Source organism: Gopherus flavomarginatus, chromosome 24, assembly GCF_025201925.1.
Source record: "Gopherus flavomarginatus isolate rGopFla2 chromosome 24, rGopFla2.mat.asm, whole genome shotgun sequence".
In the NCBI taxonomy this organism is placed as follows: Eukaryota; Metazoa; Chordata; order Testudines; family Testudinidae; genus Gopherus; species Gopherus flavomarginatus.
In genome coordinates this window covers 9,864,769-9,936,857 of record NC_066640.1, presented here as the reverse complement: position 1 = coordinate 9,936,857, position 72,089 = coordinate 9,864,769, and the positions used below count along the sequence as shown (strand labels likewise).

Sequence of the window (72,089 nt, the reverse complement as noted above, 5' to 3'; positions counted from 1 at the left end):
GGGCTGGGACAAGGGGAATCTGCCAAGGAGGAATGGGATGAAATTAGGTTGAATATCAGAGGAAACCTCTCGACAGCCAGTTCTACTAGTCTGTTGGGGAAAACCTCCCAAGGGAAGTTCCCTGGGACTTTAGACCAGCCAGCTGTCTCTGTTCCTATCGATCTATGGTACTTCCATGGCCTCTATTCCCATACTCTGTGTGTATGTCTACCTTGTGATAAAAGCGCAGTTGTATACTGCAGCACAGCTGTGGCTGGCCCAGATCAGTTTATTCAAGTTTTCAGGGTTTGGACTGCAACCTTGCAGTGTAGACATTTGGGCTCAAACGAACCTGGGCTCTGGGACCTTCCCCTCTCATTGTGGGGGGAAGGAGGGTCTCAGACCCCAGTCTCCAGCCTAAGCCTGAATGTCTGCCCTGCAATTTTATAGCCCCACAGCCCAAGCCCTGCGAGCCAGAGTTGGCTGACCCAGGCCAGCTGCGGGTCTTTCACTGCAGTGGACAGACCTATCTTCTGAGTACGTCACACACTCTTAGAGAAGAGCTATGCTGGCACTCTACAGACACACAGAAAATCTAAGTCCCAGGTCCTCAAAAGCATATAGGGTCTTAAAGGATGCCCTAGGATGGTCTTGGAGGAAGACAGGGAGTCGGTGTAGGGAATTGAATCCAACTCTCCCAATTCCCAGCCAAATGTTCAAATCCCTGAACAATCTCTGTCAACAGGACTATTTCCATTAACTCCAATGGGCTTTGGATCAGGAGATGTAGGGAGCGAGCTTTTCCTGGTTAGAGTACATGAACCTGCTGCAGCTCTTAATTTCTGGGACTGGTGGAACTTCTGCTAGGCTCCTTTCTGGCCACCAGATGGCAGCACAGATCAACAAATCCGGTTCCCCCTGTGCCGCAGGATTGCTGGGTTACCATTCTGCTGCTCTTGGAATAGCTGGAAGAGCCTCAAATTCTTTATTTCTACCCACTTCACCTTTTAAGACCTCTCTGAATCTGTTTTGCCTGTGGATGAAATGCACTTCCTTAACCTTCTACCCCAGGATGCTAGAAACTCTCCCGGCCCTGGGGTGATGGGGTGTGCTACAGACCGCCGGGATCGGATTGGGATATGGATAGAGACCTCTTTAATGTCTTTAATGAAGTAAACACAAAGGGGAAATGTGTGATTATGGGGGACTTCAACTTCCCGGATATAGACTGGAGGACGAGTACTTGCACGAATAATAGGGGTCAGATTTTTCTGGATGTGATAGCGGATGGATTTCTTCATCAAGTAGTTGAAGCACCTACGAGAGGGGATGCCATTTTAGACTTGGTGTTGGTGAGCAGTGAGGACCTCGTAGAAGAAATGGTGGTAGGGGACAACCTTGGTTCGAGTGATCATGAGCTGATTCAGTTCAAACTAGATGGAAGGATAAACAAATGTAGATCTGCGATTAGGGTTTTTGACTTCTCGAGGGCTAATTTTAAAGAGTTAAGGAAATTAGTTAGGGAAGTGGATTGGACGGAGGAATTAGTGGATTTAAATGTGGAGGAGGCCTGGAATTACTTTAAGTCGCAGCTGCGGAGACTGTCGGAAGCCTGCATCCCGAGAAAGGGGAAAAGAACCATGGGCAGGAGTTGTAGGCCAAACTGGATGAGCAAGCAACTCAGAGAGGGGATTAGACAAAAGCAGAAAGCTTACAGGGAGTGGAAGGAAGGCAGGATCAGTAAAGAAAGCTACCTTGCTGAGGTCAGAACATGTAGGAATAAAGTGAGGAAGGCTAAAAGCCACATTGAACTGGAACTTGCAAAGGGAATCAAAACCAATAGTAAAAGGTTCTACAGCCACATAAATAAGAAGAAAACAAAGAAAGAAGAAGTGGGGCCGCTATACACTGAGGATGGAATGGAGGTTAAGGATAACCTAGGCATGGCCCAACATCTAAACAAGTACTTTGCCTCGGTTTTTAATAAGACTAATGAGGAACCTTGCGATGATGGAGGGATGATAAACGGGAATGTGGATATGGAAGTGGATATTACTGCAACTGAGGTAGAGGCCGTACTTGAACAGCTCGATGGGACGAAGTCGGAGGGCCCGGACAATCTCCACCCGAGGATATTAAAGGAACTGGCGCGTGAAATTGCGAGCCCGTTAGCGAGAATTTTTAAGCAATCGATAAACTCGGGGGTTGTGCCGTATGACTGGAGGATTGCTAATGTAGTTCCTATTTTTAAGAAAGGGAATAAGAGTGATCCGGGTAATTATAGGCCTTTTAGCTTGACGTCTGTAGTATGTAAGGTCTTGGAAAAAATTTTAAGGGAGAAAGTAGTTAAGGACATAGAGGTCAATGGTAATTGGGACGAATTGCAACACGGATTTACTAAAGGTAGATCGTGCCAAACCAATCTGATCTCCTTCTTTGAGAAGGTGACGGATTACTTAGATAAAGGAAATGCGGTAGATATAATTTACCTAGATTTCAGTAAGGCGTTCGACACGGTTCCGCACAGGGAGCTGTTAGTTAAATTGGAAAAGCTGGGAGTGAATATGAAAGTTGTAAGGTGGATAAGGAACTGGTTAAAGGGGAGACTCCAGAGGGTCGTATTGAAAGGTGAACTGTCGGACTGGAAGGAGGTCACCAGTGGAGTCCCTCAAGGATCGGTTTTGGGACCGATCTTATTTAACCTTTTTATTACTGACCTTGGCACAAAGAGCGGGAATGTGCTAATAAAGTTTGCGGATGACACGAAGCTGGGGGGTATTGCTAACACGGAGAAGGACAGGGATACTATTCAGGAAGATCTGAACCACCTTGTAAACTGGAGTAATAGAAATAGGATGAAATACAATAGTGAAAAGTGCAAGGTCATGCATTTAGGAATTAATAATAAGAATTTTGGATATACGTTGGGGGCGCATCAGTTGGAAGCGACGGAGGAAGAGAAGGACCTTGGGGTACTGGTTGATAGCAGGATGACTATGAGTCGCCAATGTGATACGGCTGTTAAAAAAGCAAATGCGATTTTGGGATGCATCAGGCGGGGTATTTCCTGCAAGGATAAGGATGTGTTAGTACCGTTGTATACGGCGTTGGTGAGACCCCATCTGGAATACTGTGTGCAGTTCTGGTGTCCCATGTTCAAGAAGGATGAATTCAAACTGGAACAGGTTCAGAGACGGGCTACGAGGATGATCCGAGGAATGGAAAAACTGCCTTATGAAAGGAGACTCAAAGAGCTTGGCTTGTTTAGCCTGGCCAAAAGAAGGCTGACGGGGGGATATGCTCGCCCTATATAAATATATCAAGGTGGTTAACGTTAGGGAGGGAGAGGAATTATTTAAGTTTAGTACTAATGTAGCCACGAGGACGAATGGGTATAAACTGGATATTAGGAAGTTTAGACTTGAAATTAGACGAAGGTTTCTGACCATTAGGGGAGTGAAGTTCTGGAATAGCCTTCCGAGGGAAGTAGTAGGGGCAAAAGACTTTCCTGGCTTTAAGACAAAGCTTGATAAGTATATGGAGGGGATGTTATGATAGGATCGTTAATTTGGGCAATTGATCTTGAATTACCACCAGACAGGTCTGCTCAATGGTCTGCGGGGAGATGTTGCATGCGATGGGTACTGAGTTGCTGCGGAGAATTCCTTCTTGGGTGCTAGCTGGTGACTCTTGCCCACATGCTCAGGGTTTAGCTGATCGCCATATTTGGGGTCGGGAAGGAATTTTCCTCCAGGGCGGATTGGCAGGTGCCCTGGAGGTTTTTCGCCTTCCCCTGCAGCGTGGGGCACGAGTCGCTTGCTGGTGGTGTCTCTGCAGCTTGAGGTCTTCAAACCATTTTTGAGGATTTCAATAACTCGGTCCTGGGATAGGGGTTGTTATAAAATTGGATGGGTGGGGTTCTGTGGCCTGCCTTGTGCAGGAGGTCAGACTAGATGATCAGATTGGTCCCTTCTGACCTATGAGTCTATGAGTCTATGAGATGGAGCAGCTTTCTCCCTCGCCTGGGGTTACTTCAAGGCATGGAGGTTATTTTCAAGACTTTCCAGCGACAAACCATTTATCTCTATTTCTGGTGTTTCTGCAAGACATTTTGCAATTTTGCTTGTTTTTCAGCTGCCCCCGGGCTTGGCAGCCCTGTGAGTCATGTAGCTGCCACTGGCTGAGCCATAGAGCGTGAGGGTTCTGTCTCAGGCTCATGAATCTCCGATCCGGGGAGTTATAAAGAACCGCAGCAACAAATAACCACAGAAAAATACTTTCCCCCTGATCCATTTTTCAGCCTTCCCGTTGTCTGCACTTGACTTGATCATTTAACATGTGGGTGGTTGCTTTTTCCCCCCTACAGCAGAAAATTCCACCAAGTAACCTCTAAATCTTGCTCTGTAAACTTGCAGTTTTTGTCCTCTGTGCACAGGATAGTTTGCTCTTTCAAAGCAGGATCTGAGTGGCTTTTTTTGTGTATGTTTGTCTTTGCTGCTATTAGTTTTAAATTCAATCCCACACCATGCAATTTCTCCAAACTCCAACAATGCAATATTGATGCCAGGCAGTGGGCCAAGGAAGTTGTGAGGACTTTCAGAGCCTGATTCTGATCTCACGCTGGGGTTCACCTTGGTTGTAACTCCACTAGCTTCAGCAATGCTAGTCCTGATCAGCACCAAGGTGAATGAGATCAGCACCAGGCCTTCTTTTTCGTGAGCGCTGTATTTTTTTGCTGGGGATGGAGAGCTCTTGATTACTTGCCTCTTTGGAGTAGGGCAAAGGGGAGCTTTCCATATGCACTGGTCAGGGATGGTGCACTGTGGATTAGTAAAGTAGAGTAAGGCTATGTGGCGCTAGGGCACAAGCATTCTACAAATCTGTACTAGCTTGGCAGTGTGATAGCATAACTAGGGACTTTTAGCCTTTATCCCTCCATAGTTATCTGCTTCTCTCATAGCACATCGTGTCCAATGCAGCATTGTGATCCATGTGGTATATTTCCTAGTATTCTTACCCTTCCTGGTCTGAAATGTCCTAAGCAATGGGAAATCCACCTATTCCCACAGGAGATTATTCAATTCCACTTTATATTCAGGTTCTATTTATTCATGATTAATAAAGTTTTAAGAAGTGATTAATAACAGGTATAAGCATGTTACATACATGAACAGTGTATGTTCTAGATCAGAGGTAGGCAACCTATGGCACGTGTGCCAAAGGCGGCACGCGAGCTGATTTTCAGTGGCACTCACACTGCCCGGGTCCTGGCCACCGGTCCAGGGGGCTCTGCATTTTAATTGAATTGTAAATGAAGTTTCTTAAACATTTTAAAAATCTTATTTACTTTACATACAACAATAGTTGAGTTATATATTATAAACTTATAGAAAGAGACCTTCTAAAAAGATTCAGATGTATTAGTGGCACACAAAACCTTAAATTCGTGTGAATAAATGAAGACTCGGCACATCACTTCTGAAAGGTTGCCGACCCCTGTTCTAGTTGGTTAGAAATAGAGTTGGTTGGGATTTTTCAACAAAACATTTTTCATCAGAAAATGCCAATTTGCCAAGACCAAAACTTTGCACAGGAGCATGTTGGTTTTGATGAATGCTTTTTGTTTTGAAGAAAAGAAAAAAAAATTGAAACTGTCCTGTTTTGACATTTTTTGGAATGAAATATTTCAATTTGCAGCTCACAGTTTCATTTAGAAATGTGCATTATTTTACATTAGTGTTTTTTAAATAAGAACATTTTAGGTCTGAACAAAACGTTTCCAATTTATTGAAATGAAACATTTCAATTGATGTAAAAAAAAAGTCTGGATTTTTGGTTCATGAAAAATTTCACGACTGTGGCTTTTTGAGATGGAGAAAAATTCTGAAAGCTTGACATTTTTCATGAGACTTTTCCTGACTTGCTCTAGGTTTAAGCACATGTGTAGAAGGTATTATAGGTGGCTATAAGCCATACTTAGCAGCAGTTTAACAACTCTGTTGGGCTCAAACAATCTATCTGGTTGATTAACCATTTATTAAAATATTCATAATTTATTAGTCCTCTATATTTGTAAATGGAACCCTAATATACAGTGGGATCTCTTATTTAATAAATGAAAGATCCCTGTCCCAGGAGAGTATTACACTGTAGAAAGCAAGGTCTGTCACTGCGTTTGTAAACTGTTTGGGGCAGGCACCTTCCTGTTTTATGTGTGTATAAAACCCCTGGCACAATCTGGCTCCGATCCTAGCTGGGGGTCTCTGGTTGCTACTGTAATACACATAATGATTATTTTTGCTGTCCCATAGCACAGGAGATTGCGGCATTTGATGACCTAGCTGGCAGGTTACATTTTAGATGAAATAAATGGAAGAAGATCTTCCCATGGAGTGCTATTAGCTATGGCATTGACTGCAGGAGCAGGTCAGCAAGTCAAATGCTGAGACCCGATTTAAAGAAGGGCTGGATCATTTTTGGATCAATAACAACATTTGTAGTTATGCAGAGCAAGATAAGGGCAATCGAATCTCAAATAAGGGAATCTTCATCCCCTGCTGTCTGCATGCTCCCAGCCATGAATTCACAGGCAGCAAACACTGGTGAAAATCCTTACTGTTTGGCTTTATTGACTGCAAGGCATGAGATTACAAAGCTCCAGGAATCAGACAAGCCTCCCCAGTCACTGACAAAGTGGCTCGGTTGGAAAAGTCGTATGATTGTGCTGCACTTTCCCAGATGTGGGTCTCTATCCAAAAAAACAAGAGAGCGTATTGCCGTCCGCAGCAACATCTTGGCTCTTACGTCATACTAGAATAAGAAAACGGCAGCTGGAAAACAGCCTGGCAGGTGGCAAATTGTGATCACAGCTACTGAAAAACTAAGAATTGTGCCCATCTATTATGAGGATAACGATCCTGACCTCCTTTGTAAAATGCTTTGAGATCTACAGAGGAAAAAGCACTGGATAAAGAGTAGGGATTATTTATTGCTATTATATTTGTTCCCCTGGCTCCTCTTCTTTCCGTGCCCTGTTATGCCATCACTGCTGAGCTGATGGTGGGGAATCAAAGAGGTAGATGATAATATAAATTTACAAAGTGATGATAATTAATAAATGATCATTGTCATTGTACATGTTATGGAACTGAATCTACTACTCTGGCAAGAGAAGCAAATAGGCTGCTTGGACCCTATGTCTCACTCTGCCAGTGACTTCAGGCCAGTTACTGTCACTGATCCGTGCTCAGTTTCCCCTATGTAAAATGTGGCTCATACTTATAAAAACATAAGAATGGCAATACTGGGTAAGACCCAGTATCCTGTCTGCCGACAGTGGCCAATGCCAGGTGCACCAGAGGGAATGAACAGAACAGGTTATCATCAAGTGATCCATCTCCTGTCTCCCATTCCCAGCTTCTAGCAAACAGAGACACCATTCCTGCCCAGCCTGGTTAATAGCCATTGACGGAGCTATCCTCCATGAACTTATCTAGTTCCTTTTTGAACCCTCGTGATTAAATCCCCTGGCTTCCCATTTGCCATTATTCTGAATTCAGAACTTCCTGCCCCAAAGTACAGTCCCTACCCATTGAGCTACAGGAAGATCTCTATTAGCTGTTTGTCAGATAGGACCTATGACCCATTTCATAGATTCATAGACTCTAGGACTGGAAGGGACCTCGAGAGGTCATCGAGTCCAGTCCCCTGCCCTCATGGCAGGACCAAATACTGTCTAAACCTTCCCTGATAGACATTTATCTAACTTACTCTTAAATATCTCCAGAGATGGAGATTCCACAACCTCCCTAGGCAATTTATTCCAGTGTTTAACTACCCTGACAATTAGGAACTTTTTCCTAATGTCCAACCAACCTAAATCTCCCTTGCTGCAGTTTAAGCCCATTGCTGCTTGTTCTATCATTAGAGGCTAAGGTGAACAAGTTTTCTCCCTCCTCCTGATGACACCCTTTTAGATACCTGAAAACTGCTATCATGTCCCCTCTCAGTCTTCTCTTTTCCAAACTAAATAAACCCAATTCTTTCAGCCTTCCTTCATAGGTCATGTTCTCAAGACCTTTAATCATTCTTGTTGCTCTTCTCTGGACCCTCTCCAATTTCTCCACATCTTTCTTGAAATGCGGTGCCCAGAACTGGACACAATACTCCAGTTGACTTCTCGTGTCTTGATTACAACACACCTGTTAATGCAACCCAGAATCACGTTTGCTTTTTTTGCAACAGTATCACACTGTTGACTCATATTTAGCTTGTGGTCCACTATGACCCCTAGATCTCTTTCTGCCATACTCCTTCCTAGACAGTCTCTTCCCATTCTGTATGTGTGAAACTGATTGTTCCTTCCTAAGTGGAGCACTTTGCATTTGTCTTTATTGAACTTCATCCAGTTTACCTCAGACCATTTCTCCAATTTGTCCAGATCATTTTGAATTTTGACCCTGTCCTCCAAAGCAGTTGCAATCCCTCCCAGTTTGGTATCATCTGCAAACTTAATAAGCGTACTTTTTATGCCAACTTCTAAGTCGTTGATTTCATAGAGTTTAAAGACAGGAGGGAGCATTAGGTCAGCTAGTCTGACCACGTGTATACCACAGGCCATTACATTTCTCACACATATCCTATAATGATCCCAATGACTTTAGTTAAACTGAAATATTTTGGTCTTCAGGAGACTACACTGTAGTGTATCATAGGCAAAGCTCAGGAGAGACCACAGTGCCAGCAGGACATGAAGCCTCTGCAATGGCTGAGAATTGATTAGGTTGAATATACCCAAATGATCCCAGCAGGCAGTCCACGCCCCATGCTGTAGATGAAGGTGAAACTCGCCCATGGCCCCTGCCAATCTAACCTGGGGGGAAATTCCCTCCTGACTGCAAATCTGGTGATCACTTAGACCGTGAGCAAGACCTATCAGCCAAGCATCTAAAAGAGGGGATTCTTTGTACCACCTCTGGAGCACTTGTCCAGCCCGTCCTATATCCAGTTTCCAACTGTAACCAATCTCTGATGCTTTGGGGTGAAAAATTCCTTCCTAACCCCTATAGATGACTGGCTGAAGCCGTGAAATGTGACATTTCTTTGTACATATTGTCTTAATGCAGAGCTACAAGTATTATGAGCATGCTGAGGGCAATGCAGGCAATCATATCCTCCCAATGACCCATGAAGGATGGGGTTGAAGAGTGGGATTAATAGATTTACAGATTCCAAGACGAGAAGAGAATGTGACAACAGGCCAGCCTGACCTGCCGCACACGCAGGCACAGAATTTCTCTCAGCTGCTTTGTTAAACACATATAAATGTTCATATGTAAAGCTCTTTAGAAGAATAAAGTTCTTTTACTATAATGTTACCATGCCCTTTTGTTGCTTGTATATGAGTGTTTATGCCACTGATCTATGTGATACAGACATAATTTTTGCTTTCAGTTACATGTTTTCATTATTGCATTATTCTGTACAATGGTACCAATTCTGCTATCAGAGGGGCCAGGCTCTGCTTTCATATAACCTGCCTGAGGGTGCATTTGTCCCAAGGTCTTGTCATCCAGTGTGATATTTATATACATGGTATTCCTGTATATCTCATCATAGGTATGCTCTCACTCTCAGGCTTCAGGGCTGATCTCTTCACAGGTCAGGTAGGGATTCCTCTCCCTTCCCCATCACCACTTCTATGGACAGTGTTGCATCACTGGGGTATCATGCAGCTTCTTGTTTTTCTGGGCACCGATGGCAGAGGATCCTTGCCTTGCTGGACAACTGGTCTGACCAATACAATGACTCTTAGGTTCTTGTATCATCTCTGACGGGGAATTTCATGCTGGTGTGCGGAGCCAGCACCAGGTTTAGCCACCCTTTAATACCTACTTAAACTGCAGTGAGCCCTATGGGTCTGAGTGGGATGTTAATGGTCCTTGCTCTTGCCCTCCACATAGGGGTGAATTTCACTCTAAATGATGACAAGGTAAGTGACTTGGTGTGGCTAAATTCTGCTTTTACGTTCCATGGGTGTAAATATGGCATAATTCCACCGAAGCTGATGGAGTTACTCTGTATTTACACCACCATAACAAAGCAGAGAATATGGCCATTTGCTTTTTAACCAGTCATATGCTCTTCCCAAAGTCCTGTTTTACAATACTCAGGTGTTTTGCTACTGGTTTCCCCTGCTATGGATATGGTCTGAAATTCATTTACTTGCCGATCATACTTTGTCCATTCCCTTATAGAAGAACTGGGCCAAACTCTTTACACTAATTGAAGTTGCAAATTACAGGGGAATTTTTCTTTTTAGGCATTTTGTAAATGATGACAGAGGAGCATGAATCTCTTTCAGGAGCAAGGAGACTTGCCTGACTTTTAAAACATTGATGTTTTGTTTCGTTTAAAAAAATATATTGTATTTCATAGCCCACCTGCTTTAAATTGCTTTTCTTGTTTTCCTAATGTGTGTTTCCCTGGATGTTTGCACATCTTCTGTTTGCCTTCGATATGGGAAAAAGTTTAAGTCAATAAGGTTTGATTTGATTTGTAAGTAATGCTGGGGTTATGCATTATCACACAGTCACAGAACTCTGACTCCCTGTCTTGCCCTCCAGACAGACATGACAGGCCAGACACATGACCTGAGCAGGATGAGCAGAGGAGAAAGATTAAAATAACTTTGAGGGAAGAGCATAGAACTTTATCCTGTACCTCTGTTTAGCCCACAAACCACCAGGAGCTTGTGAAATAATTACCTTAGACAGATAATAAAACATCCTAGGGCAAAACTAAGGTACTTAATATACTGCCCAAGTCAATTCCCCTTATTTCTGCTGTCCTTCTGCTTTTAATAATGGCTTAATGAAAAATTCAAAATTAATTGGAACTGGCACTAGACATTCACATGGCCCAGCGTGGGCTGCCTAGCTTAAATATTTCATCACCCACCTTCTCTGCCACACTTTCTGCTTCCACGGGCTGGGACGTTGGCCCTTTCCCCAAAATTAAACCCCCTATAGCAAGGGCTGGTGGAAGACTTCTTGCAGGCAAAAATAAACAAAGCTCAGCAACTAGATCTGAGCGTTTTCCTTCCACTGCGATCTTTCCCTCTCTATTTAATGATACACATCCAAGGCCCAATTGGAAAGAGGAGCTCTAAAAATAAACAGGAGCTGTCTGAAAGGTATTTGTCAGTTGTCAGGCTGCCACATAGGCTAGAAGAATGAATCAGATGAAGGAGCTGACAGCAGACAGGCTCCTTTGAAATGAGAGTGCTTTGTGCTTCCCCTGGCACCCTCTGGGCAAGTGGTGCTGGCCACAGTGTTCAGACTTGGTGGTGTATGGGGAGGGATTCAGCTCTGATCCATGTCAATGAGAGGCTGTCCTATGACATCAGTGGGAAACGGATCAGTTCTGACTCAAGTCAAGTGTATGGCTTTACACCAAGGGTGAATTTGGCCCATAGAGTGAAATTCACCCATTACAGAGGCGATGCACCAGGCCCTCTGCATGGGGGTGAATTTTACTCCTAGATCCATATTTTGGCTGTTAAGTCAGGGGTTGTATTTTCAGAGCTGCTGAACACCAGCAGCTCCTATTGACTTCTGGACTCCTAGTTCTGGTGTCAAGATAAGATGTTAGCTGCCTAGCTTTAGGCACCCAAATTAGCACCCAAATTAGAAAAGCTGGCTTTAACCGCTCTGTGCCTCAGTTTCCCCTTTTGTAAAATGGTGATCTTATGCTGACTTTACTTGAGGACCTGCCTTTGAGGCTGTTGCCGAGCTTATGATATTTGTAAACACTTTGAAACCCTCCAGTGGAAGACACCACTGCAGTGAAAAGTGCTGTTATCGTTTTATTCAAGGTGCTCATAATAGCCGCCCACCTCCAAGATAGGTTTTCATTACCCTCATTTTACAAAAGCGGAAACTGAGGCACAAAGCTGTGATGTGACTCACCCACACATACACAGTGAGTCAGTAGCACAGCTGTCAATAGGACTCCGGCATCCTGGCCCCCATCAAACCATGATCCCTAAATTATATTGGCCAGATTTGCAAACGTGCTCAGCATCCAGCAACTTCCATTGTCTTCAGTGGGGATGGTGGGGGTGATTCTCCATTGTTCTTAATGGGGGGTTAGGATTTTCCATTGGGCTCAAAGGGGAGAGGGTGTGTGTGTGGAGGGGGGGGACAGATTCTCCATTGTTCTCAGTGGGAGCTGCTGGGTGCTCACCATATCTGGAAATCCGGCCAGTTCATTTAGGAGTATAAATGGGAGCAGAACTCCTTTGAGAATTTGGCTGTGTATAATAAAGCAAAGTCTTTGAAGACAAATGGCTTGCAGTACTTTGGTCAAAAGACACTATTCTGGGTACAAAAGAGGGTCCATGGAGAATTATTCATGTAATATGGCTGCAGGAAATTGCGTACAAGATAAGAATGTGACCAGATCTTTTTGAAAAAACACGACTTCCTTATCTAGATGTTCTTTGCTCTAAAGTATTCTCTTCCACATCTGCCACCAACTTCCCTGATGAACATTCAATTATAAATGACTCCTATCGCTGACTACTTCCTCTGTCACAGTGGTATATTTAGATTTAGGAGGGGACAGTTTGTTACCATTGGTATTTAGATTACAGCTGTATGAATAATGGATTTTTCAATTTGCCGGTAATTTGGTACGTCATTTTGAACTGAAAATATCAGAATGTTTCCATTTGTTTGGATATTTTTTAGGATTTTTTTTGTTAACTTGGAACAATCTGATGAAGCTCACTCAAATTTGCAACATGTTTTGATTTCACCAAATGTGCATTTTTCTGCTAAAAAAAAGTTTGGGCAGCAAAATTTCCCCCTTCTCTGGTTTAGGTCTCTATATTGTTTGCAGTGCTCACGTGCATTTTTTTCTGCAGCCTTGTGATTCTGTCATTTCTCATGTGCTAAGAGGACTTGGAGAGATCATTACTCAGATGAACCACCCTCCAGGAACAGGAAGTAGTGCTGATGAACTAGCATGTGGTATTAATCTTGTTGAGTCCACATGGTGGTGTTAGGAGCACAGGGTGACACACAGCCTATGCACCTGGTGAATGTCACTTATTCAGTGTACAGTGTCTCAGCTGAGATGTGAAACAAAGAACATTGTGGTTGTTTAAGATTCCATTGCACTTTTCATATGGGATGAGGTATTAATTAGTTTTGAAGTCCTGCCCAAATTTCCACATGTCTAATTACATACTCTGCCTATCTAATCTCCATTGAAGGGAGTGTTCTTTTCCTGATTTAAACTGCCATGATGTGGTGCAATGTGACTGTTAAATAGTTGCTGGGTTCCACCTCAGAGGTGGCTGCATTTTAGTACTAGTGGAAGGGATCTTACTAAAGCTCTCCAGCTCTTTAATGCACCCACCCATCTATGGTCTCTAAATACCAGTCTTTGGAGTGCTTTGGGAGTCTTTGCTCTTTGCAAATATAATTATAATTGTTATGGCATTTGCAGGGTGGGAAATGACTGCTACAAATATTCCCCAGCCAGCAGGCTTTGCACATGTCTGTGGAAGCCAGTACCTGAGATGAGCTCTTCCCTGGAATGTGAAGCACGCAGCGTAGCAGCTGGGAGGAACAGGTTTGGCAAGAGGTGTAGGGTGTTCACTGCAGGAAGCTCATTCGCAGCCATTCACCAACACAGCTGGATGTCCCTCAGTGCCACGCTGGCCAGTCTGCCAGGCCCAAGAGGATGGAGACCTTGCGAAGGAGCCTTTCCCGCTGGAAGAGGTACCACATTAAGGTGCACTTGGCCGACGAGGACTTGCTGATTCCCCTCACTGTCAAGCCCACGGACAAGGTGATGGACCTGCGGGCTCAACTGGTGCGAGAGGGCATCACCTCTTGGAAGAAGACTTTTTACTACAACGCCAGGCAGCTTGGGGAAGAGGAGACTGTGAAGGAGGCCAAAATCCAGAATGGATCTGTCCTGCTTCTTGTCAGCCACAAGAGGTATGGGGGGAGATGGTCACTGTTTCCAGGGAGATGAACTGGGGGATGGGGGGAGAAAGGGGATGCTCAACTGATTCTTGATTGGAACTCTGGGATTTGCAAAGGGCCTAAGGATGCTCAGCTGCCACTGACTTTCAATGGGCATATCGGTGCCTAAACCCCTTAGGTTTCTTTGAAAATCCCATGCTCTATGCTTGAAGCAGGGGATCGGGAGAGAAAGGAAAAAACTTCCTCTTGTTTTAACCAATCCCTGTCCCCAGCTGGTTCTGCCATTCCTGACCATGCGGCCGACTTCTAAATAGAGGAGAGCAAAGAAAGACCCTCTTGAATCCTATTAAAATGTGCTGGGCTAAGGGAGTTTTGCAGAGCAAGGAAATGCTGCATCTCCTCCCAACTTGAGTGGAAAACATCCACTCAATATGCAGCGGCAGTCAAAAAAACAAACAGAATGTTGGGAATCATTAAGAAAGGGATAGATAATAGGACAGAAAATATCATGTTGCCTCTATATAAATCCATGGTACGCCCACATCTTGAATACTGTCTGCATATATGGTTGCCCCATCTCAAAAAAGTTATATTGGAATTGGAAAAAGTTCAGAAAAGGGCAACGAAAATAGTTAGGGGTATGGAATGGCTTCCATCTGAGGAGAGATTAATAAGACTGGGACTTTTCAGCTTGGAAAAGAGATGGTTAAGGGGAGATATGATTGAGGTCTATAAAATCATGACTGATGTAGAGAAAGTAGATAAGGAAGTGTTGTTTACTGCTTCTCACAACACAAGAACTAGAGGTCACTAAATGAAATTAATAGGTAGCAGGTTTAAAACAAGCAAAAGGAAGTATTTCTTCACACAGTGCACAGTCAACCTGTGGAACTCCTTGCCAGAGGATGTTGTGAAGGCCAAGACCATAACAGGGTTAAAAAAAGAAGTAGATAAATTCATGGAGGATAGGTCCATCAATGGCTATTAACCAGGATGGGCAGGAATGGTGTCCCTAGCCTCTGCCAGGAACTGGGAATGAGTGACAGGGGACAGATCACTTGATGATTAACTGTTCTGCTAATTCTCTCTGGAGCACCTGGCACTGGCACTGTCGGTAGACAGCATACTGGGCTAGATGGGCCCTTGGTCTGACCCAATAGGGCCATTCTTATGCTGCTTGATTCCACTTTATAGTAACTTGCTCCTTCCTTCCCTATTTACTAGCTGTCTCTGTGGGCCAGGTTTGAGCTGCCACCGTCCCTGTCTGAGGTGCTCAGCAGTGGGAAGTCAGCATGGTGGCAAGCCTGCAATGATGCAGGGCGGATGCAGCCCCACGCACCTTCCAGTGTGTTATGGGGCTGGACATAGACCTTGAAGGGCCAGCACTGAGTGTGAGCGGGACTGGCCGGGAAGCACAATGAGATTAGACCCAACTAAGCTGGGTGCTGTAGATTCAGTGCTCTCACGAGAGCAGCTCTTATGTTCTAGTAGGAGTTAAAGCAGAGAATCATGGTGAAAGAGACCTTTCCTCCACCAGGATTGCTCAGGGTGTCTGGTGAACACAAAGAGTTGTAATTTACACCATCTCACTACACCATCTTTTTGGAATCTGACCCATCACCATCAGCTCTGCTGAATTCTGTAAAGCATTTTGGCACACAGGAGGGAAGGTGCTGTACAAAATGGAGCTGAATCGCATTGTCTCCAGTTCAGATCCTTGAATCTAAACCCCACTGAACTGTGTGTGAATAGGTGAGATTCAAATTCACAGAGCCACATTTGCCCTTAAGGTTTTGGTACCTGGTTGGAGATTAATCTGGAACAGGCCTGTTTGCTACTTCAGAGGCCACCGAAATCTTAAGAGAACCACTGATCTCACAAGATTTCAGCCATTTCCTGCCTGAGCCAAGGCAAACTCATGAGATTTCAGCATTGTCCACCTGCCCACAAGTGTTGATTCAGCTTCACATCCAGACCACTCAGGTAATCTGGATCAGTACCCTTTTTCCTCTGCCTCCCCTCTTCTCTAGTGGTGGGAACTTTTTTGATTTTTGATGTTTATTTTTTATTGGAATTTTAAGCCTAAACTTTCTAAAGTGTCCAGTGATTTTGCTTAACGCAGTTACTGGAGTGCCCAGCCTGAGATGTCTTTAAAAATGCCTGATTTTCAGAAAGGGCTGACCATCTACCTTCTGAAAATCAGGGGTGAAATCCTAGCACCAGAGACATCAGTTGAGGTTTTGCCATTCAGGGCTCCAATGGAGCCACCCTTTAAGGTGGTGTCTCTAACTGGGCATCCAAAACCACTGGCCACTTCTGAAAATTTAGTGCTTATTTTATGGCTCAAATTTTTAAAAGTTTTGTTAAAAAGGGGAGTTTATAATATTATTTCCCTTGAATTTTATCAAAATTTGCCAGCTTCTGGAGATCAGCTTCTAAGCAAGCACCATGCGGGGGTCATCAGTATCTATTTACCCCACCTGCTACATACCCACATTCCTGGGGGCATCAGGAATTGTTAGTCTGCTAGCCCCTCTCTGTAGCCCCTGGTGCCTAAGCATGAGCTCCTAGCAAGGATGAAGGATTATTGGGTACTGCCCCCCACAAACAAGATTCAACCTGGCACAAATGGTACATGTCCAGATATTTGGGATGTATGTTTCAGAAGGGGTGCATGGGTCACTCTGAGCTATGTATTTGTGTGTGATGTTCGCACATGTGAATAAACAGTAATTATTGTCCTGGGTGTGGGGCTTGGCTTTTATTCAGTATCCGTCAGGTTGTGGCCTTCATGACTCAGTGCTTGGCCGAGATTTGTGTATGAACAAGGACTGGTTTTACTGGGGTGCTTGTCTGCAAATTGTTCTTGAGAGATCCCTGTATTACTCAAATCAACAAGCTGAGAATACAGGGATAGCGCTAGGCAGCTGGACCAGAGAACTTCCCTGTGATGGAGACTGCAGCACTGGTTCTGGCTTGGGTGCCTGGGAGCATCAGGTAGCAGAGAACATGCTGTTGGGTCTGCTTAGGAACTGTGGAACATCGGGTAACAGAAAATGTGGTGCTGGAGTCTGGATAGTGTTTCTGGGTGTACCAGGGTAATAGAGAAAGCAGCTCTCGTCAGCAGGCCAAGGATTTGAGGAGTTGGTTGGCATGGTTCCTGCCCTCCAAAGGTCAATCCCTAATTTTTTAAGATTTCCCTGCACATCCCAGCATCCCCTGCCTGCTCCTCTGTACCAAGACCCCAGCCAAGCAGAGCTATATTAATTCCCAAAGTGGAGCGCCTCGGATTGCCAAGGTTTGTGGGTCGGTGTCGTGCCCATAAATATTAATGATGGTGCTGCGTGCAGCGTGTCCTTCAGCAGGGGCTCATGGGACAGTGAAAATAACTCTATTTTTCATCCTCTCCCCTTTTAATGCTTTTGTAGATCATTGGCATTTAGCGAAGGCTGAGTCAGCACTTCCACTGCCTTCTCCTGTTTTCTGGAGTTTATAACATAGTGATAAACATTCACTTAAGGCTGCAGCTTGGCAGAAAAGGGCTCAGCCCAGCTGCTAATACTGAGCATTTATTTGGACCGCAGTGTTCAAAAGTTTGAACAAGCCATTCTGGAGTTCAATCAACATGATCTCTCTCCCGTGCAAAACAAACAGAAGGGTCAGAGCTGGGCAAATAAAATTCATCTTCCTGAATGAAGGGCTAGCATGGTCACTAATTGGATTATAGTAGCAACAGCTGAGATCAGGATTTCCTTGTGCTAGGAGAGGAAGAAACACATGGCAAGAGATAGTCCTTGCCCCTAAAGAAGTTCACAGACAAGACTGGGAGGGGAAAACAAGCACAGCGAAGGGAAACGATTTGCCCAAAGTCTTACAGTGGCAGAACCAAGAAGAGAATCCAAGTTTCTGGCCTTCCAGGTCAGTGTCCTTAGCTACTGGACAGCACTGCTTCTCTGTTCACAGAATAGGATTTTAGTGAGGTTCAAGTAGTGTATTGTTCTTGTGGTGTCTCTCTGTAAAGGAAGGAATTTCCTCCCAAACCATTTAGTCCTGGAATCTTGCAGAATTTGGTAAAATAAAGTATCTACATGATGAAGCTTTTCATCGTTCTCCTCCCTCTCTTGCCCTGGCTCTGCTATAGGCCACAGTCTGGGCTCAGTTACACCCTCCTGACTTTCGTGAGGCTGCACTAGGATAATTGGGCAGTTATGAAAGCAAAAGCAAAATCCTCTGTTCTGTGAAGTGCTCTCTTTGCTTTAAATTTCTATACTGCTTTCCTGAGAACCTCAAAGTAGTATAATGACAATAGCAACCACAATAATAATTAATATCTGAACCAACCTACAGATCTGTTTTAGAGTTTTTTGTTCTATCTATCTATCTATCTATCTATCTATCTATCTATCGATCACACCATTTCCAAAAAGCCATCACATGGCAACTGCTTTTTGTCCAGAACTCTGTTGGATCACTCAATATGCTCATGCAGCTTTCCCAGACACGAATGGGGATTCAGCGTACTCCAGCACATGCAACCAACAGAGCTGAACTCAAGGGGGTCTCGACCCTGCAATGGCCAGGTGCACAGAGCATTCAGAGAATTCATCTGGTGTTTTTTATATAAATCAGCAGCAAGATTGTGCCCCTGAGGGTGGAGGGACCTGAACGTAGCAGGACTGCACAAGATTTGCCCCAGGGTGCCAGTTCAATAGAGCTGTATCCTCTCTGGGCCACAGTGGAGGGCTCTCTGCATGCCAGCATGCAGGGGGATTTGAGGGTGTAATAGGGCAGGGACTGTGGATCCACAGCTATACAGATTCAATACCCAACCTACCCACCCCTCCTCCACCGCTCATGCACGCACATACACACATAACCTGCTCCTCCTACACACACTCCACCACTACTTCCAGTACAGCCTGGAGGTTGTAGTAACAGCCTATGGGTGAAATTTTTGTGCAGAAGGCTAGTCCTAGGTCTTCCCTGCACTTCAAAATAGGGCTGGAATATGACTTCTCTGGTGCCTAGACCTTGTGCTGCTCTCTGCCCAGGGATGAATTTCACCCTCAGATGTCACTCCTCAACACGTCTGTGCGGGTTCTATCTCCTCCATGACTGCCATGAACCACCCCCTTGCCCAGCAAGCCCCAATCCCAAGCCTTCAATAGCACTCTGTGGGTTTCTCTGCTCAGACAAAGCCACTTAGAATCTTCAGCATATGTGCAGTCCCAGGGTAGCCTTAATAATAGGCCTGGTACTATACTGGATAAATAACACATGCTTAAAAATAGCCCCACAGAAATATGTTCCCCGGTCACTAGCCTGGATAGTGCTTGCCTTTACCTTCAACCAAAGGATGGGGGTCTTTCTATATACAGTGTACTCACAATTATCCAAATAGCCTGGGAAGGGGGAATCACATGAATTTTATTGAGGTAATAGACAGTTAATCAAGAGAGTAGGAGCCATTCAGCAGCGGGGTGGCTGGTGAGAGTGAGGTGCAGTAGGCATCTTGCCAAGAAGGATTCATGCTGCCCATATCTGCCTGATCCCTGACATAGGCAATCTGCTTTCCTCCTCTCAGGTGAGGGAGGTGGGTTGTCCAGGTGCACATACTGGGAAGGAAGGGGAGGAATGGGAGGGAGGTGGGTTATGGTGGCTTCCAGAATGAGACCTGCAGGATGGCTGAAAAGCTTGGCGTGGAGGTGGGAGATCATCACTTGTGATGAGAGAGAAGCATCTAGTGTTGGGGCATTTAGTTGCAGGGCAGGGTGGTAATGGGGAGCAGGTCTGAGAAGCTAGAAGTGGGATCATGCCCCTTTGAGGTCTCACCACGGAGGCTTAGGCGGTTGAGAGAAGGCTGGGTGGAGAGAGGTGTGTGTGTTGCAAGTGAGGATTACCTCTGAGTTCTCCCCACGCTTGCCTGGCTGGCTCCACCACCCTGATGTTGGTAAAATGCACTGTTGATTGAGCCCTGAGTGTCTGTACCATGCTGGGAACACCCTGTTTCTTATTTAGATAACGCCATGCAGCGGAGCCCAGGCAACAAGAGATGGGGCAAGTAACAAAGGCAGAAGGGAAGCTGGTGGACGAGAGCTCGGCCCTGATTACCGGCTCTTGGTGAGTTCCTCGTCACATGCAGGCTTGACAGACAGTTCAATAAGCAGCTCAGAACATTCCAGCAGGGTGTCCAGGAATAAATAAGTCAAAGAGAGCATCACATAACATTTCTTCATCAGCGCAGCCTGTGGTCTGAGCCACCAAAGGCAAATACCGTGGAGACCTCCTTGACTCAGAAATAGACTCCCATCTTCATGTTACCCTTGTTCTGAAATTTGGAATTCACATGATGAAATCCAGATGGTGCATTTTTGCTTCCCCTGTCTTTTAAATCACAGTCTTTTCCTCTGAAGGAGCCAAAATGACCTGCCTTGAATTAGCTATGCATCTGCTCAGATACCTAGCGCCTATAGCTGGCAGCATTGCTAGACTCAGGGAGCCTTTTTGCATCTCAGGGAGATATCTGCAAGGAGTGAATTAACTATGGTTGTGCAGGGAGCTGCCTGTATTAATGTTTTTCTCTGAGATCGGCTTTGAATGACATCTATGATCTGCTTGACAATCTTTTATTCTAAATGCAGTTGTTGCCTTTCTTCAGAGCAGCAGGAACCAGCATGGTGCCATCCTTCAAATGATGGATTGTATTGCTTAGAGGGGTGGAAACCAACCCAGAAACGCTGGAAGGTATGGAAAGGGGACAAAACCAGTCACGTTTCTTAGAGATACACCCCTACTTTTGTCCCCTGTGTTTGGAAATAGCTGGCTAGGGAACCATATCTCTTTCTTTCTTTCTTTCCTTCTTTCTTTCCATTTTTGTTATGTTGCCATTTCTCATTAAGAGATTTTTAAAGTTAGGGGACTGAGACTCCATTGCCCTCTAGTGGTTGGATGGCTGGAAAACTGGTAGGAGTAATACCGCGGCCGCTAATTCATTCCTCTTTGCATCTTCCAGCTATTATTCTCCCCCCTACTGCCTTACCATTTTATTTTCAGTTGCTCTGTTGGTGATTCTTGCTAAATCTTGGGATCATACCATTAAGCTGCTCACAGAATTGGCCAAGCCAACTATTTATAATCTGTCTATTTTAGGCATCAAGGGTTTATGAATGCAGGGGTAGCTAATAAGGGATGATCTCATTGGTATATAGAGGTATGTTTAGGTTCCCTCTATATACCAAGGTGGCAAGATGGGTCTCATGCATGGCATGGTACCTCTGTATCCACTATGAAATAGTCCGGGCTCTTCAGACTAGCTTGTCAAGCTATTATTATATGTCTTAATATCATGAAGATGCCTATCATTCAAATGACTCCTAAATGGATCTTCGTCTTTTTCTCTGTACATTACAGGAGTGGACAAGGCAAAGGCAAAGAAGCTGCAGGGTGTGCACACTCCAGTCCACATTCCATGGCAGTATCATCATGGGGTGTAGGTGTTTGCCGATCTGCACTCTGCGCCATGGATGTTTGTGTCGGATTTGTTTGTCTCTGGGGTCCAACTGTTGCTGCGACATCTCAGATTGGATGATCAGGAACACTGCTGCTGTGTTCAACTCCCTCCAGCTCTGAGCTATAGTAACCCCCAACCTAACCTCTCTATGGGAGGTAACAAGTCCTGGCAGGACAGTCCCACCTAGTTGCCTTTTTCAGAAGACGTAATCCAGGATGAGGCATGCTGATAGGAAGCTGGAACCATCTCTGCGTGCCTCTGCTTTACCCAAGTTAGGGAAACATTGAGAACTTCAGTCTCCAGGGCCATCAGCTTGGCAGCTTTCCTCAGCACTAAATTTACTTTTTAAAGCTGTATCAGTGTTGCACCCAAAGGGAATGGAGGAACAGATGCAGCCTGTGGAGTCTGGCTTTAATTCATCTGCTTCGTTTAATTTCCTACCCTGCCTTCTAATCAGTGACATTGCATTGATGGCCCTGGGAATACTCCAGCTTCTCGTACAGGCGCTGTTTAGTACAACACAGTGGCTGTGCCATCTTAACTTGTTCACAGGATCTGACTCGGGGCATCTTGCCACGTTACCTCACAGGGGCTCTCTCGCTTAGGGTATCTGTGCCACGTTACCTCACAGGGGCTCTCACTCAGGGTGTCTGTGCCACATTACCTCACAGGGGCTGTGCCACATTACCTCACAGGAGCCCTCTCAATCAGAGTGGCTGTGCCACGTTACCTCACCGTGGCTGTGCCACGTTACCTCACTGGGGCTGTGCCATGTTACCCCACAGGGACTATGCCACATTACTTCACAGAGGTTCTCTCGCTCAGGGTGGCTGTGCCACATTACCTCACAGGAGCCCTCTCAATCAGGGTGGCTGTGCCACATTACCTCACAGTGGCTGTGCCATGTTACCTCACAGGGTCTATGCCACGTTACCTCACAAAGGCTGTGCCACATTACCTCACAGGGCCTCTCTCGCTCAGGGTGGCTGGCTACATTATCTCACAGGGGCTCTCTCAGTCAGGGCGGCTGTTCCATGTTATGTCACAGGGGCTCTCTCGTTCAGGGCATCCGTGCCATGTTACCTCACAGGGGCTGTGCCATGTTACCTCACAGGAGCACCCTCGCTCAGGGTGGCTGTGCCTCGTTATCTCACAGGGGCTGTGCCATGTTACCTCACAGGAGCACCCTCGCTCAGGGTGGCTGTGCCACGCTACCTCACAGGGGCTGTCTTACTCAGGGCAGCTGTGCCATGTTACTTCCCAGGGGCTCTCTCAGTCAGGGCAGCTGTGCCATGTTACCTCAGAGTGGCTGTCCCAGGAGGGTTGTGGCCCTTTTCTGTTGGCTGACCAAATTTCCGCCTCCATCTTCGTTATGTGCTGTCGATGTTCATCCACAGGAGCACCATTTGTTCATTCAGTAATCCAAAGCCAAGACACACTGAAACCAGGAAGATGTCCTTCTGGGTGACTGCTCTCCTTTTGTGAGGCTCACGGTATATCCTGCATAGTATAATCTGTATCAGATTGCTTTTACCTGCTAAAATGGAGAAGTAGGATCTAGTAGGAATGCAGCTGCATGGTGGAATAAAAACTTTGGAGAGCACAGTCAAAAATAAGTATTTATGCCATCCTTTGCCACTGTGCTATGGGTGCCACTCAACTGCTCATTATGAAATGTTAAAGAAAATCAAACCGCGTGTGTCTTTCAATTTTATAGGAATGAGTTAGAGATGCCTTTAGGCACTCGTGTGCCTCAATAATGTGTATGAGTCTAAACTTAGACAGGTCAAGATTGCTACCTTCCTAAAAATTTGATGATAGCTGTGGTTTTTCGTGGATCCGTCCTGTAAGTCACAGGTCTATGCCATAGGGTAATTGCCAGTATCCCCATATAGCATCAATGCCTGAGTGATGCTCGGATAATATGATGACAGACATATATGTTTTCAATGAATCTATCTACAGTTCTCTTATACACAATAACTCCCCTGACCCTGATAACCTTTTAAGTGCTATTGCAACATTATTTATTTTATTATCATATTTCCATTGCTGTGTTCCCATGTGTGGTGCTAATGTTTAAATTCAAATGTTTAAATTCAGAGGAATATTTAAATAAATAAACGGATATTTTTAAAAAACAACAAACCCCACTTCATTGGAATTAAACAAAATCCCAAAGGGATGTGGAAGAAGTATTTCTTCAGAACTTCCCCATTGCTCTGTGTCTTCTTTTACACCTGTTCAAAATCAGGGCCAAGCGGGGGTATGATGTGACAAGATTCTGATTTAGGAGCATTTTGTACCACTTTGCATTGGTGTAAATGAGTGCACAAGGCGCAGGCTTGTGGAAAATCAGGCAGCTTGTTTTCTCAGCAAAACCGAACTTTGGGGCCTAAATTGGCCCACTTCTGTTTCTTGATGCATACATTATGGCTAACAGCCAGAGGCAAGTGTTTTAAGGGTTATCTGGGCTTGTAGAGTTCTTGTCAGCCTCGGGTAGAAAGCAATCCCAGTACGCATCCCATTGAAATGATGGCTTGTAAAGAAGTGCAGAGAACAGGAGCAAGAGGTCGTGAAACAAGATGGATGAGATGGACTCAATGACCTGCTAGAAGCTACTGCTACGTAGCTCATACTTCTGCTTGGAAAGGCCTTTGCAGCTGCCATAAATGCCTCTAAATAGCCTTATTTTCCCCGCCAGCAGAGAAATAAGCAGCTTCAACGGAGAGGAGTAAATCCACTTGACTGGAAACATTGTTGGGATAACCTAGTTATAAGTAATAACCCAATCTCTCCACCCAGACAAAGCCAGCCTTATCCACCAAAGAATCAGTGTATCACTCCTAACATTTCCAGTTTCAACCAAACAAGGGCCCAGGAGGGGAAAAAGGCATCAAGGGAGAATGATTTGTAAGAGGTGAAGGGGAGCATTGGTAATCTGGGCTATAAACAGTGCATGTGCCATGAGCTAAAAGTCCAGGCCCCTCTGATGTTATAATGACTTTTTAAAAGAATTGACTATAAGCAGGAAGAGCTTGATTCTCATGTACACTCTGGCCACTTTACCCACCCGCCCAGTAGTGCAAAGTGGCCATAAGACTGTTTTACACAGCCAGCGCAGTGGAAAGGGGATTATGGCCTGTCATATTTGGTTTTCCGGCCCTCAGGGGTGTAGTTTGCCCCCCCTCCATATTTCAATATATAGAGACGAGAAGACAATGTTATCTAGTGGTTAGAGCCCTGTATTAGGCATCAGAAAACCTGGATTTTGTTCCTGGCTCTGCCACTGACCTGTGGTGTCACCTTTGGAAAGTGACTTCCACTCTCTGCCTCTATTTCCTCTCTCTCCCTTTTAAGGTTGTAAGCTTTTTCCAGCCAGGGAAGGTATCTCACTCTCTGCATATACAGCGACCAGCATAATAGAACCTCAATAGCTGTTGGCTTCTCTAGGTGTTACTGTGACATAAATAATAATAATCTGTTATCTGAAGAAAGATTTATAAACAATATTTTGCATTTCTTTAGCACTGCGCCTTGCAGCATTTCAAAGGAGCTTTGCAACTAATAATTCATCCCCAAAGCACCCCTGCTATTTATCCACAGTCTATTGATGGATGGAATCTCGATGCTCAGTTTAAGGACCAGTTTGGCAATCTGAGTGAAATTCTGGCTCTATTGAAGTCAATGGCAAAACTCCCATTGACTTTTGTGGGGCCAGGATTTCACTCCACGTATTTAATGTCCTCCACAAAAAATGTTCAATTAAAGTGGATCAAATTCTGTCCTCTTTTATTCTTTGTAAATCCAGAGTAGTGCCATTAAAATGAGTGGAGTTAACCTAATCCAAATGAGATCAGAATCTGGCCTAGACTGTTTCAGCACACAATGAAGACTGACTGAATTATGGAAAATAGGAGATAAATGCATCCCCTACACCAAACATAAAGGTCCATAGTCTTCTCCCAGTTATATTGGAGTAAACCTGGAGCAAGCCCATTTACTTTAGTAGAGTTACTCTAGATGTACGCTAGGATCTGGCTCAGAATTTGTTAGCTGAATGTACACTGCCACTGAAACACAAATCACACCGCCTAATCTGAATAGATTTGAACAATTTCTTACTTTTCTTTCATTTAAGTAAGTGCCTCTGCATCCTGACAGCTGATTAGCCCTTTCAGAAAATCAACCTCACCAAACAGACAGCTACAAATAAGCCCTGTTACCTCTAGTGTTTTCAGAATTGTAGAGATGAGCCCGAAGTGCTCACCTTGGTTTCAGATCCAAGCCTCCCCAAAATTTAGTTTGTGCCCTGTCCATCTCTATACACGCCACAGATCAGCCTATAGGAACATGGGACCTGCCAGGCTGTTTCAAATCAGGAATCCATCTAGTGCAGTGTCCTGCCACCAGAAGTGGCCTGTACCAGCTGCTTCAGAGAAAGGTGCAAGAAACCCTGCCATAGAGAGTTATTATTATTAATATTCCATTGTGCCACTGGACAGAAATGTTCAGGAGGAAGCCATAAATGGGGCTGCTTTCACGCCATTGCCCTGTTCCCTGGGGTCAGTTACTTCTCTCCGCTGTGGCCCAGTTCTTCCATCTGCAAACAGGGATCTGAATACTTCAAGGGGGAGGTTGTGAGGCTTAATTAGTGTCTACATCGTACACTGGGATCCACAGATGAAAGTAATTGGAGACAAGGTCTGATTAAAATCATAACTGTGGTAGTGTCTTCCATTGGAAGATGAAAGTGGGTTACCCGGCTTGGTCTATAATTTGGTTTTTATCTGGGTTAGCATTGCTCTTCTTATAATTGGTAAAATATATTTTTACTATTTTTTAAAAAAAGACAAACAAAATTAAATCCTAAGAGGAGGGGATTCTGGGTGGTCAAAACTGGCCAAACACAAATAGTGTCGGTAATCAGCAAACACATTAATAACCGTTATGGAGAATGTTTGAAGGGTAAAGTGTTCTCTGGAAGTTGGATAAATCTTCAGTCTGAACTCTCTTCTTTCAAGAGAATGCGAGGGAAAGTGACTCTGACAGTAATGTCAAGCAGAATCAGATGCATAGCCTATAACTATAGACTTCAACTATATTGGCTAGAATCATGAGCAGTACTGCCTGAGTGATCTCATCAGTTTTGATGACACTATTCACAGGCTAAGGTACTATTTAATCTGAATAAGGGTGCTAGAACCTAACCTGGTAGGCCTTATTTGATCTCACATTCCAATAACTCTATTGACCTCGGTGGATTTACTCCTGATTTACTCTGGTGAAATGTCTCTGCATCCTGACAATTGATTAGCCCTTTCAGACAAATAAACCTCACCAAATAGAGTAACTTCACCTGAGTAGGAGTACTTGTGGCATCTTAGAGACTAACAAATTTATTGTAGCATAAGCTTTCGTGTGCCACAGCTCACTTCATCGGATGCATGTAGTGGAAAATACAGAAGGAAGATATACATATACACAGTGAACATGAAACAATGGGTGTTACCATACACATTATAAGGAGAGTGATCACATGGGTAAGTCCCTTGGGCCTTGATGGTTAGAGGCCACATCATGCCTCTCTTAAGTCAGGTAGCAACAAATAATCCCATTCATGTCAGTAAGGGGATTGGTATCTGGCCCAAAGTGGTTGTAGAATTGGGCCCTAAGTGAAGTCAGAATCAGGTCCAGTCATTATGAGCCCTGAACCAGTTAACCTAACTATAAACCAGCATTCTTAAAATCTCAATGCATTTAAAAATATGTTTAACTGCTGTATTAATTGTATTGTTTCTACTCTTCTAAAAAGCTCATTTGAATAATTCCCACAAGGCATTGGTGTTGGCCTTGAGATATTTAAATGAGCAAGAAGACGTTTGTTTGCTTCTTTTTGCCAGGAATCTCTTTAAACCTAATTTGTAGCAAAGACTGAGTGCTGGGCTGGATGCTCAGCTGTTTAAATAGATGTAGCTCTATTGATTTCAGTGGTGTAATGCTGATTTACACCACTGAGGATCTGGGCCAAGAAGAAGAAGAGAAAAACAAACAGAAAACAGATCACAGTCTTATTAGATATGAGACCATCTGACCAGGTCCCTCTGGGTGACAGGTTATTTGCTAAAAAATTGATTCTTCTAAACTGGCAGTCCTGTCCATTTGAGATATTGATGTGTGGAGTCCATGGCTTGGTGACCCACTGCTGCCCTTGAAAGCATCTCTTTTAAAGTGATGGCGTGATTGAGGGCTTTCTTATTATCTTCTCTGGCTTCCTAAGCACGTGCAGGTAATGTGTAAATTAAAGCTTTTCACTGAGAAAATCATCATCATTTAATTTTTATTAAATAAAGCACAGCATTTATATAAAAACTCTTTGTGAATCCTAGAACACACCAGCATGGAAGATATCCTGTACTATTACATTTAAGTGAATTGAGTGCTGGTGAAAAGAGGTTTTGAGTATCATAATGATGAGAAAGTGGTGATAGCTAGATTAGATTAGACAGATATGGTAATAAGAAAGAATAGATAGGTAAGCGTGAGGTGATAGCTCTGAAAACTGAAGTCCTCTGTTTATCCGCAGAATTCTACTCTTCCACTTCTGCGAAGTCCTTCTGTACTCCTGGAGTGAAGCACATTGGAAGAAGGGCAGCTTGAGGAAGTCTGTGGAATTCACTGCCACCGATATATCCTTGAGGCCAAGAGCTTGGTAAGTTCAAAAGAAAGGTGAGCTGGATGGTGAGAAGATCCACAGCGTCATGAAATAGAAAATAAGAAGTATACAAGGGGTTTAAATGCTCATGCTTCAGGGTAGAACCCGACAACTCACTGGAGTTAGGGAGTAGCTTTTCCTAGGTTCATTAAACTGCTGGGGTTCTTGTGCCTTCCTCTGAAGCAGTTGGAGACAGGATGCAACTTTCCCACCAACTCTACATTCACTTATCTCGGCCAGGAGTCATTCCCTTGTCTGTCTTAAAGCCGGGATGGTTTCCCTATTTTTCTAGGCAGGGATAAAAAATGTTCTTCCGGGTAGATCCTCAGCTAAAAATACCTGATTATCCAGACCTGATGGTTTTCTAAAAGATCTGCTCCAGGAATTATTTTGGGGAAGTTGTCTGGCCTATGGCAGACTAGAGGATCACAGTGGTCCCTTCTGGCCTTGGAATCTATGAATCACCAGATTAAAAATATTCATCACGATGACATGGAGACTTCAAAAGCACTGATACATTATCTTTGTAACTCACCTGTTGCATGGATTTATTTTATCTTTTCCCCTTCTTTCCACAGCAGCGGGAGGTTTAGAAGGCAATTGCCAGCCTCCTTCCCTGTCTGTCTGTCTGTCTGTTCTGTGCAAAAGGCGGTTTCTCCTAGGGATAAGGTTGAAGATAATTATTTTAAGTGGCAATTAAGCACCAGGTGGTTGCAAAAAGCTGCAGCTTTCTCCATTTCATATGGAGAAACAGCTTGAGACACTGTTTCCCTTTCTTCCCTGAAGCTGGGAGGTTTCTCCTTTGTTTTGCGCCTGGCATTGTGGTTGCTTTTCGTCTCCTCCAGAGTAATCCAAAGTGATTGGGTATGCAGGGGGAAATGGGAGACTGGAACAGTTGCTGTGGCACCTTGGAAATGTACCCATTTTTGTAGCAAATGGAATTTCACAATAACAGTTTGTTCTCTGTGTTTCATCTGCTTTGCAAACACAGGGCCCAGTTCTGCTTTCAATTAACCCCAACAACTGGCTTGTGCTGGCCACTGTCAGAGAGTATGTGTCAGACTAGGTGGACTGTTGTTCTGATCCCATGTGGAAATTCTTGTGACTCCAGTGAAGTTGCCTGGGTTTAACTGAGATTAGTTGGTTAATAGCAGCCCTGTAGGTATAGTTAGTTATCAAGGGGGAAGTAGCTGAGTTGTAGTGACTCAAAGATACACAGCAAGTCATTGAGAGAACTGGGACCAGAACCTAGGTTATTTGACTTTCAAACCCTTGTTCTAGGTCCTATACTATACTGCTGCTTGGCACAAAAATACCATTCTGAGAACAGAGCAGGCATGGCTGTGAATTTGAGGAGAGGATGCTGAAGCTATCGCTGCGCCAGCAAAGTCCCATAGTGGCTGCTACTCCTTTAGAAAGGGGGAAAATATTTACCTTAATCAACAAAACTCTCACAAATGTTTAGAGAGTTTTGTGCCTCTCTGTATCCTGCAGAGTCTCTCCTGAACATTGTGGGGAGATAGAAGAGAGAACTGCTCGCCAGGACTCCTCAGTTCCATTCCCAGCTCTACCACTAATTTGCTATGTGACCTTGGGCAAATCGCTTAACCCTCCTGTGTTCCTTGCTTGATGATGAGCTAGCTTTGACCAATGATACCATTCAGCCACACTGGAGCAGCCTATCCAGGTTCCAGTCACTGACATGGCGATAGGAGAGAGCCAGACAAGGGCAGTTATTGGCCCACTGCATTTTGTATAAGGCTCTGCAAAGCCCGGCATATTTTCTAGGCTTAACATTAATTTAGAAATAGCCTTTTTGTGTCTCCGCTTGAAAAGGGGACGCAAGTGACCAGCTCAGAGGATTTCTGTCAGACAGGCTCATTACAAATTGTATTGAATAACTGGGTGTTACTTTTTCTCTCTGGTTGTAATGATTTATCTCCCTCGAATTATGCACTGTTGGTGAGAGTAATTTCCTCTGATTTCAACAAGGGTGGAATTATGGCTCTCTTTGTTTGGTGTGCTAACGGAATCAGAATTAATATCTTGCCCTGCCTGGCTTATCTTTGCCAGACAGGAGTTATTGACTTTACCTGCTCTGTTTTTCTTCCCCTTCCTGCCCTAACTAAAATAATTTGATTTTGAGCTATACTTGGAATAGGAAACACCCCAAATCAAACTTCAGATTCTCCAGTGTGAGTCAGACCTCAGTGCCACTGATCCCCAAAACGTCTGCAAAGAGGCTGCAAAGTAAGAGTGTGAATAGAGCAGGGAGGGCTGTGGTAGCAGGCTTTCTGGGTTCTATTCCTGCTCTGCCACTGACTTGTGTGGTCTCAGGCTGCATTTCTCTGTGCCTCAGTTACCTTGTCTTTAAAATGGGTCCAGCTGGACAGCATTAAAAGCAGTTTGCCAACTGGCTGAATAGACCAGTGAGGAATCTGCACCCACTATAGGGCCTGACAAGTGGTATCTACTCTGCAGAAGGAGATATCTCTGCTGTGGTCTGTGCTTGTGGCATTGTACCACAATCCATTCCTGGGTGTCTCAGTTGGGTTACTGAAACATTGGTTAGCAGCAGATCAAGCAGGAGCCTGGGGAATGTCTCAGCATAGCCTTGCAATAAATGAGGAAAGGCCATGGACCCCCACTGGGAGATGGGTACCATAGCAACCACAATCACACAGATTGGAGGAAGGAGCCAATGGGACACTGATACCACATGCCTGGTGGAACAGCCCCCTCACCTATCTAGAGCACTTACAGAATTGCATCTTCTCTGCCAGTCCTCATCATCTTCCTAACCACCTGTCCGATCACGGCCTGGAGACTAGTGAGCAGTAAGTACCTGCTGACATCCTTGCCCTTCATCTGGCTTGGCTTCTTAGCCTCCTGGCAGGTGCCTCACAAGAGAGAGATGCCGATGCAGAGCATTGGTTGCTGGCACAGGCTGGATGTAATAGCCACTATCTCTGGCCTATGAACCTGCTGCCTCGGTGCATGGCAACACAACAGCCTCGCTGATCCATTTCCTTCTTCTATCCTGGGGGTGACATGCTGTTGTTTGGACCTGATTTGGCTGCCTGTCATCTGTGTGGGCACAGGCTGTGTTTCTTATTCTGGTAGCTTCAGTGTCTCATTTGCTTGTGTATGGATAACTGTACCTCTACACAACACTGTTGTACATTATCTATCTATCTATCTATCATCTATCCCACACTCATCCTTCATCTCTCAGAACCATGCAGAACATGATACAAAGCCAGCAGAGTCTTTGTTTCTTCCTCTCTCACCCTACTATCCTTTACCACCTAAAACTTGGATTCTGTCTTACTCATCAAGTGGCTTCATGCTGTCTTGCCCACCTAACCAAGTAGAGGAGTTGAGGTGCTGCCTCTGCTCCATGACATTCAGCATGCCCTATTGCCACCTTGTCTCCTCAGCCTCCTTAATCTTCCTTCTTTCCTTCATTCTTGCCCACCCCTTATGGCTGCTCCTGACCTTTGGCACATCTTAGGCTAAAGGGTGAAGAGGTGTAGGCTGCAGCTGCTCTGTCTCTCTTGCTGATGTTTAATTTTAACACCATACATCATTTTGAAATACTATTGGCACGAAGGATGCACTACATTATAAAGTTGCATGGTACTAGATGATATCCCCAGGAACAAAGATCCTGACACAAGCTCATCCAAGAGATTCAGGCTAATGGATAATTTTATGACCAATAATCGCTTTTGCAGTTATATATATATACAAGATAAGGGCCATCAAATCTCCTGCTCCAGGGTAGAAGCTGCTCATTGGTGCTTTAGTGTGCACATGTCCATGTATGTGTATGCATGTGCAAGGAACTACATGCATGTAGATGTGTGCTCACATGCACGTATATCTCGCCATAGGCATTTATATGCATGCAGGTGTGTGCAGCTGTATGCACGTGAATGTATATGAGGCATATCTCTGTGCATGTGCATGTATATGCATGCATTTGTGTTTGAGGTGCAGCTATGTGTGAGTGTGGTGGGGGTGTTCATTTTCCTTTGAAAACTCAGGAACTGGCAACTCATGGAAACAGGATGGATCTGATGAACCAACTGTGCGATCATGGTGTTGCTATGCTCTTCCTTTGTGATGTCTGCTCCAATATGTGTTGAATTACAACCACTAATGTTGGGCTTTGCCTCCTGTTGTGTGATGTTATGTTGTTCTAGATTCTCTACATATTGCATTGTTTGTCTTTCTCCTCTTCCCGCCCTCCCCCCTTTGCTGGGTTGTTTGTTTTCACTTCATGTGTGGCATCAAAAGGCTGTTTGAACAGCAACTACCCAATCTGAATGAAAGGGACCGTTGCTTTTGGAAGATTGAATGGATGCCTGCAGCAGAACAGATACTAAATTATGAATTAGCTGGTGTGTTTTTTTCCCCCTCACTCTAATTAAAATGTAGTGGCCATGAAGTAATAATGAAAGGCTGAACACACACTCATTATTTTTATGACTAAACCCAAGTGGACCAGAACTCTAAAAAGGCTCTGTTTGGCATCCCATCTCCCTCCATAAAGACTGTAATAAATATCAGCCACATTGATTTTCTTTCCCAGTGAATCCATTGCTATTTGTTCTGGTCTAAGTGCACTGTGTTTTCCTCAGAGGTTTCCTTTTGCTTTGACCGTTCTATTATCATTTTTTTTTTTGCAGTTGTTGTTAATCTGTGTTGAGTGTGTAATTGAGATCCTAAGAGGGAGATTAGCAGGAACCCCCTTGGGAAGACATCTGACCTACACAAGGAAGCTAATACATAAATACAGAGCCCAAACCATTGAGGCTAACCGCACCATTTACCTGGATGGTACCATCCCTTCATCAAGAGCCTCTCAGAGCCCCAGAGCTGAGCACCATCTCTGTCATTAGCCCCAGGTAGGTGTTTCTAACTCTGGCGTGATTTCTGTATTCATTTCTCCCCCTCTTGGGGGAAGTTGGCTTGATGATTTGCTGGGTCAGATTCGCCTCTCATCTGCACCTGGCTTGCAGGAGAGGATTGCAGGCTGGTGGGAGAGCGACAGAGGGCCCCAGGCTGATTGTACATAATAGATTCTTTGGTGGGATGATGGTCTGTGGCTTGTGCTGTGCAGGAGGTCACGCTGGATGACCATAATGGATTTCTTCTGGCATTGGGAGCCATGAGGGAGATTTTGAAAGGCATAAGTAATAGTCAGCTACCTAATTCCCACTGCTTTTCTGTGGGAGTTAGGGCTCAATCCTCCAAGGTATTTGGTTACCCATTTCCAATTGGTGTCAATGGGAGTTAGGTGCATAGGAGCTTTTGAAAATCCCATTAGGCGCCTGTCTGCACCTTTCAAAATCTGGCCCTGAAGTAACTTGTCACACAGGGAATCTAGGGCAGAGCTAAACATCTGTCTCCTGAGTCGCAAGTCATTAACTGCAAACCCAACCTCCCTCCTGCTGTTCTCTGCATCGATTCAGACCAGAGCTACAAAATTGGGATCCAGTTTACAACTGGTTTTTCTCAGTTGCCCCTGGATTTGGATTAATGGTTCTCAAAATAAGGCACATAATCAACATGCGTGTGCTGACATATTACATAAATTATCAAAGCGATCTCCTGAATCCCTGTCAATCCCTCTGCTGCTCCACTCTCCTCTCTCACCCGCCCTCACACTCACTTGTGCCATGTCTAAATTCCAGACTATAAGTCTGTGAGGCCAGAACCATGTCTCCCTTTCCTGCATCACTTCTGGGGTGGCCACATTTTGCTCTCAATAATATCAAGCTCTTATCTAGTGAATTTCATCAGTAGCTCTCACGGCATTTTACAAAGGAGGTCACTTTACAGATGAGGAAACTGAGACGCAGGGAGATGATGTGACTTGCCTAAGGCCACCCAGCAGGCCAATAGCAGAGCTGAGAATAGAATTCAGGTCTCCCAAGGCCCTGTCCATTACTCCACCCACTAGGCCAAACTGCCTCCTTCAAGATTCTGTGGCAAAGCTCACCACAGTCCATAAAAGTCATTCCATTAACTGCAATGGGTTTTGAGTCAAAGCCTGATCACTCTCCTCAGTAGAGGCTGAGCTCTTCTTACACCATTCTGAGCATCTTTATCCTCTACTACTATCATTGGGAGTCAAAGGCATTGAGCCTGTTACAGGGCCAAGTTTGAGGGGCTCATTCGTCATTGAAATAGCTGGAGGTAAGCTGGCATAGCACTGAAGTGAATCAGGCCCACAGTATTTCAGGGGCCATTAAAGCGTTTTGTTTAACATGTGATAGTTGGAGCATAGGGATTGGGAAAGATGGCTAGGTGTCCTCCCCCAGTGAATAGCTGAGGGGCATGAAACTGAGAGCAGAGTAAAGAAGTTTGGGAGAGATGTGGAATTAATTCTGGCTGCCCCATGTCCTACTTGGAATGTAGCATTGGCCCAATATGTATCACTAGATGTGTCTATTCGGCCTCCTTTATTAACAACCTGAATCTGGAAATCCTTATTCCGAGCACTTGAACTCCCAGCCTCCCTTCCTGTCTCATGCCTGCAGTGATGTATGGCAAATATGCGGAATTAATTATTGACTGTTCACTCTACTGATTCCTGAATCTCAACAGATAAAGAGTTTTTAGTGTTTCCTTAATGTTACTTTGTAGTTTATTAGAGGCCTAGGAGGCATGAGGGGAAAGCTAGCGAAGTGACTCAGAAATGCATGTTCTCAGCATTCGGGCAATGCGCTTCCTTTTCAATCTCATTTGTAACCGGACCATTAAAAATAAATTATCAAAGCAAAGTGGCAGTGGCAAAGCACAAGGAAAAAATGTTTCATCTGGCTTCTCAAGATGCAAGCAGCATAGTGCACTCTGGGCTTCTAAAAATCATATTTCAATAATGCACAGGCAGGCAATGTTTTCTGTAATCCAGGCAGCATTTTCCCATCAACTGGGAGGCAGTGTCGGGGATTCACAAGGGGGTTCACTTCCCTTGCCTCCCCCAACTCCCCTGATCAATGCTGTACCAATGCACTGGCATGGTCCTAGGTGGTGCTAGGTTGCTGGAGATGCTATGTAAAGCAGTGGTCCTGAGCATGCTGGCTTGTTGATTGTTGTTATTATTTATTTGAGCACCATTACAATTTGCATCACCTCCTCTTTTGGGGCCAAATTCTGACCAGTGGTGCAAGCGGGCATAAACCAGCAGTCCCACAGGCATCAGAGGGAATGCAGCATGGAATCTGGCAGCCCTAATTCTGGCCTGTAGCTGGGTGGCCACTCGCCATGAGTCCCGTGGCTTTTTTGCACGGCCTTCCCTCTGCTCTCTCATTTCAAGGGCCCTTGGGAGTGTTGTAGTCTTTCTCAGGGCTATCACCAGCCCTTCCCCACAACAGGGTCAGTAGCCCAAAGTAATTCAAAGTGGTCCTTAGTGTCCCACATGCAAAGTCCATCATAGTAGCCCCATAGTTCATACGCACTTCCTAAGCCCCTGCCCTCCATAGAAGCCTTATTCTGCTCAGCAGACGCCTAGCATTCTGGCTGAGATTCCTTCCTCTGTCTGTCCCCCAATCCCCACCCTGCAGATTCCTGCTTCTCTCTATATTGGCATCCCCTGATTCCTCTCGGGTAGGACTCCTTTTGCAGTCAGGGCTGGCTTAGTCCAGGATCTCCAGCCCAGGGGCAAGCCCTCCTGTAATGTGGCCCTTTTGAAATATTGCAGAGATACTGGTCCTCAGATCAGCTATGAAGGAAATCACAGAAGGGCATAGTTGAAAGGGGCAGGGTTTGCTGCCTGCAGATTAATTTACCCCATGCTCCTTGTCCTTACCATGGCCATTATACCCAGCAGAGGAAGAAAGGATGCTGAAGTAGCATTGTGGGTTCAATTCCCAACTCTGTGTGACCTCACAGGATTTGGCTGCCTGATTCCTATTAGTTTTAATGGGAACTGTGCACCTAAAACCATCTTTGTAAATCAGTCTTAATTTGTCTTGTGCCTCAGTTTCCTATATGTGAAAAGGGGATGACGATCCGATCCTTATCTTTGTCTTAGGGGTGTGGTGATGTGATATTCATTAATATATGTTAGCTGCTCAGTTATTACAACGGGGGCCAGGTGAGACTGTGGGTGACAGAAACACATAGCATAGGGCAGAGTGGAGCTTCTCCTCGCTAGGAGAGGGTACTAGGAAGAGGAACTGCTCAGCATCATGTCGGTCAGTTTTAAATTCACTGGGCTTGGTGTGCGCAGCTGTAAGTCTGGAAGGTAAGGCCATCAATGGGGTGACAGTGCTGTAAGTGTGATCAGAAACAGGCCTGGCTCTTTGCGTTGCCGTGATGTTTCTATCAGCCCAATTTACAGGGATGTGTAATAAACTGAAGCAAATTGGGATCAGGGATTATCATGCATTAAAAGAGCGCTGCTGAGTCAACCTTCTTGCTCAGCTCATTAGTGTAACTTCTGTTTTCTCTGGAGTTGGCTGCAGTCAGGAAAGAGGCAGGGTCTAGTAGGTGGTGTCTCTGACATGTCTGTGCCTGTATCACTGAGCAGGAACTGTTCCAAGCTCTGGCTTGTATCTCATTTTGGGCCTGATCCTGATTCAGTTGAAGTGAATGGCACAATTCTCAATGGGAGCAGGAGCAGACTTTTATATTTTAAGAACAAGATTCTGCTCCCATTTACATGTGTATAAATCCAGAGCAATTCCAGTGAAGTCAATAGAGCTGCATTAAGTTGACACCGGTAAGTAACTCCGCTGAAGACACTCTGGATTTACAGAATTATGAATGTCTCACATAACCACATGAATCCTGGCACTGGGGCGTTAAGAAAAAACACCAAATATCAAGAGACGTGGGATGAAATCACAAGAGATGCCAACACTGGATTTACACCAGCAGGAGCTGGAGTACGACTGGGCACTAACTTTGAAAAGGCACCTTTTGAGTCCCTCATTCCATTCAGAAATGCCTTAGAAAGTTTTCTATGGAAAGTGAATGGATCTGAGTTCATTGGGATACATTTAAAAAACTTCCACCACTGAAAGTTTTCTAGAAACGGTACTGACCTTTCCACAGATGCCAAAGAGAGAAAAAAAAAGCCTTCCTGTTTCTCTGTAAAAAATGTTTCTATTTGACGATTTCCATAAAACTTTTATAGATTTTTTTTCTTACCCCACCCAGAGCATTCTTCCTTGGAAGGACTAGCAGAAGAGTATTTATCGGGGAGAGGAAAAAATAAATGTATGCACTGGCAAATCTTTGCAAATTTGTAAACCCCAAATGCATGTAAATAATGCAAAGCTTTGGATGTATTTGCAAAAATGCACTAGATTTATGGGCTTGTTTTAGCTATAACTGGGATCTAAGTTAGGCTTGTGCAGCATTTACAAGCTTTATGAAGTTTACAATGGAAGCAGTGCCTGTGCTGTCTTGTTGGAGGTGTATCCACCCACCCAGGAACAGGTCTAAGCCTATTTTTATTGGCAAAGCTCCAGGTGCCAACACCATACACGGCAACGGACCACATGCTGCTCACTGATCTTGCTGACCGTGCTGGGAGTTTTAATGTACAGTGGCCTTAAAAGGACACACCTTTCTAGTCCCCTCTTTGAATGAGATTGCACTTGGCTCTGCACAATGGGGAGAGGATATGTAGTGCTTTGCTCCCTGGGGTCCCTGCACAGGGTCCTGTTGTAAGGTAGGTTCTTCTACAGAGAGGATGGAGATGAAGGGTACCTCTACATTTGAGCTGGGAGGGCTGGTAACTTGAGTAGCTGGCTGTGCCACCACAGAAACACTATTATTTTGAGGCATTGGCTTGAGTGCAGCGAGGACATACCTGCCTACCTGAGTTGGGAATCACACCTCCCAGCTCCAATGTAGACATACTCAAAGAGTCTGTGCTGTAAATAGGGCTAAGTGGGACGACGTGGTCATGGGCTGAGTGCTGGCTCCCCACACAGGGGCTGGCAGGACTGGGCATCTTCACCTGAGGTCTAGCCAGCCCAGGCAGATGAATGAGCTTAGCTAGGTTGTGGAAGGACTGCCTGATTGGCCGAGGGGAGCCAGCCGGCCTGCTTTTAAGCTCAGCAGCAGGTCGCTGGCTGCTCCGTGCTTCGACCCACTTGCTTTGTGCTCCTGCCCTGCATCAGCTCCAGCCCTGTTATGGTCTTGCCCACGCCTTGCTTTGATCCTGCTCCAGCCCTGTTCCAAATGAATCCTGCCTTGCTCTTGACTCTGGCTCTGACCCTTGGCTCTCATTTCTGACTTCAGCTCCAATCCTTGGCTCTGGTTTCCAGCCTCCTGAGCCCAGTTCTACCCATTTTGCTGGGAAGCCAGCCAGTGCCTGGGCCAGGCGGGATTAATTTCACCCAGGGAGTACAAGGGGCAGCAAAGGGTGGAGGAGCAAGGCAAACAAGTGCTGAGCTGGTGCATGCGATCAGAACAAGTGGCGGGGGCAGTGCAGACTGCACCCTTAAACACAGGCACCATGAGAACACCAGTATTCAGGAGACCATAGTGAGATCCCCCTACCTATAGCCATCCATCGTCCAGAAGCTTCTGGCAGCAGCAAGCTATTCATTATTATTAGGCTTGGCATGATTTAATTTTTTTTTAATAATTTTGATGGGTAATGTTGAAGTTTATTTTTAAGCTTTTTTATTTTTGTCAATTTAAAATTTTCACAATTAACTTTAAAATCGTGTCAGGGATCACAGTTGTGATTTTCACAGTTGTGGAAAATTATAGAAGATATCAGACAGTGGAGGCGGGTGTCAGACAAAAATTATTTAATGATGGTAGACTTGTGATTCAAAAAGTTAAAGCTTTACAACCATCAGGGGTGGCACCAGGCACCAGCGCTCCTAGGGCATGCCTGGGGAGGCAAGCTGCAGGGGGTGCCCTGCCGGTCCCTGCAAGGGCAGCCGTCAGGCAGCCTTTGGCGGCTTGCCTGCGAGAGGTCCTGTGGATTCGGTGGCAATTCAGCGGCGGGTACGCTGAAGTCGTGGGACCGGTGGACCTCCCACAGGCTGCCTGACTGCGGTGCTTGGGGCGGCAAAAAAGCTAGAGCCGCCCCTGACAACCATTAAAACACAAACTGTTAGCGTCACATGACAAAATATACAGAGTAAATAGCCTTAAATCAACCTCTAATAAGTTCTCAAGCAACATTTTTCTGATCTTGCCTATCAGTAAATTTTGATAATATTTCCACTGGTTTTGTGCATGCAGTGAAATCAACATCTCCTGATAAAAATCTTGTCCTTCCAGACTAATTATTATCCATGTTGCTAATCCTAAATGTTTAAAACTCATGATACTGACTGAAAGTCACAAGTTTTTATTAAAATAATAAATATTTGGTTCATGGTTTCCAGCTTTTGTCTGCCACCAAGAAGGCCAGAAATGTCTGTTTGCCCTGGGCAAGGGGCTTATTAGAGTGGACTGCCAGGTCTGCTACAGATAAGATTAAGAGCAGCTTTCTGTTTAAATACCAGAATGGGTTTGCTTTTCAGAGTCAGCCTCTGTGGCTGTGAACTGGTGGATTCTCACCAGCCCCAGGGAGTTCAGCAGATGATCACTGAAGCCCCATATCTCAGAGCTCCAAGCATCACTACGCTATTGCCTGGGCCAGGCTGACCTGATCATCCCAGCAAGGCAGGGAAAGGAAACCAAGGAGAATGTAGCAGTTCTCAAAAAGGGTGTATCTGGTTTCAGTTAATTGGCATCTACACCCAAAGCCTTTAGTCCCCAAAATTTCCTAGCAAGGCAGCACCAGCTCCCCAAACTCACTACCTTTATTTTCTCCAAAGTGTTCCCCTCACTTTCTGGAGCTGTTTTCCCCTTAGCTCTCCTTCACCTTGCCCTGGAAAGGGCTAGCTCTGGCTTATATAGACCCCACGCCCCTCCCACTCCCAGCAGCTTCTGAGAGGATTGGTTAATTTGAATCAGCTGCTTGGGGATTTCCCCCACCCATGAGACCAGTCACACAGTCAGGGTGGTTTTAAGCCATGGCTTGAGTTGTGGGAAGTATCTTGGCACAGTGCCTGGTTCCTAATGGGGTGACCCGAGGTGCACCCACAATGCAAATCAAAAAGATGCTTCATCTCTTTGGGCCTCAGTTTGCTATCTGTAAAATAGGGATAATAAGTCTCTCTTTCTACCATCCTTTTGTTTTCTTGTCTATTTCAACTATAAGCTCTTCAGGGCATGGCCTATTATATATGTACTGCACTAATGTATATGTACAGCACCTTGTACAAAGAGACCTCAATGCTGGTTGAGGCCTATAGGCCTCATTACAAAATAATAATAATAATTAGTGTTGCCAACTCTTGTGATTTTATCACAAGTCTCACAGTATTTGGAGGAGGTGGGGTTAAAGCATCAACTCCTGGAATCATGATTATATCTCAGCATTCATTTATAAAATGAAAAAAGTACATTTCTGGCCTTCTTGGTGGCAGAGAAAAGGTATGTTTGAAGTGAATCAGGCCCATGGAGGGTAGGTTTATAAGTACGTTATAAAGCGGGGTGGCCAAACCATGGCACATGAGCCACATGCTCTTTTACAGTTAAAGTGGGGCTTGTGAGCCCCTGGAATATTCCCTCTATTCTCTGCTTACCAGACTGGGGAAAGGCACTCAGGGTTTCTGCCTCGTGGCAGGGTGGTGGGGCTTGGGTACTCCCTCAGTACTGAAAATTCTCAGTGTAGGTGAGACCTAAGGTGATATAATTTACATTTCTAGGTGGAGTGTACCAAGAGGAGTAGTCAGCAGGAGAGTATAACTTAAAATGCCCTTCTTACTCTCTTACCCTTGTTTCCATCTCCTTGGCCAGTAAATTCCACCATAAGAGAGAAAGCATGAAGGTCCTTCTTGGATAATTGGGCAGAGAGGTGACACAGGCTGGTGTCATGAGTAGAGTAGAGGGGATGGTGAGTCATCTTAATAGCATAGCAGAGAAGATTGATAAGGCTCTCTCTCCTCCTCTCATTGAGACTTTAAAGGAAATGGAAGCAAGAACCACTATAATCAGAAACAAGCCTCTGTCAGGCTGAGAAATCTCTGCTTTTCTCCTTGTAACTGGGACTCCGCCACTACGTCAGCTCACGCCCATCTCCCTGACATTGTAATTCACAGCCTTGCACACGTGGCGTCTGATGTTTTCACCTGATTCATGCACCCTTTTGTTGGGAAGAGATCACACTAGCGGGGAACAGTTCAAATCAAATAAACAGTCAAATGAATTTAAAACAAAAATAGCAATTCAGTGGCTGTGTTCTATTCCCACCACCATTTATAACTAATTGGGGCTTTGTTATAAACTCTCACCCAGTGACAGATAAATACTAAACTCCACTGGTTAACAATAATCACCCTAATTATACCAAGATGACATTTACAATTCAGGCAATTGCTAATCCATTACCTCACTCCACTGAATACTAGAACATTCAAATTAAAAGTTATTCACCCACAAAGAACATTGTTTTAGTAGCTGAAACAGCTTAGTAAAGGAATTTATTATGATAATTTGCAGCATTCCCATAAATAAAACATTCAAGAGTTGTCTCCCCTCCCACCCTACCCTGCCAAGAGAGATATAAGATAGATCTTTTATGATAAATATTTCCATCTCCCCTGTATTGTGATTTTTTAAAAATTGAAATTGTCAGACAAAGTTTGCATGCTTAAATGAACAGTGCTTCTAAGTGCACCTTATATGGCCCAGAGAACATGGATCAGCTGAAATAATTGCAAATACTCAGATGTAAAACTGCTGTAACTAAGAACAGTATGAATAACAGGATTTTTTGTTTTTTTGGTTCACATGCAATAAAAAAAAAGGATTTTGAGCTGACTTTTTTTTGTTGACTTTTTTTGGAAATTTAAAAGTTTTAAAAAAATTAGATTTAGACGGTTTTTTTGACAGGTTTGCATTTTTAAAAATCAATTTGATGGAGATTCCAGAACAAAGTTGTTTTGAACTGAAAAAGTTCAAATCACTTTGACTAGAAAATAAAACAAACTTTCAACTTTTTCAGAATGCTTTTTTTCCTCAACAGGAAAAAAATCTGGTAAAATAGGGAAATGTTTCACTGTTGCCAAATTTGTGTGGTTCACCAAAAACTGTTTCACACACAAAAATTCACCTTGTAATACCAATGGCTTTGCTTCACACCAGTGTCAGGGAGATGGGGAATCAGGAAGTAAAGGTCCCCTGGCAACCCCCCTGCTGACATCAGTTGGGCCAAGATTTCACCACAAAGTTTCAAAAGTGCTGAGTAGGTACTTTGCTTGAGATGCCAGTTGCAGGGACTGGGTCTCGGAGACTGAGTACTCAGCATTCTCTAAAATCAGGGCCTTTTAAAGATGATTCCGGTTAAGGCATCCAAAGCCACTGGTCTTCAAACTGGGGTGTGTGTGTGGGGGTCACAGCAAAGGTGGAGCCATGAGTATGGGTCAGAGCAGGAAAGCAGGCAGGGAGTTCCAAGCAGTCAGTTGGGGTGAGGGAGAAAACAGTCCTGCCCTGTCCTGCCCCAGCTTGCTGCTCTCCCCCTTGTCTCCACCCTGGCTGCTGGGAACTCCCTGATTATTCTCCCTGCTGCTGCCCTGGCTCAGACACTCAGTCAGCTGCCGCAGCCCCTTGTATTTTAGACCTTTTGGAACCCACAGGTGTGAGAGGCTCTGAGTAGAGGGAAGGGACGGTGGGGAGCCCTGGTCCACTCCATGTCATGCTGCTCTGGGCTTCTCCAGAGATGGAGCGATCCAGGTCCTGCCACTGGCCCCAGTGTAAACTGCCGGCTCCCCTCGGTCAGTCACTTTCTGCCCTTGGACAGGTGGGAGTTGGGGGCTCTGGGCTGTCATGTGACTCCCACAGAGAAGGTGAGGGTGAGCAAAAAAAACAAACTGGAAACCTCTGGTTTAGATCTAAAGAACACTAGTTTGTGAAGGTCAGAACAGTACAGTCCTCTGGCTGCTGCGTCCTTGTGCTGTAGCAATCTGCCATGCTAAGAAATTGTGTCTTTGGTCCCTACATAACAGTGAGAATATGAAGACACCAAATGGACACATCTGGGTTCCAAATGACCCTGTTTACTAACAGTCTAGTTACCTGTGTGCAGAACTTCTCTGTTAGGAGCTGGTGGCTTCTGTAATAGAAGACAGGGCAGGGCATTTAGAGGGCTCCCAAAGTATTTAAAGGGACCCTGCTGAGAGAGAAGCGAGGTGGCTACTAGAAAGGGAGGAAACCCAGAGTAGAAGGGGGCTGCAGGGAGAGAGGGAAAGAATTCTGCACTCCATCTGTGAGCAGTGAAGAGTGGAGCCAGGAGAGACTCTGGGAAGCTGCTGGGGCGGAGCAAACTCTGGCAGTGGGTGCTGATCAAGGGCTAGGGCCTGAACCTCCAGGGAGGCATTCAGCTGAGGAATGGAGCACAGGTAGGGTGACCAGATGTCCCGATTTTATAAGGACAGACCCGATTTTTGGGTCGTCTTCTTATATAGGCTCCTATTACCCTCCCACCCCCGTCCTGATTTTTTCACATTTGCGGTCTGGTCACCCTAAGCACAGGGGACATGTAATCTAGGAATCTACTTGATGACTTGCATTGGGGTAGCACCCAGGGTCCCCAGTCCTGGACCGGAGCCCCATTGTTCTAGGTGCTGTGCATGGATATAAGAAAACATGATCTCTGCCCCCAAAGAGCTTACGATCTAAGGGCTTGTCTAGAAGAAGAGTTATTGAGCAGCAAGCTGGAGTGTAAATCTCAGGCACACAAGCGTGCTGTGCGCTTAGCTGGCTGTGTGGACCCTGCTGTGCGCACTAAAAATCCTAGTGTGCATTGACCTGCAGGAGTAGGTTGGGATGCACTAGGGACCTTTTTAGTGCGCAGTAGTTAGTGCATGGCAAGCTGGGATGTCCACATGGCTAGTTAGTGCATGGCAAGCTGGGATGTAGATCTACAGCACTACTAGCATGCCAGTCACTAACTGTCCACTTCCACAAACCCTACGTACGGCAATGTCTATGCTCCTTTGTTCCTATGGAGCAACTAACCTGTCTTGGCAGCAATTAACTAGCAATGCGACTTGAATGTACTCTTTCTGTGGGTGTTTGAGGGGTGCATTCCATCTCCCTCAGGCTGCTCGCAGCCAGAGCGGTGGGTGACAGACTCACTCTGCAGCTCAAACGAAACAAAAGCAAAGAAACCACAATAGACCAGGCCTGGACTGACTCACTTGCAAGGGCTCCTGCTCTCCCAAGCTGTGCAGGCTATGCTGGTTCAGAGTCAGACAAGCAGGCTAGCAGGATCATGGCTGTGGGTCATGTCAAAGAGCCTGCTCCATCGCAAGGGACATCTCTGGCAGAACGTCAGAGTTGGGGTAGGGGATACCTGCCTGAGAAGAGCAATCATACTTGCTGCCACCAAAGACAGCTGATTCTTTCTTCCTTCTCTTCCAGTTCCTCTCCTGAATAACAAATATGCTCCCAAAAGAGCTGCTGGAGAGATCTGGGCCTGCAGTGTATGCTGTGTGTGATAGGACCAATAATAGCTACACTCCTAGTCTCCAAAAGGCATCTCAGGTAGGACAGGTTGAACACTTTCTGTCATAACTGCTTTTTGATGGAAAATCAGGTTTTTGACTCAGCAAACATTTTCAGGGGAAGATGTCTGCTGTCTAGGGAAAGTTCTAACTTTCTTTTTTTTTTTTTTTAACCGAAACTTTAGCCCAACATTTCCCCTCTGCAGCTCACTTTCATAGACTTTTTTTTTTTCAGAATAGCTTTAACTGCAAAGACAAAGCCTGGCAGCTGAGGCCGGTGGAACGTCACTCTTATTGCTTCTGGAGCATCAGTTGCAATCCACCGAGCCATCAGTATTGGTAATCAAAAGTCATTGGCATCTGTTGGCTCTTCTGAGGGCTCCGTGAAATTAATTTAAGGCATCTCCATCCAGATGCTAGTGGACAGGTGACTACCTCTGAAAAAATCTACAGGCGCTAAATGTAATATTCAGCAGAGATGCTAAGAATCAAGGCCCTGATCCAGGAAAGCAAGGGCAGTCCTATGCAGGTTCTTATACCACCCTCATCCCAGTAGTATCTGAGCACCTTCCAGAAGAGCATTAAGTCCTCTTAGCACGTACTTAACTTTAAGCATGTCCATAAAGTTCCATTGAAGTCCACAGGAGTTAAGCACATGCTTAATTTTGGACACCTGCATAAGTGCTGTGCTGAACTGTGACTTTAATAGGCAGTCACCTCTGAGGTCAGGGTTGGCTGGGGAGGGGCTTCGTGGGCAAGTTTGCTCTATTTATTCTGGGGATACAGTCCTTCAGCATTGTGAAGTCTCACTCTGACTCTTCTCCCCAGCACTAAAAAATTCACTGAAAGGTAAAACAGAAACCACCTCCCAGAGGCAGCTTGGCAGAAATCACAGCCCCTACATGCGTCAAGCAAATGTTTAATGGAGCCCTCAAAAGAAGGGAGGAAAACCTAAAAAGCTAGGCCGGTGTTTCTATAGGCTGTTTGAGCAACGCCCTGAACTCTGTGCTGGCTGAAGCCCACATGACCATTTGAGGCATGGAGCACTCTTGTTAGTGTTCTCAAACCAGAAATGTCCAAAGCTATTTGCAATAAAAGAGCAAGCCGCAGCAAAGCGAGGGCTCCTGCTGGCACATCTTCCCTCAAGCACCATCCACCAGCCTGACGGCTCTGCCAGCTTGGCTCCGGGTGCCAATCTCAGACAAACAATGAGCTGCCCAGAGGACTCCTTGTCTTCCCTTCGCCCATTCCTCCACTGATTGAGTTGTTTGCAGTCCAAACACAAGAGCTCGCTTGCAAGAGGCAAAGCAGATGATTCGTCCCAGAGTCGGTCTCATTCCAAATGATCTGCTGCCCAGATCTGGAGATGGATGGGGGATCTAATGGGATGCTGAGCCATGCAAGGAGAAGGACAGTATGGGCTAGGGATCAAGCATTGGATCTCTTATTATGGATGAAGGTTATGACAATCAAGGGGTGCTCCATTTTGGGTGAAATTCATCCCTGCACACAGGGTCTCTACAATACCTCTGACTTATGCCCAATTTAAGCCATAGTGGGATTTAAGTTATAGCCCTCTGCACAGGGGTAAGTTTCAGCTGTGAATTTCTGATGGTGTGTCAGGGAAAGATTCCCTGCCAGACACCCTCTTGGTTTCCTGTGTCCGCTGTGTGCGTACCTCTTGTCCCAATGCTCACTTCGCATCCTGGGCACGTTGCTCAGGGGGAGGTGAAAGCAGGGAGGGGAGAACCTTTAGAGTTTGGGGGTCAGTCTGGCAAAACACCCTCAAAGCTCAGATCCTTTCCTGAACCTCTTGAGATTGCTGGTACTTCCCACTCATGTTGCGCATGGAAATAGCCAGGAGCAGATCTGGGCATATCTAGGACCACATGGCTTCCAGCACTGCAGTATATGAGCAACTCCCAAGTGTTTATGGATGCAGCTTCACAGCACCCCTGAAAGGTAGTGAAGTGTTATCCCCATTTTACAGTTGGGGAAACTGAGGTACAGAGCGATTTAAACAACTTTCCCATAGTTATGGAGGGAGTCTGTAGCAGAGCTGCAAATGACTCCAAATCTCTTGAGTCCCACTGCAGTGCATTAACCACAGGACCCATCCTTCCTGCTCTAACCACTGCCCTTTGGTGATTCCATTCCGAGGTGAGAAAAGGCGATCTTCTGTGTAGGGGAAGTTCTCTGCCCGTCTCTCATCAAGCCCGTGCGCTGTATATGGTGGTGGATGGCAGCACTGACATTGCACATATGCTTTGCGTACAGCTGCTCCACTTCAGTCCCTCCCTGTGTGAATCCGTACCGGGGGCAGCTCGACTGCTTCTGTCCGATAGAGACAGATTGCTGGAAGGCTGCTCTCATAAACAAAGATCTGCAGGCTTATGATCACCACCACTCCTTCTTCTTCCCCCAGCTCAATTAAGAAACAACATATTTTCCGGCTCGCCTGCTCTGCTTCTATTTCCTCTGTCTCATGCTTCTGTGGAGGGTTTTTTTCCTCCCCCTACTTCTTCTTTCCTTCATGCTAGGGCAGCGCTGCTGAATGCTAATGAGAGAGCACCCTATTCACACTCAGGGCAGCCCTGCTTTACTAACCTTTGCAGATACCCAAACATGGGAGCAGTGCTGAGCAGTTTATTAGAATTACAATGGTAGTACCTAGGAACTCTGGTCATAGGGCAGGGCCCCATTGTGCTGGGCATTGCAGGGGCAAATAACACAAAAGCTGCTTTCCCTGGTAATCGATTTTGTGTGTCCGCCAGGTGGTTCAGTTTCAATCACCCTGGGATCTCTCCGAAGCCCTCCTGATAGACACCTGAGGTTGCCTTTGGTTTTTAGGTCACTCAAGCTGCAGCCTCAGGCCTCAAACACCACCACCATGATCCAGGCTTCATGCCGGTGAAGCCGGAGCACAGAGAGCAATTGTGACAGCCTCTCTGGCTTGGCTGACGCTGGGAAACAAAGTGAGGGTCTCCAACCTGAAAGCACAAATCTCTACAGCTTGAGCTAAAGGAACAGGCGCTCAACAGGGGAGCTGTAACAGACCCCATGACCTTTGTGGCTTAGGCACGGAGGGGGACACACACAACCCTCAAACACCTTGGCATTGTAGATCACATCCCGTTTAGTGCCAATAGAAACAGGTGATGATGGGAGCCAATTTTTTTTTTCTGCATTACATGAGTTCACTTTGAAAGCAAACACTAAAAGGCTAATTGTCTAGGGTGCTGAGCATTGACTCCATTTGACATCAGTGGAGTGGCAGGTGAGTTAGCAGAGACTACATTTGGATCCAAAGGTGAACTAAGCACCTTTGTGTTTGTGGGTAGAAGTGAAGGGAGACTTGAGTTCAGCCCAATACTGGGATAGACCCAGACTGTGAAGACTGGGTCCACACCTGAATCCCCCGATGTTCCAGTTAAACTGTCAAAATCACCCCTTAAGTATAAAGCATGAGCCCTTCCTGTCCACTCAGAGCTTCTGTCACTTTTCTGATCCCAGTTCTCATCATAATTCTCCATTTGTTTTCTTCATTCCTTTCCCTTCCAAACCTTTGGCATTAGCCCAATTTGCCTGTATGTGTTTCACTTTGTTCTTATCTCCCAGCTAAATGCCCAGTCAGGTCAAATTACTACCCTACCATGAAAGCACAGCCATTTCTCTTCTGATTTGAAAGACCAGATAGCATTTTGAATGCAGTTTCAACTCTTTCACCCAACACTGTTTTACTTGCACGGTCTCCTGCTTGAGCATCAGAGAGATTTGAAGCTCAGGACCTTCAGTGCTGAAAACACAAGCATCTAGTCCTTGAGCTGAAACAGCAAGTCCCTTAGCTAGCAGCAGTAGTAGGCTCTTATATTGACCAAGCATTAGAGGGATACAGATGCACTCCCTACTAGGTTAGAAGAAAGAGGATCCCCAGAATCTTTCATATATTTTGGGAGGAGGAGGAGAAGAGGCTTTTTAGATCTTGAATCCTTTGTTCTTTTCCCTAACTATAAATCTGAATTTCAGAGAGTGAGAAGCTCAGCAACTGTCTAAGTCTGACCCCTCTTAGTCTCTGACACTGGTAATGTGCACAGTTCACTGTCCCACCAAAGTAGGGAAATTGTAATGGCCTCTCTGTCTATAGATGCCGGTTGTTTAGCTGTGAGTAGTGGCAAATGCTTTCTCGGTCTGTATTTTTAAAGGCACAGAAAGAAAGAAGCTTCTGTTTTCTTGCTGACCTCAGTTATTTTCTGTCCTTTCCATTTCGGGCTGTATATTTCTTTTCTGTCAGGCTGGGATTTTTATGTGACAGTAGCTGGCTGTTGCACAGAATGCTCTGCAGCCACAGTATTGATGAGAGGAAACAAAAGAGGAACCAAACAGTTTCTCTTCCTCCCATTTTAGGTCAGGAAAATCTCCCCAACTTTCAGAAAGACATATTGAAAAAAAATCAGTAAATTTGTGAATGTGCAGTTAGTACTTAGCAGACAAATTACATTTCTTCCAAAATGCATTCATTTTCAGAGTACATTACTTTCATAATGCTGTGTGGAACATTAAATGAGAATTTCCCTGAGCTGGCTACAGAGCACACTTTTATATTTCATAGTCTGACACAGAGCCCAGGATAAGTAATGAAAATCTTTTAGAAAAGTGACAATCTTGTCTAGCAGCCTGGCCTGGTGAAGAGATTGCAACATAAAACAGATGAGTGCCCTGCTTGACAGCTAATTGTGTCGGGCTTAATTACAACAAGCAGAATTTAATCGGCTGTGCAGTGCGGGTTTTTAGGTTGGGGGAACCATCTGGAATGTACCTTGCTTCTGGGCTGATGGAAGGGAAAGGTTTCACCAGATTATGAAGACAGGGAAGCAACGGTGCATATATTTATAGGTAGGAGAAGTTCCTTAGTGTATTTCATTTGAGTTATATAATGGATTTCAGGGATCTTTACGCATACGTGCGCAGTGTTACCTGATGGCTGAGGCCTCGGAAACATTTCCTGAGTTGATTCGGTGGGCCTCATTCTCCACAGCCCTCTGCTGTGTCCAGCCACATTCACCAGTGCAAAGGGAACAGAATGGTAGCGCCTTAAACCTGCCATGCAATGTATGAATGACTGCACATGGTGCAGAGCAAAGGAGAATCGGGCCTAGTGGTTTTTTTGCCATCTGATAGCCATACGGGTAGCCTGTATGAAGGGAATTTGACAGTTCTCAGCACTGTTCCAGTGGCCATGTGTCCCCATAAAGGCCATCACTATTAGTGCAGTTGGCAACCTTGCTGGCAGCCTCAATAGAGAGACAGAGGGCTGGATGGGCTCTTGGAGACTGACCTTTTTTCTTGTTCCATAGAGGTGGTCCCTGTATGCCAGAGGAGTGACTGGAGAGGGGAGAGTGTCGTGCTGCACCTTTTTCAGAGCTGGGTTCTCCGTTGCTCCACCCCTCTGTGCAGTGGCTGACACCAGGGCAATGTGAGTGTGACATGGGTGTCTAGTGCTTCTCTTCTCATCTGTTATTGCTTTGCTCTGGTGTGAGGTGCTGGACTATGGAGAGTCAGGCCCAAGTGGTAGGGCAATAGAGAATCAGGACCTCAATCTACAGGTTTGGTAATCTTGCATCTTCCACCAATGCTAAAGCCGCATGAAACTGGTTTAAAAGGAGCCTATATTTATTAGAGAAATGGCATTGTGTCTCCTGGGTGGAATGTGATGACTTGTCCGGCAACTTCTGGTCGGCCAAGCTTTGACTCAGTGAGATTAAACTGTAGACAATCTGCAATGGAGGCTGAAAGGCCATTTGCAATCTCCCACAAGCCATTGCTTCAGGAAGCTATAATGGGAACTATGGGCTAGATATCCAGAGGGCTGTGTTGTACTGCTGCACAACTGGGGATGTGGGGCAAAACAGCCAGTGAAAACCGGATGGCCAGTGGGGACAGGCTGCACAGGCGGCTCTCACACTGGTTCAGTTAGCATGGTTCAGCTTTCTCCACAGGCCATAGTTTTAGAGTGAAGTCTGGCAGATGGCCTAAGCCCAAGTGTAGGCGCTTCTGAGTTCTAGGCCTGACTTGCCCTGAGACCTTAGACAAATAGCTTCACTCCCCCTGTGGAGCATAGGACCTACGTACTTCACAGAAGCTTAATTGGTAAATGCTTTGACGAATGCAATTGCTAAGCAGTGCCATAGAGATGTAGCAAGCTTAAAATAGATATAAAGTGGGCCTTTAAGTTCTATTTTTGCACAGTGTGTATAAGCCAAAGAGGAGGGTGGGATGTATAACAACAAGGTGCAGGGAGCTGGGCCACTTAATCTCAGTGGCTTTGTTGTGTAGACCTGCAATTCAAAGGCTGCCCCATGGAGACCACGGAGTAAAGGTTAGAAAGGTGCTGTTTCTGTGGCTTAAAGAGAATGTGACTCAAAGTTTAATTTCATTAGTGACCACCAGAATGCCAGGAAATTGCCAGGGCCTTTCCAGGTGGTCTCTCCTGGCCATTTCATTGACAATTATTTTATTGCCTACAATTATAAGACCCCTCATCACCATAATGTCTGGGCATGTTCCAGCACTTTGAAGCTTTTGGGTTGCCAGTGAAGCCTGCCTGACTTGTCATGTGTTGATTCTGGCTTTCCACTGGCTGCTCCCCTGATCCTCTGCCCTCCCACTCCCACAAAACCCAGGCCCACATGCATACTGGTGAGATCTCTGTGATCCTTTCAGGTCCATTGAACCATACTGATTCTCTTGCCTTCAGGGCCTTATCCATCCACAGGGGTCAGGATTTGGGCCTATAGTCATGATGTGATTAATCGCTGGGCCACATTAAAAGAGAGTCTTGTTTTTAAGCCTAAACCCAATTTTTGCTGTTTTCTGGGAGGAGCAGCGTCCTACTGGGAAGCAGCCTGTTTCAATCCAGATGAACATGATGGCCAGCCTATCAAAGCTGTTTTTCAGATTCACTCACGTGGCTTTGCAGAACCTTCTGGCATTTGGTAGGAGGAAACTCTGATTAACCCAACATTATTCTTAAACACCTATTGCTTCTGCAGCTGCTGTCCTGCTACTGTTATCTAAGGCGGCTGGGCGTAAATATTCTCCTAACTGCTTGGCGTGATCCTTTGGGACAGAAGGCCCTGTGTGAATGGAAGATATTATTAATTATCAGCAGCTCTTGCCCTAATAAAGGGCCAGGGTTTTTCGATGCACGGGGCTTTGATTCAACAATCATCTGTCAAGCAGCCGGCTTGCAGCCTCACCTTAAACTCTCAGCACAGCAAACTCTTTGCCAAATATAACCCGACTGCTAGGCCATGATGGATATATATGTATATCCCCTTCCCTGCCTCAATGATCAGACGGCGAAGCAAATGGCTCCTAAGACAGATGTGAGATCTTGGAAGCATGGAAATATCAAAAGACTTATTCTCCTGGGATGTGCCAGACATCATAGGCTCAGGAAATATTAATGGACCTTTTTCTATCAGTAAGAGTGGTGTGTAGCTTTGTGGTTTTCTGGCTTGCTGGGTCGGTTTCCTGTGGCATCTGGAATTATTACTGAGAAGTCACCCAGTGCCAGTTATGCAGATCCCAACCTTTCCTGGGGAAAGGGGCATTGATGGGTTTTATCTGTTTCAGGAGGTCTGGCCTCCAAACTATTACCACCACCACCACGACCACCACCACCCCCGCCAAAAAAAAAAAAAGAAAAAGAAAAAAGTGTCAGCATGAACTAAGTAGGTCCCAAGGAGGCAATATCTTGCTGGTAGGCAGAAAAACCTGCAAGGGTCTCCAAGTGGAAGATGGTGCAACAGCTGGTGAGCCTGGCATCCGTGTAGCCTGCTTATTATTTTATCATACACTTTTCTCTGTAAATGTACTGTGCTCTGTGTAAACTGACTGGTCACTAGTTTTCCTTGAGAGAGAGAGAACAAACAGCAGGTGCTGGACTAAAGCGTGCAAACTCCCCTGCAGCTACAGGTACTTCGTTCCCTCCTTCTCAGCCCCCAAATGGATTTAACCAGTCCTGCCAGCCTCTTGTGTAAAATCAGGGCTTCGTGGAGATGGCTTCCCTGTTGTGAGGTGCTTGGATGGTGAGTTCTTGAATGGTGAGAATTACACCTCCACTGTAGCTTCTCAGATACTCTGCACAAAGCTTATTTCACCTGGGCTTTGCATACAGACTTGAGGAGACTATATTTGTTTTCATAGCTTCATGCAGTTTAAGGACACAAGGGATCATTCGCTTCTCTAGTCTGATTCCTGTATGTCACGGGCCATTACATTTATTTCACCCAGATAACGCTATATTCCGTGTAATGGCTTTAGTTAGACTAAAGCATTTCAGTCCTTGGGATACTGCACTGTAGCGTGTAGGGAACCAGGTGTCCAGTTTTAGACTGGAACACCCAGTCGAAAAGGGATCCTCCTGGCTCCAGTCAGCACCGCTGACCAGGCTGTTGACTGTCCGGTTGGCTGCACTGTGCAGCGGGGCTGGCAGGCTTCCTGCTAGCTTTCATAGTGCGCAGATCCCAGAAAGCAGCCGGCATGTCTCCACTCTGGCTCCTATGTGTAAGAGCAGCGAGGTAGCTCTGCCCGCTGCCCCCCGTACCAAGTGCCTCCCCCACAGCTCCTATTGCCTGGGCCCCAGCCCTGATCCCCCTCCCACACTCCAAACCCCTCAGCCCCAGCCTGGAGCCCCCTCCTACACCCCAAATTGCTCAGACCCAACCCCACATCAGAGCCTGCACCCCCAGCCAGGTCCTCACCCCCCAGCCTGGAGCCCCCTCCCCCACCCTGAATCCCTCATTTCTGGCCCCATCCCCAGCCAGAGCCCTCACCCCCTCCTGCATTCCAGCCCCCTGAGCCAGCCTGGTGAAAATGAGAAAGTCAGAGTGGGGAGAGTGAGTGACAGGGGGCATGGTGTGAGCAGGGGTGGTGCCTCGGAGAAGGAGCAGAGCAGGGGCAGGACAAGGGTGTTCGGTTTTATGTGAGTAGAAAGTTGGCAACCCTCATAGCGTGCCACAAGCAGAGAACAGAAAAGGCTGAGGTGCCATCAGGGCAGGGAATCGATTAGGATGAATATGCCCAGATGATCCCAGCAGGTGATCCACGGCCCATCCCACAGAGGCGGGTGAAACCCCTCGAAGGTCTCTACCAATTTGACCTGAGGGAAAATGCCTTCCTGATCCCAAAACTCATGATCCATTCGATTCTGAGCACGTGAGCAAGCGTCCCAGCGTCTGGAAAGGATTCTCGGTTCTCAGAGGCTAACATGGATGGATGACTTTGTGCTTTCCCTCCTCAGACTTTGCTTATGCATGGCTGAGTGTTGATATTTCTGTGGTTGTCTGCAAGCACTTTGGACACTAATGTGTGCTCTCCCTTGCTTTCAGTCCAGCATTCCCCAGATGGCCAGGTCTCACTGCATGAAGCTATCCCTGTCCCATGGCAATGCACTAACACCCTCCCACATGTATGCACCGTAAGCATCCACCCTTGGTGATCTAGCACCTTTCTTTCACTCTTCACCAGCTGCCCTTACTTAGGTGCCATCCAGCAGGACCACAGCCTTCTGTTTCTCCAGACTTTGCAGAGCTAGTTGCTAGTGGCACTGCCGCCTGCTCAAATCAGCTTCCTGGCTTCCACTGTTTGTTTTGACATGGCTGTGCTGAGAAGTTCCTTCACCTCATGTGGAGTTTGTCTTGGTGTAATTGACTTGCTGTATCTCTTTTTCCCTGTCTATTTTACCCAATCTTCCGTGGTTTGATCACTGAAAGGCTGATGTGGGCTTCCCGCTGTGCTGACAGCACTGCCTATGCTGCCTGTCAATTTCTCCATCCTTTCAGCGCTTTCCGACAGTGCTGCAATGACACTTGCACAAGCCAGATAATGCTGATAGTTGCTGATTACCACCACACAATGCCAGAGTCATGTTGATTCATCCCCCTTCCCCTCCACTGAATTCTGGCAAGGCAATAGGAACAGGATACTACCCTGATGTGCTAACGTGGCCAGGACTGTAACAAGCCACTCAAGATGTCTTGGCGTTAGAGTGGCCCATTCTAGGATTCTGCAGAAGCGTTCAGGTGAGTTCTCCTCTTGTCAGATGCAAAGTCCCTGCATAAAGATGCAGGTAAATTTAATGCTGAGTTATAATGGCAGGTGCATCTTGCTAGACAAAGGTTTGGAGTGGCTCTTTCAGGGGCAGGTGGAGCTAAGGTCTTGTATCAGAGAGGTTCTGCAGGAGAACCTTAGGAGCAGCCAACCTTGGGAGAAAGCTTAGGCTGAAATTTATTCTCTACCTACTCTTCTTTGAATTACCAAGAAGGGGTAAAGCTGAGACTAGATACATGGGTCCAGGTCCTCAGTTGGTGTAAACTGGTGTAGCTCCACTGAAGTCAATAGGGTGACATTGGTTTGCACCAACTGAGGATGTGGCCCAGCGTATGTCCACTGTGTTTGGCACAGGGTGTTTGTCCATTTGCTCACAACCCTGTAAAGCCCATTTGCCCTCCAGAGTCGAACACTTAAATAAAAGGTCCAAATCTTACCTCACTTCCTCATCCCCACCGTCCGAGAGCTTGCATGGACACTAAGGGTATGCTGCACTGCAGTCATAGGGTGTGGCTGCCGCTGGTGTAGACATAGCTGAGCAAGCTAGATCAAAGTGAAGCTGCTTCAGTGTGAGCTAGACAACTGAGATTACACAGGGTTGTAGTCAGATTAAAGCTAGCTCGGGTATGTCTGCATAAGCGGCAGTCACACCTGGTGATTGCAGTGCAGACATACCCTTAGACATCTCATTATCCACTCAATCCTCTCCTCTCAACATGAGAAGCAGATGGCCTTTCCGGACACTCTCTCAGGAAAACTAGTTACAACAATTACAGGTTTCTTGAAGAATTGCTGGAAAATGGAGCTAATCCAGAAAGGAGATTAGCAGATGTGCTGAACGGCTTTGGGGAAATCTGCAAGTGCTTGGACCACTTGAATTTTGCAGGTTAGAGGTCAGGGCTCCTGACCAGGTCGAGTAAAAGCTCTGCTCAGCACGGGGACTGTGATTTTCAGCTGGTGTCACTGGGAGTTGCAAGGAAAATCAGATCCTTCTTGCAGCTTCTTTGGGTACGTCTACACTACCTGCCGGATTGGCAGGTAGTGATAGATCTATCGGGGATAGATTTATCGCATCTCTTGTAGATGCAATAAAATCAATCCCCGATCTCTCTGCTGTCAACTCCGGAACTCCACCCCGGCGAGAGGCGGAAGCGGAGTTGACGAGGAAGCGGCAGCGGTCTACTCACTGCAGTCCTCACGGCCTGGCAAATCGACGTAAGATACGCTGACTTCAGCTCCACGAATAGCATAGCTGAAGGTGTGTATCTTGGGTCAACCCCCGTAATGTAGACCTAGCCTTTGATTCAGGCTGCTACCTTGAACCGCTTCCCCAACTCTTTTCTGCTGGAAGCAGCATTGATTCCACCTCCTCGGTTATTGCACAGTAACTCACAGTATCCTAGACTGTGTCATACTCTGTCACACCCCTGAAAATCTGGAGTAATTGCACTGAATTCAGTAGAGTTGCTCTGGATTTTTGTAGTGTGTCTCTGAGCAGACTTTAGACTTTACACTTACTGCCATGGATGTAACAGTCAGTGGTGACTGAAGTAATATCCCCGTTTAGCTGTTGGTTTGTTTTTTCAAGTTCACATGCGGCTCCAGTTCTGTGGGAGTAGTTTCTGGCTGTGCACATACCCACAGCTTCCATGTATGTGTAGATACCCTTTATGCACTTAGAATATCAGGGTTGGAAGGGACCTCAGGAGGTATCTAGTGCAACTCCCTGCTCAAAGCAGGACCAATTCCCAACTACCATCCCATCCAGGGCTTTGTCAAACCAGGCCTTAAATTCAAGGAAGGAGATTCCACCACCTCCCTAGGTAACCCATTCCAGTGCTTCACCACCCTCCTAGTGAAATTTTTTTCCCTAATATCCAAACTAAACCTCCTCCACTGCAACTTGAGACCATTACTCCTTGTTCTGTCATCTAGTACCACTGAGAACAAAAGCAGCTATCAAATCCCCCCTCATTCTTCTCTTCTGCAGACTAAACAATCCCAGTTCCCTCAGCTGCTTCTCATAAGTCATGTGTTCCAGCCCCCTCATCATTTTTTGTTGCTCTCTGCTGGACTCTTTCCAATTTTTCCACATCCTTCTTGTAGTGTGGGGCCCAAAACTGGACACAGTTCTCCTAGGGGGAAGCAATGTTATCCAGAGGTTAGGGCAGTGGAAGGGTACCCAGGAGACCTGGCTGTATTCCACTCACTTCCTGTGTGACTTTGGGGAAGTCACTTTGTCTTGGTTTCTCCATCTGTTAAAACAGATACTTTCCTTCCCTAGTAAAGGGCTTTGAGATCTGTGGGTGAAAAACAGTTGTATTGTGTGAATATATGGCAGTGTTATAAATGCAGAGACCTTCCAAAGAGATGGCAGCTCAGCCACATGTGCAGTGTTTAGATATTAGTCTCTTCTCTGTTTCTTTGTAAATGGTTTCAATGAAGATGTAAATAACAGCACAGTAATTCCATGGAGGAATTAAACACCACCACACCCCCCCCCAAAAAAACCCCACATAGGACAAGTATTCTAGTAGTATATGCAAGTCCCGACCAAGATCAGAGCCCTATTGTGCTAGCTGGTGTGTGCATGCACGTTCGCGCACACTCACACACACATATATTCCAGATAGGATGACCAGATAGCAAGGGTGAAAAATTGGGATGGGGGTGGGAGGTAATTGGCACCCGTATAAGACAAAGCTCTGAATATCGGGACTGTCCCTATGAATATCAGGACATCTGGTCACTCTAATTCCAGATAAAGAAACTGAATTACAGAGTCATAAAGGCCCAGGTTTGTAAAGCTATTTAGGCTTTGCTATGCTCAGTATTGCAACACCTGACTGATTTAGGAACTCGTCTCATTTTCAAAAGTGATTTAGGCACTTAGGAACCTACATGCTGTCAACTCTCAATGAGATTTAGATTCTTAAGTGCCCAAATCCCTTTTGAATCAGTTAGGAATTACAACGAGTGCCACAATGCCTAAATACCTTTTAAAAATCTGACCCTAAGTGACTTTCCTTAGACCACACAGGGTAGCTGTGGCAGAGTTTGGGAACTAGACAAGTTCATGGAGGATAGGTCCATCAATGGCTATTAGTCAGGATGGGCAGGGATGGTGTCCTTAGCCTCTGTTTGCCAGAAGCTGGGAATAGGCGACAGGGGATGGATCACTTGGTGATTACCTGTTCTGTTCATTCCCTCTGGGGCACCTGGCATTGGCCACTGTCAGAAGACAGGATACTGGGCTGGATGGATCTTTGGTCTGACCCAGTATGGCCGTTTTTATGCTCCTATATTCTTACTGAACCCCCATCTCCTGAATCTTAGTCTTAACTGGAAGACCTTGCTTCCTACCTTAATAGTGACCCTGGGCTGCTCTTCTTTCATGCATACATTTCAAAGCCCATCACAAGTGCTAATTAATAGATCCCTGAAACACTCCTGTGAGGCAGATGTCTTTAACTCTGTTTCAAATGGGGAAACTGAGGCGCCGCTTTCTCCAAAGTTTTTTACAGCAAGTCAATGGCAGAGTCGGAGTCAGAAAATTGGCCTCCTTATTCTGAGTGTCCTGCTTTGACCACTAGACAAGGCTACTGCCAGAAAAAGATATCTGGAAAAAGCAGGCGGCAAGCTCAGGAGGACCACATTAGTGCCATGTGGTGTCGGTCATGTCTATGAAGAAGAGCTCTGTGAAAGCTCAGAGCTAGTCTCTCTCACCAAGAGAAGTTTGGTCCAAAAGAAGATATTACCTCCACTGCCTTGTGTAGCAGAGAGACAGACAAAAGGTATAAAGTTACTTTTTGTGGGTGTTAACTGGGTTGGTATCTGTCTGGAAAACATAAGGGTTAAATCAAAAAATGATGTGAGTCATAGTTGCCATACCACAGTGGATGGGAGAAGATTGGCCTCAGAGCCCTTATTAAAAAAGCACTACAGCAATGATTTGAAACACTGCAGGTCACAACAGCAACAGTGCAGCTACTAGCTAGATACTACAGGCCAGATCCTGATCTGTTACACTGGTGTAAATCTGGAGTAACTTCACTGATGCCAGTGGACTAACTCCAGATTTACATTGGCATGACAGAAAGCAGAACCTACTCCTAAGGATCTGATTCTCTTTTTACTCACGCCCCATTTTACACCTGCATAATTCAGCTGGACCCAATCCTCAGCTGGTGCAAATTGGCATAGCTCCATTGACTTCAATGGAACTACAAAGATTTGCACAGGCTAAGACAGTCCATTGTCTCCATTGGAGACAATGCTGATTTACGCTGGTGTAAGGGTGATCAGAATTGGGCCTTCCCTGCCATGCCATACCACTGTGGGCTGTAGATTTTCCTGGAGCTGCTCATAGACTCAGACTCAGACTCAGACTGTAGGACTGGAAGGGACCTCGAGAGGTCATCGAGTCCAGTCCCCTGCCCTCATGGCAGGACCAAATACTGTCTAGACCATCGCTAGATGGGAAAAGAAGATGCATTAGGAAAGGATGGGTGAAGGAGAGGAAAAGGGAAGTGGATGGGGAGAAACAAAAAGACAGGCAAGGAGGAGTGTGAGGCAAAGGATTTTTTAAGGCTCTAATCCTGTAATAACACTTAGATGCACCACCAGGATTGTTTTAGAGTAGCAGCCGTGTTAGTCTGTGGACGGCAGGGACAGCCAAAATCCAACATAGTTTATCTGAAATGCACCCAAAACATCCCATAAAGCAGCTCCTCTTGCTTACATTTTTCTGCTTAGTAGCCACATCGACACAGCAACGGCTGCGGGTTTAAAACAAACAAACAGCCCGGGTACTGCAAACTTCCTTTCGAAATGGGTGGGCAATAATGACAACCATGATCAATATGCTCATGAGCCTGCAGCACTTTGCTAATAGCAATCACAGCCCCATAGATGGCAGTGGCAAGTTAAAATCCAGTCGGCTGCTGCATTCTGGCTTCCATGGCAGAGGGACGTGCCTGGGCATATAGAAAGCCTTGAATATTGACAAAACCAACAATTTTTCTTTGGCTTAGGGTGGTTATCTTCTCACTGGAAGTGAAACATTGTGTTTTCCCTGGGCTTGCTTCAGAGGGGAGCTGAAACTGTTCAGAGGATTGGAGGGCTTTTTTTGGAGCAATGGAAGGCCAAGCAAGAGAAGGGAGAAAAGAGCCATGGATAGGAGGGAGCAGTAAGGGGGAGAGGGGGCAAAGCAGGGGGACATGGTCCAGTATCAGTGGAAGTTCTGTGCCCAGGCTTCAAGCTCTGTATAACCCTGGGAGTGGAACAGAGGAGAGCTTATTGCTGTGTACAGTAGAACCTCAGCGTTAACGAACACCACAGGAGTGGAGGCTGTACGTAACTCTGAACACAACATTAGGGTTGTTCTTTCAAAAGCCTACAACTGAACATTGACTTCCCACAGCTTTGACACATTCCTATGCAGAAGAAAAATGCTACTTTTAGCCATCTTAATTGAAATGAAACAAGCACAGAAGCAGTTTCCTTACCATCTCAAATCTTTTTTTTTTAACTTTTTTTTTTAGTAATTTGTTTAACACAGTACTGTGCTGTACTGAATTTGCTTTTTTCGTCTCTGCTGTTGCCTGATTGAGTACTTCCAGTTGCAAAGGTGTGTGGTTGACAAGTCAGTTCATAAATCTGGTGTTTATGACTCTGAGGTTTTCCTGTATTATTTGCATAGTGCCAGGCACTTTACAGATGAGCAGGAAAATAGGGTGCCAGTCCTTCCCACCTCAGGAAGGGAGAGTGGATTAGTATGAGTCAGTGCCCTGGAGAAGAGGAGGGAGCCAAGCTGCAGGATATGAATTTGCTCTGCAGTTGGGAAGATGTAAGAGAGGACAGGGCACAGAGGTTTGGGGGTGTCAGTAACATCCTCTTGACTTTTAAGCAATTGCACACAAGCTGCATGCAGTTCCATTTCCCACCTGCTCTTCCACATTTCCAAGCTGCAGTCATAACCCAGCAGGGTCAAGTCTATTCCTGGGTGTAATTCCACCAGCATCAGTGGAAATAGCTGAAATCAACACAGTTATGTTAGGGGTGAAACTCTGAGCTCTGCGGGGTAGGGGATGAAGACTTCTTCTCTCTAGAGAGTGCCTAGTGCATTGTGGGCACTGCGGGAAAGCCAGGTCAGTGACCTGGCAGGTTAACCCCAGTGTTTCTCCTGTGGGGCCCTGCTTCCTCATGAAGTCAATGCGACATGTTCTGAGGGTGATCCAACGAGAGTAACCACCTACTTTTGTTCGCAGCTAATAAGGGCCCTGCTTTAGCCTGGTACCTAAACACCTGCCAAAGCATGTGACTAGTCCTAGTGACTTCATTGCGGGTTATTTATGTGATTAAAGTTAGGCACATGCTAAATACCTTACCAACTCAGGAGTCGTGTTTATCCATTAGCACCTGTGGTTGATACCTGGACTGCAAAGCCAGAGATCCTAGGTTCTTTCCTTACTGATGATGGACCCAGCTGGCAGGTTTTTACATGAAGGGCAGAAACTCTAACTGGCATCTATGAAAGGCAATGTGAGGGCTCCCTTGAACTACAGATTGTGGCCCACGCTGTAGAAGGAAAAAGGGGGCCTTTCAGCCAGTTGGATTTGCTTATAGCTTGAACATTTCCTCTTTGACTGGATCTTTGACCCCACAGATGTGCCCGGTGTGCAAAGCACCCTGAGTTTAAACAAGGTACTATATTAAATATTTATAACAAGTCACAGCTGCAGGGAAGGAAAGAGCTATTAACATTTATCTGGCACCTCTGGCTTTTTTGTCAAACTCAAGCAAAGTAGCCCCAGTGGGCCCGATCATATGAAGAACGCAGTATCTCCTGAAAGGTACCAAACACTCTCAACTGCTGATCTCTGGCAGAGAGGATCAGGCCCTCTGATACAGCCTCTCTATGTTTCAAAGGGTGAAGCTGGCTCTTTTGAAGTGGAAATGGAGTTGTTATTATTATTATTATTATTATTATTTTATTATTTATTATTTCCCCTGTTATCCATTTCTCTCCTGTTTCTTTCTTTCTTTCTCGCCGATGCATGATGGAGCTTTCGTCTCCATGTTTCCAGGGTAACGGAAATAACTTTCTTCCAGCCCAGAGGTAGAGCAGACCCATTCTGCTGGAAAATTCAAAGCAAGGATTAAAATTTATAAAACAGCTCACGACCCAGTGCCGCATCAAGCTGCTCCCTGCCAATTCATCTGAAGCACCATGAATAAGTAGCAAAGCCATGGCCACTCTAGGATTCCTTGTAGGTTCCCTCCTGGTGGAGACAAGCCAGAGTTTGGCTGTAGTGGATAGAAAGGGAATTTTTTTCTCGAGGCTGCTGGATATGGACAGATTCTTTGACTCCCTCTGGATCCCTAGCTCCCCCTCTGTGTTGCCTAGTCAGTAAAGAGAAGTAGTGATGCCCAGTGGATAGAGCATTTGGATTAGAAACCTGGTGAGGAGAATGTTAGCTTTATTATTTTTTTATTAATATTACATATACCTCAGTTTACCTGCTTGATGATATTCTGTCTGACTACTTGGAGTTAAATCAAGAGGGGCTGGTAGGAAAAACAAGCAGAACTACTTAAGTGCCTAAAGTTAGATACATGTCTAAGTACCTTACCACATAAGCAATGGTGCTAGTCCATTAGCGCCAGTGGTAGAGGCTTGTGCAGCACAGCTAGAGATCCCAGGTTATAGCCCTGATGGTGATCCTAGACTCCTAGAAATGTAAGTCTGGAAAGACCTCTAGAATTCATCAAGTCTAGGGGTTATAGTGGACCACAACCTAAATATGAGTCAACAGTGTGATGCTGCTGCAAAAAAAAGCAAACGTGATTCTGGGATGCATTAACAGGTGTGTTGTGAGCAAGACACGAGAAGTCATTCTTCGCTCTACTCTGCACTGGTTAGGCCTCAACTGGAGTATTGTGTCCAGTTCTGGGCACCACATTTCAAGAAAGAGGTGGAGAAATTGGAGAGGGTCCAGAGAAGAGCAACAAGAATGATTAAAGGTCTAGAGAACATGACCTGTGAAGGAAGGCTGAAGGAATTGGGTTTGTTTAGTTTGGAAAAGAGAAGACTGAGAGGGGACATGATAGCAGTTTTCAGGTATCTAAAAGGGTGTCATAAGGAGGAGGGAGAAAACTTGTTCACCTTAGCCTCCAATGATAGAACAAGAAGCAATGGGCTTAAACTGCAGCAAGGGAGGTTTAGGTTGGACATTAGGAAAAAGTTCCTAACTGTCACGGTGGTTAAATGCTGGAATAAATTATCTAGGGAGGTTGTAGAATCTCCATCTCTGGAGATATTTAAGAGTAGGTTAGATAAATGTCTATTAGGGATGGTCTAGACAGTATTTGGTCCTGCCATGAGGGCAGATGACTGAACTTGATGACCTCTCAAGGTCCCTTCCAGTCCTTGAATCTATGAATAAGTCCAGCCCCCTGCACTGTGGCAGGACCAAGTAAACCTAGACCAACACTGACAGGTGTTTCACCAGACATAAGACATCTCTGGGTGTACAACTTCAAGATAGTAAAGCAAACAATGGTTGGGCCATTAATTGGGAAGATATTTCCTGGTGCCAGGTGGAGTTACACAGCTGGTTTACCAAAGCTGGGTGCCCAAGATCAAAAGAACACTAAGCAGTTAAAAACTCTTTCTCTTGGGAGGAAGTTGCCTGGGGCTGTCTTGTGGAGAGCAGATAGACTGAAACACAGGATATGTGGCAGCTAGGCTTCCTCAAACTTTGCGGGAAATGGTCAGACCCAGGCATATAGAGGTCTTTAGTTGTTTTAATCCTCTTCTCTGATTGCTATATACCTGTGGGAGAATAAGCAATGTTTGTTTTGGAGAAGTTGTTTTGAGTCCCTTTAATCAGCCACTGGTCACAGGCTCCTGGTGGGATGTTTCTTGCAGGAACCAAACACAGTTGGAACTGTCATGTCAACATTGTTGGGGGGAAAAGGGGAGCTGCAATCTAGAGATTCCATCCAAGATCTGTTCAGGGTTCCACCCGCAAAAGAGGCGAAGGAAGCAAATCCTGTTGCCTGAGAAGGAGGTAGGAGAGGCAGTCTAATTCCATTGAAATCAACTGAGCTGCTCTCATTCACATGAAGTGAGGATAGCAAAGGGGGTCTAAGGGCAAAAGGTCCAAGGTGCATTTCACCCTGTTCACAGTAACACCTGGTCCTGCTGCGTGACCATGGGCAAGTCACGTCACTTCTCAGTTTCTGCATCCATAAAGTAATAATGCAAACCTCCTTTGTTAAGTGCATTGAGACCTATGGATGGAAAGTGCTGTATAACAGTTGGGGTTATCAGTGGTATCCCCACCCAGAGTCTTCCTGAATACTGTCCTGGACCTGGAATGGACTGCTCATTACATTGCATTTGTTTAATCCAGCGGTTCTCAAACTGTGGGTCACAACCCTGTTTTAATGGAGTCTCCAGGGCTGGTGTTAGACTGGCTGAGGCCCAGGGCCAAAGCCAAAGTGTGAGCCCCACTGCCCAGGCCCAAGCCCAAGCTCAGGCTTTGGTCCCCCCTTCTGGGGTCGTGTAGTAATTTTTGTTGTCAGAAGAGGGTCGCAGTACAATGAAATTTGAGAACCCCTGGTCCAATCGCTCAACGGGGTTATTTTCTAAATCATCGCTAGAACCTGGTGCTGGGCTAAAACTCTACAGATTTCAACCCTTCCCCTTAGAGAAGGAGGGAAGTTGGATTTGAACCCCCTGGAGGTTGTCTCTAGAACTGGAAGGAACCTATTTCCCAACTCTGTCTGGGTGAAGGCAAAAACTTGCAAGGTTTTGGCTCCAATTACTGGAAATCTCACCCCAGACTGCTGACTTTGTGAGATTTCTGCCACGTGGGAGTCCAAATCTCTCACGAAGAACCTGGGAGTTTTTACTGCTATCAATCTGGAATCTGAATCCACAGCCAAAGCCTAACCCTGGTCATTATCCTCTCTGCTCGGCCCTGCTGCTATTGGAGCCCTTTGGGAGGGCTCAGCCAGTACTACCCAGGGCAGCCTCTGCTTTGGAAGGCCAGATCCTCACTTTGTGAAAATGGGTGCAGCTCAAGAGATTTCAGTGGAATTATATTCCCTCTCCTGTCTACCTCTAGCACAATGGGGCCCTGATCTCTTCATGAGCTCCCAGGCATTACAATTATTTGTACTGCAGTAATGCGTAGATGTCACAGTCCAGGATTGGGGCCCGCATTGTGTTAGGTGCTGTACGTACACACACACACACACACACAGTAAAATTTTCATTAAGGCCTAAGACCCATTTTCAAATGTGACTTGGGCACTGAGGCCCAGATGCATAAAGCTATTTAAGCTCCTAGCTCCTATTGAAATCAATAGAAGTTAGGTCCTAAATACCTTTTGAGCATCTGAGCCTGAAGAGCCTTTCATCTAATTGACCGTCAGTGAAACGCAGCGTCCTAAGTCACTTTTGAAAATGGCAATGAGGCTCTGAATTTTTACCCTCACTCCCAAAAAGACAGTCACTACCACAAAGATCTCACAATCCCTATAATAAGATGAGACAAAAGGTTGATGCAACAAGCAACTACAGCTACTGCAACAGAAATAATAAATAGTCATATTAACATTGTTTTCTACACTAGCCGTTAATTCTCCTCTAGAAATCCCAGTAACATTTGCAAAGAGGAGCTGCCATGGTTTTGTCGGAGTGTCTTCTATCCCACAACACGCATCTGCCTTGTTAGCTGTCAATGGGACCCATTAGAATTTTGCCTTTCACAGCAATCAACTCATTTGCACATTGCTAAGTAAAGGCCTTCTGATGAAATATAAATTCCGAATTAATACCCTCTGATTTTACACCTTTTGAGTGGAGTCAAACTTTGGAGAGGAACGCGAGGGCTGGTAGCGCTGTGTGTCGGCAAGGGGCAGATGGCACCATTCCATCATTGTCGAGTTGGCTGGCAAAGTGGAATCAGTTGGGGGTAGACGCTCCATTTATGATACAGGGAGTCAGACGCTAAATGATACCAAAGCATAATTACTAATAAATGTTTAATTAATGGCTTATGAATGTGTTGATAAGTTTATTACAGTGATGCATGAGCGCATGAATATTTCTGAGCAGGCACTACTCAGGAAAGTTATTGCTGAAGAGTGTGCTAACAAGGTGATTAAACTGTTTACATGTGGCGTTTACAAGACTTACATTCACTCCGGTTATTTGAGCATTTTATGGCCCATCTCAACTGAGCCATTCCCAACCTGATTTTCCTTTTTTTTTTCAATAAATCCTTCTTACATATACGTAAACAAACAGTTGATTTTAAGTACATTATCAATTAACGATAATATCCAGCACTGTGAATCAAAGCAGATGAGTTAATTGTTATGAGAAGTTTAACTGTAACTTCCTCTGTGGGAATTATCGCTTCTGGAAAGGATGCTCCTAAAGGGTCAGCTCAGTCAAGCTGCTGACATGCCAGATAATTTGGGAATGGGGAAAAAAAATTGGCACTTATATGCTCTTTTGCTCCCCCACTCTTCCTTGGGGGGGGGGGGGGGCGGAGAGCGGAATCCTACATGCATTTGATCACTGAACACCCAACCCTCTTGATTAGAAAAGGCCTCAAGGCATAGTCCCTGCTAATTGCTAGCATTTTCCACTATCCTTTTGCATCTCGAAATTGGCAACAGGTTTGGATGGAATAAGAATGCCAGAAAAATTCAAGGGCAGCCTGATTTGGGCGCTTTAAGGAAATGTGTTTCTATTTTCCAGCATCTTTGCATGGGCCGGTTTTGGCCAGGACCATAAGCAGAAGAGCCAGTGTACCAGAAGAAGGGTTGTTCTAATCTATTTTAATTAAAAAATCTTGCTATCTGTTCATTACATTAGATCTATTTGATATTCTTGCTAATCTGTTTTTCCAGTGTCTGGATTCTGGGTAAAATTTGCAAAAGCATCTTTCAGTGAGACTTAGGCTCCTATGTGCCTAAACCACTTTTCAGTGAGACAGACTCCTAAATCATGTAGGTGCCCTTGTAAATTTTACCCTCAGATATTGTATTAAGCCAGTGTTGAATCCGTTCTAGAGCATTTCTAATCTATTCCATTGATATCTCATCTAGTCAAAATTCTATCAAGACCCCTCTACCAGTAGCTAATCTAGTCTATCTGATCTATTTGAAGGCCTTGGTAATATGCTGATCACTGTTGTGTTTAGACTGTTCTCGTACTGCTGAGTGCCTTGCACCTTGTGGTGTTATTTATACCTCGCCCAAGTGGGGATAAACCTTTATTCTGACTGAGTGGAATATTTCACTCACCTTGCACGGGGGTTGATGACTACAAATGACACAGGGTACAGGAGACAAAAGATCAAATTCAGCTTGAATGTAAAGAAATTATTAGTGAGGTGGCATTTTGTTTTCATGGGATTTCCAGACTAGTTTTGCACACCCAAAAGTTTAATATAGTTTGCAGATTTGGCGTATTTCTCACCCTTAAACAATCATACCCTTTGTTCTCTCATCACAAACAAAAACCTTTGCAGCTGAAGCTACCTCCTGGAAATCATGCTGCCTTTATCTGTCTGAGATGGCCTCTCTCACCATGGTGTCTAACCACCTCATAAACTTTAATGTGTTTATCTTCAGTATGCCCCTTTGAGTTGGGTAGTGCTATTACTCCCATTTTACAGATGGAGAACTGAGGCACAGAGAGAATAAGGATACATCTACACTGCCTAAAAAGCAACAAACATAAATCCCAACAGGTAGTCTCAAAAGTTGGGTCAGCTGACTTGGAATAAAAATAGCAGCACACCTGATTTCACTCAGGCTCTGCTACAACCCTTTGTGTTTCAGAGCCCATGGTCTATCAGGAATGTCTACACTCCTACTTTTAGCTGCAGATCATGAGCCTGTATCAATTGACTCACTGCTGGGTTGGTTGGGAAGTGTAGGTGTACCCTAAGCAGCTTGGGCAAAGTCTCACAGGTCTGTGGAAGAGCCAGGGATTGAACTTGGTTCTCTAAATCCTAGGGCAGCGCCCCCAGTCACTGAACTAGCCTTACTCTTTGGTTGACTTTCCACTATCAGTGCCAAACCCCTACAGGAGGCAGGGTCAGATTGTGGGTCTCTGAAGCCAACCTTTGGTGCTCTCTCAAATCAGTCACAGCGAGGATAATTCAAGCTGGGGATGGGGTGGGGAGGAGACAGATTGAAGCTGTGATGAACGTTTTCAACACCCCCCAAAGCCAGGCATAATCTATCCAGCGTGACACCCAAGTTTGTTGAAGTCATCACCAGGAGGTTTGGGTAGAACTGAACAGGCACTAGTTTTCCCATCCCAGAAGATTTTTTTTCCCAAGATTTTTGAACATTTTCCCCATCCTGAATGGGAGTGAAAAGTCAAAATCTTGAAAATTTTCACAGACCCAAATAAATAAATTCAATATTGGATTTGATTGAAATGTTTCATTTAGGTCATTTCAAATCTGCCCAATGTTGACCTTTAAAAAATATTTTTTTATTTAACTTGTTTTCTTTTAACCTCAAATTAATTTACATTTCAAAACAAAAAGTCTCTTTGAACTGACAATCAGGAATTTTTCATATTGAAAATGGCCAAGCAGGACTTTTTTGGACAATTTCAAAACTTTTTTTTCCCAAAAAATGTTTGAAATGGGAAATTTGTCAAAACGGTCCCTTTTCTGTGATGTTTCAGTTTTGACAATTTGGCATTTTCCAACAGAAAAACATTTAATCAAAAAATTCCCAACCTGCTCTAGGTTTTAGCTCCTCTTCCTGTGCATTCACTGCTCTTTCCTCTGCCCTACATGATTCCAGTCTTTTGGGGAACATCTAGGGTCTGTCAATACTGCACACTAAGCCCAGGTTCTGACTCATGTTTGAGCCCAAACTCCCTGTCCATCCATGCACAAATCAGTCTGACTCCGGTCAGCAAGCCCTCAGGACCCAAGTCCTTGCATCTTGCTAGCAGGGTTGGTTGGAGCCTGATTCCTGCTGTGACTGGTCAGCTCAAGTCCTGTCATTTTATAGTATGGACACAGCTCAGGCCTCACACTCGAGTCAGGTCTGTGCAAAGCAGTATGGATGTGATATCACAGTTGTGAGACCCAGGTCCAGCAATTGCAAGCCCAGTTTACCATGCAGTGTGGATGCTCAAGTATGGACTCGGAAACACCAAGTCCACCACTCTAGGTCCCACAAAACCGGGTTTACAATACAGTGTAGACATACCCCTTCTCCCATTGCCACGCTGGATCTCCAGGGGACTAGGTGATCTTTTCCCCCCCATTTTCAGTCTCTGGATGGTAGTGGAGTGCTGGCCTCACAAGCCTTGGAGGAGGTGAAAGGCCTGCTTGCAGGGCAGGAAAGCCTCTTGCTGCTGCAGAACTGAGGCCTGAGGTGTCCCAGACTCCTATGGTCATTAGACAGCCCTGGCTATACTCCATACCTGCATGCTTGGGGCAGCACAGGAAGGAACAGGAAGGCTTGCCCTCTCCTGAGCCTGCAGGCAGCACTCTGACCTCCAAGCCCCTTTCACAGGTGGGGAAGGTATGGAGGGGCAGCAGGACAACCACATTGTGAGCATCTAAGGTAGGGGAAGCAGCTGCTCAGCATTATCCTCAGGAGATGCGCACAAAACCCTGAATGCCATCTTTACCATGCAGGGAGCATCCAGCCACCAGAAAGCTTGCATGAGAGACAGTGTGGTCCACTGGGTAAGGACACCTGGGCTCCAGTCTTTGGTCTGTGGGGTGACTTTTGGTAGGTCACGTCGCGGCTCTGTGCCTCAGTTTCCCCATCTATAAAATTGGGATAATGCTACTGACCTCCTGTTGTAAAGCACTGCATAGGAGCTAGGAATTATTATTATTTCCACTGCCATCTCTTTGTCTATTCATCCTGTAAGCTTGTCAGGGAAGGGAGGTCTCTTACTCTTAAGGGTTCAGGTATTACAGTAATGAGCATGCTATAAGAACCTATATAGCACAGAATTACTATGTGTCTGTACAGCACATAGCTGGGGCCTCTAGATCCTACCATCGTATATAAATAATAATGCCTGGGGTATGGGCACTATTGGGAAGGCGTAAGATGGGCACCAGCTTTTTAAAAAATCCAGCCACCTGGGAGACATTCTAAGTTACCTCTGGGGAGGAAGCAATATTACAAAAGACCAGTACAACTCCCCTTACTGGCATGCACACCTCTTTGGTGGCTGCTAACTAAAGCCGCTCCCCGGGTTACACAAGACCCGACTTACGCAAATATCCATAAGCCAGAAATAGGATTTTCGAGTTGTGGAAATTTTTGTGTAACGTACAAGTATACGTTTCCGACTTACGCAAAATTCGAGTTACGCAAGGCTTTCCAAACCGGAATGATTGCGTAAGTCGGGAGGTGTCTGTATGCTGAGTACCTAATTTAACATTAACGAAACTCACCCTGAAGCGAATAATAATAATAAACAAAAACCCAGCTTGCGACCAAGACAGTTCCAATTATTTAACAACTGAATCCGGGATAACTCAACCCTTATTAGCCAGAGCATAGAACCTGCAATGTTCAGTTAATCTAAGTGCCCAGAGAGACTCCCACGCCCTGACCAGATCAGTCGTTCCTTGTCATTCTCTGTCTCTGTCTGGGATCGAGACTGCTCCCAGCTTTGGAGTTTTTCTATGGCCCCTCTCTCTTCCACAATTTAGGACTGAAATGAACAACCCTCCCTCAATCCCTGCTCACCAGGGGCCTGATTCCGATCTCAATCACTCAGATTGCAACTGCACAGACTTCACTGGGGTTACTCCTCATTTGCACCAGAACAAGTGAGATCACGCCTAGGGCTTTGCAATCTACATGCTCCTGTTGCTGCTCTGCACCATTGCTCCCTCCAGAGATCTCCAATGGCCCCTGGGCCTGGCCCTCTGCTTTACTTCATATTCTGGAGCAAATTCCTGGACAACACGGGGGCTTCTTAGCAAGCCAGTTCCCATTTATGCAGATGGCTTTCTATCCTCATGTGCACTCCAAAGTGCTAATTCCACCCTTTGGAGACTCACCCCCCACTGAAGTGGTGCCATCTGCTGATCATGAGTCCTACATCCAACTAACGCTGCACAGGGATGGAGGCTGGGGGTGGTGGTTGGGAGTCAGACTGTGATAACTTGAGTTGGATATGACCAGGACACAGAAGTTAACAGCTGCTCCCGGTGAAAAGTGCCCCAGCCTCTTTAACAAGCACAACCGGTCGGGATCTCGCTTTGACTATTTAAACGTCTGTCAAGGGCTTTGAAGATGAAAAGCGCTGTCTAAATGCTAAGTGTCACTCCACTTAATGCCGTACAGCTCACCCCAAAAAGTGCAATCCAGCGCCGGTAATTGTTTTGTGCTGGAAAAGAAAGATAATGGTCATTTAAAAATAAATAAATAAGTTAACTAACCAAAGAGCCAGTGACTCCTGATAGAAATATAATGAGGGCACGATGGATGAAATGCCACCGCTGGCTCCAGCTGAATGCTTCTCATTTACAAAACAACATTTACAAGATCCATTTCCCAAGGGTTGTTTATAAAGAGAGCCAGGGCTTTTGTTTACTCGGGGTTTGGTGTCTGGTTTGGGAAAGCCTGTGTCCCTGTCCTAACAACGACCATCTAATAACTGCCCTCAGCTTTGTCCAAGACTCCGAAAACAAGCAAGAAAAGCCCAGACACCAACCTGGAGTAATGGGAGTGAGCGGCCTGATTCACTGGACTGAGCGTGAGCAGGATCTACTGGGTCTAGAACAGCTCCGTTACTCATTTGCTGTGTGGCCTTATTACCCAGCGTTCTTATTTGTATTGCAGGGAGGCGGAAAGGCCCCAAATCAGGACTGGTTGGTTCTATTGTGCACTGGGTCCTACGCAAATACATTGGACCACATGGCACCAGGTCTCAGTGGACGTTAAGAGCCTAAATACCTTTGTGAGGAAAGGCCATGGTCCTTACTCCAAAGTTCTTAGATTTGCAATGGTGAGTTCAGGTGCCTACTCTGAGGCATCTCAAAAGGATCTGGAAGCATGGTGCTCTCACCCTCTGAAAATCAGGCCCTTTGCAGGCGTTGTAAGTTGGGAACCCCAAAATCAAGTCACTCAAAAACTTTTGAAAGTCTCAGCCAGTCTCTTCATTCCTTTCCCTGAGTGTGTCCTGTCTGTAA

At 45.5% G+C, this 72,089-nt stretch overlaps 1 protein-coding gene across 1 annotated transcript; it reads left to right on the top strand.

Moving 5' to 3' along the window:
- The first annotated feature begins 13,731 nt into the window (after nt 1–13,731).
- TINCR (TINCR ubiquitin domain containing) lies at nt 13,732–47,662 on the top strand. Its single transcript, XM_050934513.1, has 2 exons — nt 13,732–13,991; nt 47,599–47,662. The coding sequence occupies exons 1-2, from the start codon at nt 13,732–13,734 to the stop codon at nt 47,660–47,662; spliced, it is 324 nt and encodes a 107-aa protein (XP_050790470.1).
- Nucleotides 47,663–72,089: the final 24,427 nt, after the last annotated feature.

Coding starts and splice junctions, on each gene's coding strand:
- TINCR (XM_050934513.1), top strand. CDS start 13,732: ATGGAGACCTTGCGAAGGAGCCTTTCCCGCTGGAAGAGGTACCACATT. Junction 13,992..47,598: donor CTTCTTGTCAGCCACAAGAG/GTATGGGGGGAG, acceptor TTTGGTTTTTAG/GTCACTCAAGCTGCAGCCTC.